This window comes from Haliotis asinina, chromosome 14 (assembly GCF_037392515.1).
Source record: "Haliotis asinina isolate JCU_RB_2024 chromosome 14, JCU_Hal_asi_v2, whole genome shotgun sequence".
NCBI classification, from domain to species: Eukaryota; Metazoa; Mollusca; class Gastropoda; order Lepetellida; family Haliotidae; genus Haliotis; species Haliotis asinina.
The window spans coordinates 14,713,526-14,785,614 of record NC_090293.1 but is presented as its reverse complement, the minus strand read 5'-3'; positions in this window follow the sequence as shown (position 1 = coordinate 14,785,614).

Here is a 72,089-nt window from a genome sequence, read left to right as displayed (position 1 = left end):
TCTATATTAAGCGCAAAAGAAAAACTGTATGGGATTCAGTAAAGACATAAGATGTTCTCTAATCACTGATTGAAACATCGAATTTTCACATTCATCCACTTGCCCAACACGTTTTTCATTCGAACCACAAATTGAATTGCTCAATCGATATATTAATCGATCGAACAACTGGTGAAATGTAACGTAGTGCCAATAGACTGTTGAGTGTTAATCAACTTCTGCCCGACAGACATCTGGAGACTGTAGGTTATTTATATAACATTTATTTATTTATTTTTGAAGTGACCGTCACTGTATGAGAAACATCGTGTCCAGATCAGTTCATTAACATATTGCGTAAAGGAATATAAGGTAAAGCAATATTCTTCTCTACTGCCATGTCACAATCTTTTAGAACACACTCTCAGTCTATTACTTGTATTACGATTGGGCCCATGTGTATTCTGGGGGCACGGTATGCCAGTGAGATTGGGACTGAAACACAATGCGTCCATTAGCACCTCCTGCCAATCTGCTTACTAGTACTCTATTTTAGAAAAAGGCGAAACGTGTCTCTCATACTACCGCTAAATCTCAGTTGTGTTTAAATTCAGTATCTTATGTTAGTTGAATACATTGTGATAAGTGGTGACAGATGAACGACGACGACTGTTGCATTTGCTTTACCAAAGTGAATGGTGGACTGCTGGGTCCCATTACCCATGATGTGTAAAAATCCCATGTTGTAATATATATACTCCAAATGATCAATAGTACTTCGTCCTTATGGGAGCGGTGTACACGTGAAAAGAACGACACAATGAAGTAGAAGAAAAAGACGAACAGTTAAATACTTATTTTCTGTATTATCCTCTTCTTGCTGGTTTGGGGTTCAGGCAAAAGTGCTGGATAAGCGTTGAACACATTCTTATATAAGCAATTGTGTATTGTGTTTCAAAGCGGGATCACTGAAATCCCTGTACCCATAAAAATGTCTTCACGAAGAGGCTCTGTCAAGTACAAAATATGCCAGATTCCCACGACGCGATCAGTGGAGCCTACCTATACTTTTCACGTGAGTTTGTTATCTCTTTCATCAATACACAGCCCTCATTTAGATGCCAGTAACCTCGTAAAGAGGAATTCAAACAGGACAGCTTCACACGTTGGTGTCCAATACAGATACCAATAAACCTACGAAGTGGATATTTAAAGGTTTTGGGGCAGAATTGCTTTAGCAATGTGATTTGGCTAGATAACGATAGAAATGATATGGCCGATTATTTGGCGCTGAACCACACACGTATGTTCTAAGCACTTACAGCGTGGTGGACATTATCACTCCGTATAACCTCCGTATGCCTGTGAGTCACTAGAAGGTTGATGGTCATATGACTTACAGCGCTGACAAGTTACAGTTCATACGCACAAGATAATATATGGATTTATGAAACATTTTGTGTCAAAGTCCCTTTTTGAAGCGTGGCAAAGTTGGCACCAGTTTTAGATGAAGAGGCAGAGGGTCCCAAAGGGTAGCAGCTGCCTACTGAAAGGTCTTGGCATTAACAGTTTTGAGTTTATAAGAAGGCATGGACAGGAGAACGTCATCATGGGAGCGGAGAGTGAGTGTACTGTGTCACGAGGTCTTGCTGATAGATAGGTCCCATTTTGTGAATTGCCTGATAAGTGAGAATCAGTGTTTTGAATTTGATACGTTCAGGAATGTTCACTTTCTGCTGGGTGAATGTATTGTATCATTATTACTACCATGATGTGTTGGGTTTTACACCGATTTTAGCAATATTTTAGGGGACACCAGAAATGGTCTTCACAATGTACGCATATGGGGATTCGAATTCGGACTTTCAGTGTGATGAGGGAACGCTTTAACCACTGGTCGAAACAATGTGTCTTATTCCACCAAGTTATCAGCTTAGGCATATGCTGACGTTGACACAGTGTAATGTAGTGTAGTAAATTTGGACAATACTCTTGAAAGGAAAATGAAAAGAAGTGCCGAAAATACATTTAACGATATGTATCATTGTTCTCCTGGTTATGAGTCACTGTTATACAACACTGCTGCTGTGCAACAGTGTTTCTCTTGCTGTATATCTTACCTGTTGTGCACCTGTTGTCCATTGTACTTATGAATTTAGTTAGGTGCAGTAGTGTGCCGTCTTGAAACGTACACTATATCAGTTCTAGAGGCTTCCATCACAAAGTATGGCAAGTACGTTTTGAATAACCACGTTTAGCTCCAACGTCTATTGTCAATACTAATTAAAGAATATAAAAATGAGGATCTTCATCAAAGGCCTGGCTTGACAGACATCCATTAGCACGACAGTTATAATTTAGAAAGATTACTTAATAACAGCCGGAATCACATTTTTGTATTGAAGCAAAGATATTTCTTCCAAGTGTAATGAGGGATCCTATTTCTGCCAGTGAATAGACATTAAGCTAAGCCTTCAAGCGAATGAAGACAGATTTTCAAAATTGGACGCAGCCCTTGAATAACTAATAAAGAAGATGTTTTGTTTCACTGTTTGCAGTGGAAATACTCGAGTTCGGAGTGATATGTGCACTTTCGTAGTCACTTGTTATTTACCCTTCAAAAAGATAGGGGTCACATTTACCTCCGTTACAGGCATGGTAGTGTTTTCTTGTTTCGACGTGAATGTCCAGCCAATGTCAATCTGACATCTCATGGCAGATTTCACGCTCGAACACTTGTAGCGCTGTCAGGATAAAACACTGATACCCTTTATTGTCCTGTCAGCAAGTCCTCTTGTTGACCAGAATATCAACGCCCCTACTCGCAGTGCACCAAAGCTCACGTCCAGCAGTGCATCATCAGACAACGTAAGTAACACACTACGACCTTTCCCCCATAGAATGCGTTGGGGAACAGAGTAAGGAGGCGTGCGCTGCAACTTCATAGGTGACCATCGACGTTGGAGGATGTTGGCAAGGCACTGTATGAGGAGTAGACCTGAATTTCACATGCAATGGTAACAACATAACCACTCGTGGACTGGGTGAGTGAGTGGGTGAGTTCATATTTAATGTCACATTGGCAACATTGCAGCCATATCGTGACGGGAACATGACACTGAAATGGAATATATGTGTATTATAAAATCTGTCGACAAAGGACAGTAAAACAACTAGAATATTACAGAAATGAATTTAAAACTAGTAATTATATCTAGAACGGTTTATCTATAGAGGACAATACAATATAAATATGGGCTATAGATTGCTAACAACTGAAGGTAGATCACCATACTAGGGACCGTGGAGACTTACAGTACTTTTACTACCTGCATGGACCCCAACTGGATTTATATAATCCCCTCAGCCGTCAGCAATTTGGGAAATCTAGCCGTTATTATGGCGTTAGCTTCCGCAACGACAATAGAGCTGCTACACGGTAGTCTAGAAGATACTGTCCTGGATCCAATGACCGTGGCACAAGCCACTGCGCCACCGTCCTTGGACCCGTCTGTGAATAAGGATTTGTAATTGTTATATTTCTTCTTTAGTTGATGATATTCTTGTTTATATTGTAAGTCATTTGTTTCTGTTTCATATTTTTAAATGATGTTAATGTTAGGTCAACTTGTAATCTAACCAATTTGCCAAGGAGGAGAAGAAGCCGAGAATGAGCTATATTTTCCAGCTTAATGCCGGAAGCAGCAAGAAATGGCTTAATTCTGAGTCCAAGAGGCGGTACAAGGCAATACTTTTTGTTGTACAAATCCTCATAGAGAGGATTAAAGGCACAAGTAAATGCAGGATCACACTCATTAGAAGCTAAGTTTGTAATGTATTGTTAAGATAGCTTTATACGGCGTTGGTTGAGAGAAGGTTCATCAGCTTCGACGTACAGACTGTCGATAGGAGAGGTTCTCAAAGAACCAAGACAAAGTCTTAGGCCTTGGTTGTGGACAGAATCAAGACGTTTTAGGTTGCATTGACAAGCTCCACCATATACGATGGAGCTGTATTCAAGTTTAGATCGCACCAGTGATCTATATAAGTGAAGGAGGGTAGTTTGATCCCCTCCCCATATTGAATTAGAAAAGAAACAACCTTTAATAAATCGAGTGTCTTCAGGCATTTTGCTTTAAGCGATTTTGTATACGTCAAAAAGATCAAATGTGAAACGAAAATAAGTCCCAAGAACATGGCCTCATTGACCACTTTGATAGGGGTGCCACTTAGAAATAGTTCGGGGTCTTTATGGGGTTTGTATTTACAACAGAAGTGTATACAATTGGTTTTTGATTTAGAAAATTTGAAGCCGTTTTCAAGACACCATTTATCTATTTTGTTAAAACACAAATACAGTTGCCGTTCAATAGTTTTTCCCACGACAAGAAATATTAAAACCATCCACAAATAACGATCTGTTAAATCGTTTAAAACTTTTGATAAACTGTTGATCTTTATGCTAAAAAGTGTGACAGACAAAACACTGCCTTTTAATCCTGACTGTAATGATCAGACAGGGTACAACTCACGCGGACCTTTCATACCTTGGCCATTGGAGTCCAAGAATGTATTTTGGCGATTATATTCCATCTAAAGGTACGCCGACTTTCGCATTTAAAATTTTAAATTCATTTAAAGTATGCAGCATAGGATGGCGACCTGCATGATGAACACATGATACGATCGCTACTGACAATTTGGCATCTGTGAAGATGCATATGTCTCCATCGTGACAGGTATTTACAACATATGCTACGTTTGTCCTCGTCACTATATGACTGAAATATTGCCGGTGTGACGTTAAATCTTTAACTCACTCACTCAGATCTGTCAAATGACCTCACAGACACTGAAAAATAATATAGAGTAACTCGTCCCGTTATGGTTTTAGCTCGACACATTTGTCATTCGTTATAGAGTAGTGTCACACAATGTAACCATCAGGAAACAGACGCTCAGCCACAATATGAATTATACATGAAGTTACTAATCACACTGTCAAAGTTTTTGTTATAATTCTGTCCATCCATAAATAATTTAAATGCCCTGTTTGTCGTGTTATTGTTATGTATATTGAACATGAATGTGTCAAGTTGTCATGTTTGAATTCTTCTCTACGAGATTACTGGCATCTAAATGAAGGCTGTGTATCGATGACAGAGATAATACACTAAGGGCGAGAAGTATAGTCAGGGTGCACGTACTTCTACGCGAGAATCGGGATATTTTCTAAAGAATCTACAGTATGCTAATAGGTTAGAAGCACATATTAACGCGTAGACGTATTGGAATGATGTCAGTTACAGTCGCCTATAATATATATGTTAAGTGGTTATCCAGTACTCTTGCTTGAACTCCAAACCAACATGGTGCAGATAACATAGAAAACAAGTAATTTCTGATATTTATATATTCTACGTCATTGTCTCGTTGTTTTCACATTTACACTGCTCCCATAAGGATGTCCAAAGAATTAAGTCTGCATTTGAACTTTAAGCGACAGTAATGGTCGACATTGAGTACTTGTTCATCTAAAGTATTAAAGATATCATGTGAAAAGGGTGACATGGCCTTATGGAAAGTTACATGGTTGTTCTTCATAGAAGCATTTTGGAAGTTAGTTTCATGTTGTTGTACCTCTATTCAGAATGGTTATATCACATTAATTAATCCATATGAAGCAATAGTTTCTTTTGTTCTCTGGCAACTAGAAACTGAAAGCCAGAATACACAAATACACACATGCGTGTGCAAAAGAACACACGAACGATTTCTCATTTTATTTCGTATCCACAAGTTATGTTTTATAACACAAAAAAGACTACGTAAACGATTCGTGGGCAATTGATGTGGGCGTGGAACATATGCGATGTTTGTTTCGCTAGAGACATATATCTATTATGTTAAAGATAGCAGGCTTAAATACACAAAATTCTTCGCAATAAAATGTTTACAATCATGTGTGAAAGAGGTTGGCCTTATGAAATGCTTTCACTTTTGAAGCCATATTTATTACACACATAATTTGCAATGAAACCCAGTAGTCCAGCCTTCAGCTTCGCAACACAAAGACAACAATCGTCTTCGTTTAGCTGTCATCACTTGTCACAATGTATTCAAGCTACATAAAATACTGAATTGAAACAAACGGTAGACCTACCGGTTCCGAATATATTGTGACAAAGGTGGGAAGGGAAGCATAAAGGGAAGCATTTGGCGTTCCCTTTCCGAACAAAAACTATGCTAACGTCAAAATATTATCTCTTGAATATTTCGGGAAAATATAAAAAAAATAAACAATCCCACAAAGAACCAAAGACCAAAGAACTAATGCCAACAATTCGAAATTGGAAAATACATCTGTTGCCATGACAACATGTACTTTGATTCTCTAGAATAGATTAGTTTTTTTGAGTTTGTTTTAGAACAAAGAAGCCTTTTGCTATCATACATCATGTAAATCGGTTAGTTTTTCTAAGCAAGGAACAGTAAGCATTGTGTCCATCTTACATAACATCAGCTAAATGGGATACAACTCCGGATCTTGAACTTAGTTATTGCAACAGTCTGCTGTAAGACTACGAAACGAAGAACTCACCATGTGTAAATATCGGTGCCACGGATGGCCCAGATAGCTAGCGCTGTAATTCGCAGATCTGGATCAGGTGGACTGGAATATCGGTTCACCTTGATTATGTTTCTGCATATGTTTGCAAATACCAAACTGGAATCGCGAGAAGGTCTGAGACCTGCATCCCCTTGTGCTTTTGCCCCTCATTCCTCTTTCACTGACTCTTTCATGCACCTGAATTGGACACACCCTTCATATCAGTCTGGCAAAAGAAACGTTCAATCATAATAATACCTCTTGTCTGAAAGTTTTGTGACAAAGGTAGGAAGGGAAGCATTTGGCGTTCCCTTTCCGAACAAAAACTATGCTAACGTCAAAATATTACGAGTCGTATCTCTCGAATGGATTCTCCAGACACAATTGATATTTCGGGAAAACATATAAAAACCCAACAATCCCACAAAGAACCAAAAAATTAATGCCAACAATTCGAAATTGGAAAATACATCTGTTGCCATGACAACATGTACTTTGATTCACTAGAATAGATTAGTCTTTTTGAGTTTGTTTTAGAAAAAAGAAGCCTTTTGCCAGCATACATCATGTAAATCGCTTAGTGTTTCTAAGCAAGGAACGAGCTGGGTTATTAAAAGAAAATCGAGAATAGAGATCCGAACATCACATTATCTTTCTCCTGATGCATCTGTAAGTACCTTAATACAAACGAACCATCGATTTATTTCTACTGGGGGAAATGAAAAACAAAACAAAACGAAACGATATTGCACAAAAACCTTTTCCTGGGTAGACATCGGTTGATGTATCTACATGTTCAAAGTTGCTAAACATGAAACATACAGAGTGTTTTGTCCAGCTGCTTATTCCGTCGAGTATAAACAATCGTGTATAATGGTAAATGGTAATGTATGAGTCGGCATTTGGTATTCCTCATGAGACTGCCATAAAAGAATAAGGCAGTCTGGGCTCATTAATATTCATTGGTGACGAGTAACAATTCTTTGTTGACATCGAGTGAACCCATTTGGTGAAAATGTATGCATATTTGAAATGTTGCTTGTACAAATATAACTTGTCAGTGATTATGTATAATGCCTCATTATACATAAGCACTGAAAAATCAACTACAATGTTAGACACGTTCCCTGAATTAGATTAGTGTAGTTTACAAGAATATCTCATCCAAATAGAAATCAGTTTCATTTACTATCTAGCTGAGATCAAAATCTTCAAATTTCCGTTTAAATATGTTGATCGTTTTTTTCGAATTTTCTAAGTATTACACACATGTCTTTTTACCTTATAAATATCCTTATCCTTTCTAATCCTTAGAATGCATTTGTTTCTATGTTGTTATCAACTCATGCTTGTCGTGCGAGGCGACTAACGGGATCGGGTGGTCAGGCTCACAGACTTGGTTTGACACATGTCATCGATCCCCAATTGAGCAGATCGACGCACATGTTGTTGATCAGAGCAGCGTAAAACTAAACTCACTCACTCACTGTTTCACGTGACAATATAGAAAAAAATAAGCTAGTGCTGACATCATTTGCGCAGATCGATGCTCATGTTGTTGATCACTGCATTGTCTGGTCCAGACTGGAATATTGCTGAGAGCGGCCTAAAACTAAACTCGCTCACATATAAATGAAATAAGGAAGTCACGCATCAAACAAATACATCACTTTTAGGGTGAGTGCTACCTTAATATCTTAATCAGAAAATATAATGAAATGATGTAGTGCTGGCTCATAATTTGTACACATGTACATAAAGTCCATTTGATATTGAATACATTGGCACATTACATGTAACATTACTCGTTTGCCCCCAAGCACCTGACCATGGTCCCTAGTGTGGTGATCTACCTTCAGTTGTTGGCAATCTATAGCCTGTTTTTATATTGTCTTGTAAACTATTAGTTTTAACTTTCCACGCTAGTTTTAATCCCATTTGTGATATTCTAGTGGTTTTACTGTCCTTCACTTACCGGTTTTTATAATGTACATATGATCTTTTTCATTGATGAATGTTCTCCTCACGATATGGCTGAGAATTGCTGATGTGACGTTAAATATTAACTCACTCACTCACTCACTCACCCAAGCACCTGAAGTAAATTGTGAAGCAGGATGCATCTCCAGTTGTCCTTCATTAGTGCATATATGTGTTTCTGACTGTTTGTGTTTCTACGTGTGTGTGTGCATGTGTGGTGCCGTGTGTTGTGTTTAAATATGAGGTAGTCGGTGCATGTGTGACTATTTGAATGCCTATGAATACAAGACAGGCAAACATGTTTCGGCATAAATTGGGCATCCCCACAGGCATCTAAATACTTCATCGGTAAGAAGCATTTCATTTCCAGAGGCGTGTACAACAAACATCGTGGATGATCTGAAATGGGAAAGCGGTATTTTCTAGCACCATACAGCGCAATTTGTATTATCAACTAAGGAAGTACTTATTTTTTAATCTTGATAATCCTTTCTTCAGTTACTTGGAATATCATGCTAGACAAGTAACATTATTCGTCAAAGGAACGAGGCCCATCCTACTCGGAGTAGTCAGGTCGGCAGGATGATGAAGTGCCGCAAAATCAGATTGGTTGTATGCTGTGCACAGAACATCTTGACTTCAAAGGAACAGAAACAAGTCTCGCGGAAAGTGTGTAACAACGATAATGTTCAAGATGCCAAGGTGACTTCCAAAATGAAGTTCACTCTCAGTCTCACAATGTCTACTCGTGGGTTTTGGAACGTTAGTTAACACACCACGAGGAAGACATTGCCTTTGCTCAACATGGTGACGTTGAAGAGCTTGCTACGTCGATGGTGGACTGACTTGCTGACGAACATGTCGAGGCAGCGTGTGGGAAATGCCATATGCGGAGTGCCATGCCTCTGCAGGAATGAAAGTAGGACAGGTTGCAAAATGTTATCTCTGTACTGGGTGGCATTCAAGTTCTCTCGATCGACAACACGGGGAGAACGACAGTGTGCGCAAAGAGAACCTCATACCATTACGCTGTCTCTCTCAAAACTTCACAAACACTGGCTTGAGCGTGACGTTCAACGTCGCCTACGGTACATATGGGTCCTGCTGTTTACACGTCATAGTGAATCGAGATTCGTCGCTAAAGACAACCAAATTATAAGTTTAATTTGTGGACGTTAAATGTGTTTTTAGTTTCATAAAATATGCACCCAATAACCTGATTGATTTGCTTTTCATACGTGCATCCCATGATTTACATCTTTGCAGCTTATTTAAGTCAAGGTGTGCACGTGAACTTTTGACAGATAATTGTGACTGTCGCCACTGGCCTTCGAAGATGATTTACCAAAGCGCCGAACCGGCCATCGCGCAGTTTACCATGAACACTATGACACTCCAATATCGCGTAAATGTGCCTCTATTATCAAGTCCATCCTGGATGGAATCAACGAGACAGTATTTTTAATCAAATATCTAGTGCCATCTTGGTCTATTCCATCCTATTTTTCAGGCAAGTTCGTTGTGAGTTGTCGGTAGTTATATCCTTCCGATGATATCACAGACATGTTCGATGAGTGACAAGCCTGGACTGCATGCTGAACATGGTTAGATGGTTCTGTTGTAATGGTGGAGGTACTCACTCACTGTGAGAACTTGCATTATCATTCTAGAACACAAAATGACGTCCGTGTAGGTGCCCAAATGGCCCCACAAACACCTCCAGGATGTTGTCACGGTTGCACTGAGCAGTGACACGTCTTTCAATAACACGCTTCATTTTCAACACAGTTTGAACAGTGGCAACATAACCTATTCTCTACATGGATATTCTCTATTCTCAGAGGGGCTACGCCACATCTAAACTTAGATAGTGCACTTCGATGCTTCCTCGGCATGTTGACATTGACGTATTTTTCACAGCCAAAGGCCTGTTTAAAGGTCTTGTAAGTTCGTAATTTTCTGTTACCCTCTCCATTAAGTGTTCGTTCCTGGTCGCCACTAACTTGAAAACATGGTATAGTCCACTGTGTTGACTAAAAGTTTCTTCTCCGTCCTTACATTAATTTCGAATGAGTGTTCTAGGTGAATACTCTTAAACTGTTCATGAAGTCTAAAATTCCAGTTTCGTTTCTTCTTGACAACTGCCATTCCATCTGCCCATCTTACAACTTTTTTGTCTGCAGCCGCCAATCTGTTGTGTCGATCATACGGTCCCATTGCCGGACTGACCCAGTGTCTCACCTCAGCGGGCGTCCAGCCTACGTCACCGGTTTTTGCTAAGTTAGGGGCGTACCTTCCCAATTTTAGGAAAAATCGAATGGCCCTATGTTGGACTGCTTTTACACATGAGTGCACTGTCATACCCAATATCTCCACACCGTAGCTTCGCGTCGACCACACAGTAGAAACGAACAGTTTAGTGTATATTCTAAAAGGCATTCCTTCCAGGCACTTATACTTAGAGATTACAGGGCCTAGCAGCGCTCCACTGGCAGACTTTGCAGCTGACTTTGCCATCAAAGAATGATCCAGATGTTCAGTTATTAAAACTCCAAGATAGTTGTAAGAATCTGTCAATGCTGAGTCTTTATCCCCACAGTTTAAAGTTGAACAGGTCCGTACTACATTCTTCCCTCTTACCTACACAACGTTAGATTTGTCCCTGTTAACAATCATCTTGTTCTCTTCACACCATATGTTAATACGTTTTTCAGGTCTGTGGTACTTTCAGCAAGAAGAACAACGTCGGCAGCATAGGCGAGGATGCTAACGTTATCTTCACCGACAGTAACATCTTTCGGGAACTTATCTTCACAATCATGTCACTGATGTACATATTACGTAACAGTGGTGATTGAAGACAGTTTTGCTTTAAACCTCTGATGACAGTAAACCAGTCCGTCTTCTTTCCATTGAGCCTGACACAGCACTGGACATTACGGTACAGACTTTTAATTGCCTCGCACATCCTATTGTTTATTCCACAGTTGTACAGCTTTTCCCATAATAATTCACGATCTATACCACCATAAGCCTTTTCAAACTCAATAAAAGCAGTGAATATTGATTTCTTCATATATTTTCTTGTTTCGAGGATGCTTGTGAGTGCTGATAGAAGATCAATCGTGGAAGGTCCTTTCCGAAATCCAGTAATTTCTGATATTTATATATTCTACGTCATTGTCTCGTTGTTTTCACATTTACACTGCTGCCATAAGGATGTCCAAAGAATTAAGTCTGCATTTGAACTTTAAGCGACAGTAATGGTCGACATTGAGTACTTGTTCATCTAAAGTATTAAAGATATCATATGAAAAGGGTGACATGGCCTTATGGAAAGTTACATGGATGTTCTTCATAGAAGCATTTTGGAAGTTAGTTTCATGTTGTTGTACCTCTATTCAGAATGGTTATATCACATTAATTAATCCATATGAAGCAATAGTTTCTTTTGTTCTCTGGCAACTAGAAACTGAAAGCCAGAATACACAAATACACACATGCGTGTGCAAAAGAACACACGAACGATTTCTCATTTTATTTCGTATCCACAAGTTATGTTTTATAACACAAAAAAGACTACGTAAACGATTCGTGGGCAATTGATGTGGGCGTGGAACATATGCGATGTTTGTTTCGCTAGAGACATATATCTATTATGTTAAAGATAGCAGGCTTAAATACACAAAATTCTTCGCAATAAAATGTTTACAATCATGTGTGAAAGAGGTTGGCCTTATGAAATGCTTTCACTTTTGAAGCCATATTTATTACACACATAATTTGCAATGAAACCCAGTAGTCCAGCCTTCAGCTTCGCAACACAAAGACAACAATCGTCTTCGTTTAGCTGTCATCACTTGTCACAATGTATTCAAGCTACATAAAATACTGAATTGAAACAAACGGTAGACCTACCGGTTCCGAATATATTGTGACAAAGGTGGGAAGGGAAGCATAAAGGGAAGCATTTGGCGTTCCCTTTCCGAACAAAAACTATGCTAACGTCAAAATATTATCTCTTGAATATTTCGGGAAAATATAAAAACAAAAAACAATCCCACAAAGAACCAAAGACCAAAGAACTAATGCCAACAATTCGAAATTGGAAAATACATCTGTTGCCATGACAACATGTACTTTGATTCTCTAGAATAGATTAGTTTTTTTTAGTTTGTTTTAGAACAAAGAAGCCTTTTGCCATCATACATCATGTAAATCGGTTAGTGTTTCTAAGCAAGGAACAGTAAGCATTGTGTCCATCTTACATAACATCAGCTAAATGGGATACAACTCCGGATCTTGAACTTAGTTATTGCAACAGTCTGCTGTAAGACTACGAAACGAAGAACTCACCATGTGTAAATATCGGTGCCACGGATGGCCCAGATAGCTAGCGCTGTAATTCGCAGATCTGGATCAGGTGGACTGGAACATCGGTTCACCTTGATTATGTTTCTACATATGTTTGCAAATACCAAACTGGAATCGCGAGAAGGTCTGAGACCTGCATCCCCTTGTGCTTTTGCCCCTCATTCCTCTTTCACTGACTCTTTCATGCACCTGAATTGGACACACCCTTCATATCAGTCTGGCAAAAGAAACGTTCAATCATAATAATACCTCTTGTCTGAAAGTTTTGTGACAAAGGTAGGAAGGGAAGCATTTGGCGTTCCCTTTCCGAACAAAAACTATGCTAACGTCAAAATATTACGAGTCGTATCTCTCGAATGGATTCTCCAGACACAATTGATATTTCGGGAAAACATATAAAAACCCAACAATCCCACAAAGAACCAAAAAAATTAATGCCAACAATTCGAAATTGGAAAATACATCTGTTGCCATGACAACATGTACTTTGATTCACTAGAATAGATTAGTCTTTTTGAGTTTGTTTTAGAAAAAAGAAGCCTTTTGCCAGCATACATCATGTAAATCGCTTAGTGTTTCTAAGCAAGGAACGAGCTGGGTTATTAAAAGAAAATCGAGAATAGAGATCCGAACATCACATTATCTTTCTCCTGATGCATCTGTAAGTACCTTAATACAAACGAACCATCGATTTATTTCTACTGGGGGAAATGAAAAACAAAACAAAACGAAACGATATTGCACAAAAACCTTTTCCTGGGTAGACATCGGTTGATGTATCTACATGTTCAAAGTTGCTAAACATGAAACATACAGAGTGTTTTGTCCAGCTGCTTATTCCGTCGAGTATAAACAATCGTGTATAATGGTAAATGGTAATGTATGAGTCGGCAATTTGGTATTCCTCATGAGACTGCCATAAAAGAATAAGGCAGTCTGGGCTCATTAATATTCATTGGTGACGAGTAACAATTCTTTGTTGACATCGAGTGAACCCATTTGGTGAAAATGTATGCATATTTGAAATGTTGCTTGTACAAATATAACTTGTCAGTGATTATGTATAATGCCTCATTATACATAAGCACTGAAAAATCAACTACAATGTTAGACACGTTCCCTGAATTAGATTAGTGTAGTTTACAAGAATATCTCATCCAAATAGAAATCAGTTTCATTTACTATCTAGCTGAGATCAAAATCTTCAAATTTCCGTTTAAATATGTTGATCGTTTTTTTCGAATTTTCTAAGTATTACACACATGTCTTTTTACCTTATAAATATCCTTATCCTTTCTAATCCTTAGAATGCATTTGTTTCTATGTTGTTATCAACTCATGCTTGTCGTGCGAGGCGACTAACGGGATCGGGTGGTCAGGCTCACAGACTTGGTTTGACACATGTCATCGGTCCCCAATTGAGCAGATCGACGCACATGTTGTTGATCAGAGCAGCGTAAAACTAAACTCACTCACTCACTGTTTCACGTGACAATATAGAAAAAAATAAGCTAGTGCTGACATCATTTGCGCAGATCGATGCTCATGTTGTTGATCACTGCATTGTCTGGTCCAGACTGGAATATTGCTGAGAGCGGCCTAAAACTAAACTCGCTCACATATAAATGAAATAAGGAAGTCACGCATCAAACAAATACATCACTTTTAGGGTGAGTGCTACCTTAATATCTAAATCAGAAAATATAATGAAATGATGTAGTGCTGGCTCATAATTTGTACACATGTACATAAAGTCCATTGGATATTGAATACATTGGCACATTACATGTAACATTACTCGTTTGCCCCCAAGCACCTGACCATGGTCCCTAGTGTGGTGATCTACCTTCAGTTGTTGGCAATCTATAGCCTGTTTTTATATTGTCTTGTAAACTATTAGTTTTAACTTTCCACGCTAGTTTTAATCCCATTTGTGATATTCTAGTGGTTTTACTGTCCTTCACTTACCGGTTTTTATAATGTACATATGATCTTTTTCATTGTTGAATGTTCTCGTCACGATATGGCTGAGAATTGCTGATGTGACGTTAAATATTAACTCACTCACTCACTCACCCAAGCACCTGAAGTAAATTGTGAAGCAGGATGCATCTCCAGTTGTCCTTCATTAGTACATATATGTGTTTCTGACTGTTTGTGTTTCTACGTGTGTGTGTGCATGTGTGGTGCCGTGTGTTGTGTTTAAATATGAGGTAGTCGGTGCATGTGTGACTATTTGAATGCCTATGAATACAAGACAGGCAAACATGTTTCGGCATAAAATGGGCATCCCCACAGGCATCTAAATACTTCATCGGTAAGAAGCATTTCATTTCCAGAGGCGTGTACAACAAACATCGTGGATGATCTGAAATGGGAAAGCGGTATTTTCTAGCACCATACAGCGCAATTTGTATTATCAACTAAGGAAGTACTTATTTTTTAATCTTGATAATCCCTTCTTCAGTTACTTGGAATATCATGCTAGACAAGTAACATTATTCGTCAAAGGAACGAGGCCCATCCTACTCGGAGTAGTCAGGTCGGCAGGATGATGAAGTGCCGCAAAATCAGATTGGTTGTATGCTGTGCACAGAACATCTTGACTTCAAAGGAACAGAAACAAGTCTCGCGGAAAGTGTGTAACAACGATAATGTTCAAGATGTCAAGGTGACTTCCAAAATGAAGTTCACTCGGCTGAGGTCTTCCGAAAGGGCTGTGACCTCCTCAAAAGTCTCTTACCGCCACACACAACATCTCCAGCGTCTCGTTCAGTCTCACAATGTCTACTCGTGGGTTTTGGAACGTTAGTTAACACACCACGAGGAAGACATTGCCTTTGCTCAACATGGTGACGTTGAAGAGCTTGCTACGTCGATGGTGGACTGACTTGCTGACGAACATGTCGAGGCAGCGTGTGGGAAATGCCATATGCGGAGTGCCATGCCTCTGCAGGAATGAAAGTAGGACAGGTTGCAAAATGTTATCTCTGTACTGGGTGGCATTCAAGTTCTCTCGATCGACAACACGGGGAGAACGACAGTGTGCGCAAAGAGAACCTCATACCATTACGCTGTCTCTCTCAAAACTTCACAAACACTGGCTTGAGCGTGACGTTCAACGTCGCCTACGGTACATATGGGTCCTGCTGTTTACACGTCATAGTGAATCGAGATTCGTCGCTAAAGACAACCAAATTATAAGTTTAATTTGTGGACGTTAAATGTGTTTTTAGTTTCATAAAATATGCACCCAATAACCTGATTGATTTGCTTTTCATACGTGTATCCCATGATTTACATCTTTGCAGCTTATAAAGTCAAGGTGTGCACGTGAACTTTTGACAGATAATTGTGACTGTCGCCACTGGCCTTCGAAGATGATTTACCAAAGCGCCGAACCGGCCATCGCGCAGTTTACCATGAACACTATGACACTCCAATATCGCGTAAATGTGCCTCTATTATCAAGTCCATCCTGGATGGAATCAACGAGACAGTATTTTTAATCAAATATCTAGTGCCATCTTGGTCTATTCCATCCTATGTTTCAGGCAAGTTCGTTGTGAGTTGTCGGTAGTTATATCCTTCCGATGATATCACAGACATGTTCGATGAGTGACAAGCCTGGACTGCATGCTGAACATGGTTAGATGGTTCTGTTGTAATGGTGGAGGTACTCACTCACTGTGAGAACTTGCATTATCATTCTAGAACACAAAATGACGTCCGTGTAGGTGCCCAAATGGCCCCACAAACACCTCCAGGATGTTGTCACGGTTGCACTGAGCAGTGACACGTCTTTCAATAACACGCTTCATTTTCAACACAGTTTGAACAGTGGCAACATAACCTATTCTCTACATGGATATTCTCTATTCTCAGAGGGGCTACGCCACATCTAAACTTAGATAGTGCACTTCGATGCTTCCTCGGCATGTTGACATTGACGTATTTTTCACAGCCAAAGGCCTGTTTAAAGGTCTTGTAAGTTCGTAATTTTCTGTTACCCTCTCCATTAAGTGTTCGTTCCTGGTCGCCACTAACTTGAAAACATGGTATAGTCCACTGTGTTGACTAAAAGTTTCTTCTCCGTCCTTACATTAATTTCGAATGAGTGTTCTAGGTGAATACTCTTAAACTGTTCATGAAGTCTAAAATTCCAGTTTCGTTTCTTCTTGACAACTGCCATTCCATCTGCCCATCTTACAACTTTTTTGTCTGCAGCCGCCAATCTGTTGTGTCGATCATACGGTCCCATTGCCGGACTGACCCAGTGTCTCACCTCAGCGGGCGTCCAGCCTACGTCACCGGTTTTTGCTAAGTTAGGGGCGTACCTTCCCAATTTTAGGAAAAATCGAATGGCCCTATGTTGGACTGCTTTTACACATGAGTGCACTGTCATACCCAATATCTCCACACCGTAGCTTCGCGTCGACCACACAGTAGAAACGAACAGTTTAGTGTATATTCTAAAAGGCATTCCTTCCAGGCACTTATACTTAGAGATTACAGGGCCTAGCAGCGCTCCACTGGCAGACTTTGCAGCTGACTTTGCCATCAAAGAATGATCCAGATGTTCAGTTATTAAAACTCCAAGATAGTTGTAAGAATCTGTCAATGCTGCGTCTTTATCCCCACAGTTTAAAGTTGAACAGGTCCGTACTACATTCTTCCCTCTTACGTACACAACGTTAGATTTGTCCCTGTTAACAATCATCTTGTTCTCTTCACACCATATGTTAATACGTTTTTCAGGTCTGTGGTACTTTCAGCAAGAAGAACAACGTCGGCAGCATAGGCGAGGATGCTAACGTTATCTTCACCGACAGTGACATCTTTCGGGAACTTATCTTCACAATCATGTCACTGATGTACATATTACGTAACAGTGGTGATTGAAGACAGTTTTGCTTTAAACCTCTGATGACAGTAAACCAGTCCGTCTTCTTTCCATTGAGCCTGACACAGCACTGGACATTACGGTACAGACTTTTAATTGCCTCGCACATCCTATTGTTTATTCCACAGTTGTACAGCTTTTCCCATAATAATTCACGATCTATACCACCATAAGCCTTTTCAAACTCAATAAAAGCAGTGAATATTGATTTCTTCATATATTTTCTTGTTTCGAGGATGCCTGTGAGTGCAGATAGAAGATCAATCGTGGAAAGTCCTTTCCGAAATCCATTTTGTTCATCTCTGATGATGTCATTTCTTTCAGCCCAAGTCGAAAGTCTGTCATTCAAAACACTACGATACAACTTATAAGTTGCTGGCGCCAAAGTGATACCTCTATAACTTAGTGGGTCTCTCGGGTCAGCCTCAGAAGACTTATGAAAAGGGTTAATAAGATTTTCACACCATAAATAAGTCACACAAGTTCTCCAAGTCTCTATGAATATTAGACAGGTGAACTCTTTTAGCTTACTGAACTCTCTTATCAATCACTTTCCGAATATGCATTATTCAGGGACACTTGTTCCATATCGCTCCTCTCACACTCAGTTATTATACTGTCCAACTGGTTTAGATACTCAGGCGAATCACCAAAATGAGCAGGTGCCTTGTCTGTTAAGAATTTATCAAACGACTCTACACAGTCCTGTTCAGTGCTGACGGTCGTCTCCAGGTCCATGATCATCTGATCAGTGAGTGATCTATCTTGAGAATCTCACCTACATCATACACCTCTACACAACCTGCCTGCTGAGCTAACACACTGGGCCATATTATGTCAAAACAAGAAAACTTATCTAAACATTCTTAAACACAAATCAACAACAGAGCTACCTGTACTTGAAATAAAAGTCACATCATTTTTGTGTATTTCTACAATTAAAAAAGTTGACATTGATTAAAAATCTATCAAAATTTTACCACGTGTATTGACCGTGTAATCCACAACGTCTCTGTCAATGATACTGTCAATACATCTCTCTCTCTCTCTCTCTCTCTGTGTGTGTGTGTGTGTGTCTGTCTGTGTGTGTGTGTGTGTGTGTGTGTGTGTGCCATACAGGTGAGTTTCAGTTAGTCCGATAATGTCACAATTACTAAACGCAACACAGTCAATCGTGGGATAACACGTGGACGTTGATCAAGCAATGCTCATCTGTGTTCCACAATGGAATCATCATTCCATATACTCTAGCAACTGTAGCAATTTGAAACCCATCGGCAATATGAGAGAAACTTAGCCCACGGTTTTGTAACACACTCGTTCCAAAGAAGCGACTTTTGTGCACCAGACAACCTTGGTCAGCCACATCGACGTCTGTCATCATCGTCTATAAATGTCCTGATTGTAATCTGCTAATTACTGATAGTGGGATCTTAAGACTTTGTGCCAAGTGCACCTACCTCTTCCTTACTAGGATTCCTTATTTAGGATAAATGATACTAAAACAATATCACAACACTTTCTGTCTGGCTTATATCACTTAAATATACCTCGTAAATGAAACGCCTGTGCGAAGTTGACATGGTTTCACGAAACTCATGAAACTTTGTAAATAAAATAATCATTTTGTAAATCTACATACAATTTTACAGGTTGGTTCCCAAATAATATCAGCCAACCTAGAATACCGCCTTCACTTTTATCAGTACAATAACCAACAAGCGTTCTGGGCGCAATACTCAACAATTATTCTGGATTTACAACCCAAACTAATTTACAACCGGTCAAAACCGATAAAATTCTAAACTCTGGATTCAGTCGCGTGTTGACTTGTCATGGCAGGAGATTGATCTTTATTCAAGAGCAAATACAATGTGACGTACACATTCCCTTGAGTAAATTGATTGGACCATTAGCTTGTGATCTTAACAACGATGACAATAGCGTTATCTGAACAGAAACTCTCGGGATGTGACGTCTAGTTCCTGCGTGGGTTGTGATGGATCTCTACTTTAGGTTTGCACTGCTGTGACTCTTTGTATTTTGACATTAGAAACGTCTCCGTTATCGCAAAATCTTCATGTACCTGTTTCTTTGTATTTCGGCTATATCTTTCAGAGAAATCATAATATCATCACTTCTTGTTAGTAATTCATAATACATGCTGATGTAAACCTCGGGAGTCGTATACATGACACTGCTTACAGATAATATTTCTTTCGCATATGAAAATGATGCTGTCCCTTGCATTTTAACGAATAACTCAACAATATTCAGCGATATGACGATTGTCAGTAAATGATCAAATAAGTGGAATTATCGACCTTAACAACTGTGATAGGACGGGATATATCAACCATATCACTATGGTTAACTACCAGGTCCCGTTTATAGCTCTAGCTCTGTCCTGAAACGTCACGGGTACTACACAGACACGCGTGTTTTCTAAACCAGCGGTAAGAAAATAGTCCCTCACCATTTAATCAATATGTACATGCATTATCAGTGCGATACGTAACGAGAGTGTTACACCTTGTGCGACAGCGTTTTAGCTGCTCTATACTTTGATAATGTGACTTGCTCTATATTTTGATAATGTTGGACAATGCCAGACTATGTTAGATTATGCAATACAGTTTAGCTGTGTAGGAGATTTTTCAGTTCGCCCCAAAATCATTAAAATACAGGAACATCCATACCACGTATTGCATATAATTTGACAGTAATATATAACTGACATCATTCCCAAACAACATGCTAGGAAATTGTACTGAAAACTCAGAAACTCAACCATACAACATCGTCAACAATAAATTACACGGAAATATAAACTCCGCCTTACAATCAGGCGTAACTATATATTTTACCAACACATTCCTCTTGCCTCCCTCTCTCTCCGTTTTTCAGTCTTTGTTCACACAGAAATCCAACCCATCTTAAACACATTTCCTCTAGACAGCTTTATGTTAAACCCCTTACACGGTAACTAATATCAGTCTCTATGTTAGACAAAAATGCTTCCCTAAATCCATCCCAAAGACCATGTACATGACGCTTTTTTATGATCTAGAAACCATTAGGCAGTTTAAAGAAGCGATTGCAGCACTGGTCATGCCGCTATACTTAACCACTGCAATTCCACAAACTCAGGCATATCGACAGTGATATTAATGACCATTGCACACGAAATATTTCGTTCTGCTTACTGTGGTCATGACTGATCCAGAAATAGCCCCAGACGAGTGAAGAACCGCACGCTTCGTTTGCAAAATGAAGATGGGCCAACGTGACCCTACTTGACTCGACATGTCTGAACCTATCCGAACCTAATGCCATGACTGGCGATCACAGCCAACTTGATTGGGAGACTGACATGCATTGATGACAGCCGGTCCAGCCGTATTACTGTCCTGTGATTTAACGTTCGAGCAGTCAACCGGCAGGGGTTACTTTGTACTGTCAGACTGGCACAACTGTATTTGTGTACATCAGTTCATCGAGGGCCATCTGTAATGAGAGGAGGAACGAAGGATTCTCCTGCCGCTTGACGACCCAGGTTCACTTCCAGTCATAGGGCCAATGTGTGATTCCTATAACTGCAATATTGTCAAATAGGCAATAAAGCACATTCCCTCGCTCCTTACATAATTGTCACAAGGGGGAGTCTATATTATACTTCAGAGAAGTAAAATAAGACTAGCTGTTACAGCACGGTTATTTAACTGATCACATACTGCTCGGTGCTCCCTATTTCAAGAATCAATTATTAACACAATATAGCTTATATTCAGCCTCTAAATGAAGAATATCAAAATATACCGGGTTCCTTAATGCACATGGTGAATTGATCTCAGAAAATATCAAAAGTATAAGGTAACAGAAGGAACGCCAATGTAAACTTATTTAACATTTCAGAAATTGCCAATGAATTTACCAGACATGTTCCGCCAAATAATGACTCACATACTATCTTAACTTTTGATGTAAGACTTGAAAGTAACAAAAGGCTGACATAAGGACAAGTATACAATCACGGTACAGTGAACAATTTTAGATTTAAACTTAAAGTTGGCAGTGTGGACATTTAGACATGCTCTTGTGCTTGATCATGTCATGCATCCAACATATGCAAGCAGGAGAAAGTTACCTGCATATCTACAGCGATATTTCCAAGTTTTTAAACGTCTTGAAATTTCCAGTGGTAGAGAAAGGGCTCAATAGCAACATGCTTCGTCCTTCACATTTCAAGTAACTTGGCGTAAAACTAATCACATATCGATTTCACCTTACAAGTTATATAAAACCACATGATATGTCATGTAGTTAGTTTGCCTTACAGACCGTTAAACGTACCTAATTAATTTTCACAGGAACATTAATGAAGGGTTAAGCTATTGGTAACACTGTTTCTTTAAAGTTACAAAATCTTGAAATATACACAATTGAATGTAAAACAATCTTTCATAAAAGTATGGAAAAATTCATTAGGCCGTCGACATGTCATTATTAAGTCCGATATTATTCATGTCCGATACATTATGTTACAAATAGCTCTTGTTTTATCTCAACTGTCAATATAAAAAATCCACTAGTCATTTACCGTCAATGATTTGCACGCAAAAGGGGGCTCTAACCATGGAAAGTAGAAGAAAATACACTTCCATTGAGGTTTTTTCACAGTCGTTCACTGTTAAGGTACCAGTGTGAAATCGCGGCTTAAAATGAGATGTGTTTGAGGGTTGTTCTACACTTGCTGCAAGGGATCAGGCTATAGAACTTTGGGGGTTTGGTTAAATTCAGCTCAGCTGCTGTCTGCTTCGATGTGAGGCAGAGTGCTATTGTAGACAGTGGCAAAGACTTCAAGCCAACGGGTCCTTGGAATATGCACACATTGACCTCAGAGTCATAACAGTCCGAGATGACAAGCACATGATTAACCCTGAGTTGCGTAACAGATTCCTTGCAGCAGTAGAACTTCAGACAGAGTGCTGCAATGCTAACAATGTAAGGATACCCAGGAGCACACAGACAGGCGTGAGATGGAGTAGACATAATGGCCGATGGAATCAACGTCAGTGATCTCGCCATTCATAAGACGGGTCTATACCATGTCGATTCCAACGGAAACGATCAAGTGGAGGATGCCCTCTTACCTTCATTCCTACTAATTCTCGGTAGCTTGTTCAGAGCTGAGGACGACCTCCCACAATCCGGGTACCTGCAGAAAATTTGGCCGTAAAATTAATCACAACTGATCGTAATATAAGGTTGATTGGAAACTACATGTTGCTATAATGTCTTGCAATCAGTCTGAAAAAGATCTTGATGATACAGTATTATACGAAAGGCAATCTGTGCGTGAAATATGAGAATACTGATTCTCTTTTGCCTTTCTTTGGTCATTTCTGGACCTATTTCAATAATTCAAAACAAAACAAAAAAAGTTGTGATTGAACAACATGCCAACAACCATCTACGTAATGGTCTGATATATGAGATATGTACAATTATTTTACATGACCGTTTGTTTATCACGAAATGCTGCACGATTAATGGGTATTCATGAACCGACGGCACTCTCTGGCAATGAGGCACCCGTGAAGAGCCACATCCTCGCGGTGGGTGATGGGTAACGCTAAGTTACTCTTCTCCCGTGTGGATCCGGGACAGAATGTGTCCACAGCACCCCATTGCTGGTCGTAAGAGTAGACCAAATTGGGCAATCTGTTTACCGTGGGTTGCGTCCCGTGTCGGTGGAGGAGGATAGTCTAGTGGTTGAGGACAGTAGGAGACTGAACCATTTTGCTCCTTTTGCTCAACACACCACTTCGGCCGTTACTTCACCTAGACGGGTGGTAGAAGTGGCCCAGTTCTATCAATCGGCTTGTCACGCCAAGCCCTGAGCTGCAACTATGAAATGCTCAAAATGGTATGAAACTGGTAATTTGATTTTTCATGCTTGTCCAAACTATTTTCATTCTATAATTTCAAATGTATCATGTTATGTATGTTTTTGCCTAGAGTCGTATGGCCAGCAGGCGGTGGCTCATGGGCCAATCTGGTGGAACTATTACTATTTTAATTGTTCTGCTGTAGTATATCATCCGGGTATCCGTCACTGTCCTTGTGATACTCCGTGGCGGGTGGGGAGCTCAGATGATGAACCATTTGAAACAAACTATGGCTTACGAAACCCCCATAAAAAAGCGAAACGTCCACTAGACATTGATGAAGATGATAGTGAACACAGACCGACCCAATCAATTGACTACTGGCCACGCTTTATAGTGATCGAGACACATGATAAGACACCACTAAAGTTGAACCCTTTTGCAGTATCGAGGGTTATTCAAGGCATTGTGGGTGGTGTAAAAAATGTTAGACGCTTGCGTTCAGGAGCTCTTCTCATTGAATGTAGTAAACGACAGCTAGCTACAAACCTGATGACAACCGAATTGTTGGTAGTCTCAGCTCACAGGACGCTAAACACAATCAAAGGCATAATTCGAGATCGTGATCAGACATGACGGAATTAGATATTGTGACAGAGATGAAAGATCAAGGTGTCATGTATGTCAAAAAGTTTACAACCCGGAAAAATAAGGAAACTGTTCCAACAAACACATATTTGTTTTCTTTTTCATCTCCAACTGCTCCAAAATCAGTGAAAGCTGGATAGTGTAACATTGCTGTTGATACCTATGTTCCTAACCTATTAAGGTGTTTCAAGTGCCAAACATTTGGACATGGAGTGAATAGTTGTACATTGTCTGTCATGTGTACTGACTGTCGTGAGCAGCCACACACAACAGAAGATTGTACCAACAACTTTAAAAAATGCGTTAACAGCGCCGGAAGTCACTCGTCTTTTTCAGAAAACTGTCCAGTTGGGAGATGGAACATGGAATTCAACAAAATTAAATATACTCAAAACATTAGTTTTGCAGATGCAAAAAAACTTGTCCAAAGATCTTAACAGAAACTTATGCTTCTGGCCTCTGTTACCAGAACATCGCCTTCACCTTCCCTGAATGTAAACAAATCTTCTGCGTGCTGTCAAACCATCTTAACATGGGTTAATACTGACACTCCTCAGACTCTGCTACCCGAATCATCCACTCAAACTGCTGAAGTACTTCAATGCGGAAGAGCCTCAAAGGGGTCTGGTAACAAAATCCAACGTTTTAATAAGCTTGGATCTTTAAAGGATATGGATGTATCCGAAAACATCCAAACAAGGGCACATAGCCTGTAGCCCACAAGAAAAGTGCGGAGTAGATCCTCAATCAACCCAGCAAAAAGATAACGCATTCTCACAAATTTAATTCAGTGGAACTGTAGGGGTTTAATGACTGATCTAAATGAGTTGCAGTAATTTGTCCAGGATCTAGCACCATCAGCATTCTGTCTGCAGGAAACTTATCTTAAACAGACAGATACTTTTAATCTACGTCAGTTCGAGTAAGCATAACGTTACTCACAGCCCTGTCATACTTAAAACAAATCTTCAAGCCGTTCTAGTGACACTTACTCTTCATTGCTTTTACAATATGCTCGTTGTATATTATTCCACCTTCTTCAACACTTCTGATCTTCAAGCCCTCTATGATCAACTTCCGAAACCCTGCATTGTAATGGGTGATCTCTATAATCCCCCGTGGGGTGGTACAAACACAAACACTTAAGGCAAAACACTTGAAGATTTTATCTCCAATGATGATTCAAGCACCTATCTGCATCCAGCCACTGGTACGTATTCATCTCTGGATTTGTCTATTGCATATTCTAAACTCCTTAGTGAATTTGACTGGTCTGTTCATAATGACCTTTGTGAAAAGTGATCATGTCCCAACTATTCTTTCAGGTATAACTCCATCTGATTTTTCATCGTATACAAGATAAAACTTTATATCAAACTCTTTGTAAATCGAAACTCCAACCTCAATATTTTAATGATATACCTGATCCTATTCAAACTTTTGCGGACCATTTCAGTGAAATCGCTAATGAGTGTACACCAAAATCCTCTACGTCTCAACGCGTACGAAAACCATGGTTTCATACAGATTGTAGACACGCCAGAAAAGCAAGGGAAAAGGCAGAAAATTATTTCCGTCGTCACCCAACAGACCATAATTTAAATAAATTCAAAATACTCAATGCAAAGGCACGTCGTATCTTCAAAAAAAAATCCAAACGACAATCCTGGAGAAATTATGTCTCCAAACTGAATTCACGCACGCCAATGTCCAGGGTCTGGAACATGATTCAAAGGGTCGAAATCTGCTGTTTGCCAAAGATGGTGATAATATAATTACTGATAGCTATAAAATTGCATATAAAATTGGCGAAACTCTCGCAAAAAATTCATCATCGGCAAATTATATGTTCCTGAGTTTCGCAGATATCAGAAACAACAGGAAAGCACAAAACTTCATTTCGACTCAAATAATGGTGAACAATACAATAAAGTGTATTCATTTCAGGAAGTGCATGCTGCTCTTGAGCAAGCTCATGACACTGCAACTGTTGATAATAATATCCATTACCAGCTTTTGAAACTCTTACCTGAAACATGTCTGATGAGACTTTTAGGTATATTTGATCAAATATGGACTTCTGGCGAATTTCCGCATCGTTGCATAATGCCATTGCAATCCCAATACCAAAACCTGGTAGGGATCAAACAGATCCGTCAAGTTACAGGCCGATATATCTAACTAGCTGTGTCTGTAAAATCATGGAACGTATGGTGAATAACAGACTAACCTGGTATACCAACATACAATGTGGTTTCAGGAAAAATCGTAGTACCATTGATCATCTCGTACCATTTGAATCCTTTGTTTAAAATGTTGTCGTAAGTAGACAACATGCAGTATCGATCTCCTTTCATCTCGAGATCAAGCACATTTTGCTTGACTGTGTTGAATATTCCATAACAAGGGATAACTAACTTCAATCACGAACTATGAAGCATCTTTATAGTAATGTAAGTTCTCATTTCATCATTGCAATTTTAAAAGAATTAGATTTCTTGAATGACTTCTAAATAATTAAATATTTTATTATTGGTAGTCTAGATTAGTAACTAAGATTGTTAGTGGCTGTGCCCTCAAAGGAGGTTGAAGTATTGTAAAATCATTGTCCTCCTGAGAGGGTACATAAGTCCCAAAAGATTCAATGTAAATTTAGTACGGCCAAACTTTTAATCGTAGTATCTTTGCCGTTTTTAATAATGGCTAATTTTCAGTATAACCGCCAATGGCTGAAGGGATGGTGTAAACCCAGCTAGGGTCCATGCAGGTAGCAAAGGTACTGTAAGTCCCCATGGACCCTATTATGGTGATCTGCCTTCGGTTGTTGGCGGTATCTAGCCCGTGTTTGATATCGTATTGTCTTCTTTAATTGCAATATTTTAGCTTTCAATGCTAGTTTTATGTTCATATTTGTGATAGCCTAGTATTTTTTTCTCTCCGATGACGGATGTTTACGTTTTCAATTTATTGATTTTGAAACTAATATGAATTAAATGAAATTATTCTTGTCACGATATAGCTGGAAAATTGCCGATGTGACGATAAATTCCAACTCAATCACTCACTCACTTTGATCTCGAGAAAACATGCGATACAACCTGGAAGCATGGCATTTTAATGCATTTACATGACTTTGGTTTAAGGGGTCGTTTACCTCTTTTTATATCTCAGTTTTTAAAAGACAGGAAATTTCAAGTCCGACTGTGTTCAACAATTGTCTCACCATTACAAACAGGATCATGGTGTCCCACAAGTCAGTAATTTGTCTGTAACACCTTTTAGTATGAAGATAAACAGTTTATCCAAGGTTTTAAATGATTCAATTGGTGGATCACTTTTTGTGGATGATTTTACTATTTCCCGTCGTGGTAAAAATTGCATACTATTGAACGGCAATTACAGTTGTGTGTAAAGTGAGTGAGTGAAGATTTATCATCACATCGGCAATGTTCCAGCCATATCGTGACGAGAGTGATTAATTACAAAACTACATATTTATTAATGGCACGTTATACAAATCTGTCAACGAAGGGCAGTAAAACCAACTAGAATATCATAGAGAATGTAACGCCAGTAATTAGATCCAATACAGGTCAACCATAGAGGACAATACAATATAGAAATTGGCTATACGATTGTCATCAAGTGCATGTAGATCACGACATGGGGACTTACATTACTTTTGATACCTACATGGGCCAAGCTGGATTTACACCATCCCTTCAGCCAAACTGAGTTACCAATTTAAACTTCCAATTATATAATATTTATGTATTTACAAATCAGTTAACAGATCTAATTCTTTTGAAAATCCCATAATCAAATGAGAACAAGTACTGTTAAAAAGAGCCTTCGACGTTCATTTGAAATAATTGTCCCTTGTGATGAAATACTCTACACAGTGAAGCAAGATATGCATACTATTGAACGACGACTACAGTTGTGTTCAAATAAAATAAATAAATGGTGTCTTGAAAACAACTTTAAATTTTCTATATCCGAAACTAATTGTATACACTGTAAATATAAGCCGCATAAGGACCATGAACTATCTTTTAATGGCACTCCCATGAAAGTTGTAAATGAGGCCAAGTTCTTGTGTTTAATTTTCGATTCTCATTTAACCTTCTTACCACACATTACATCTCTTAAAGTTAATGCCTAAGGGCACTAGATTGTTGAAAGATGTTTCCAACTCAAAGCGGGGAGGAGATCAAACTACTCTCCTACATGTATACATATCACTTGATTATTTGTTCCGTCGTGTCGTGTATGGTGGAGCCTGTAAAAGCAACCTTAAACTTCTTGATTCTGTCCACCACCAAGGTCTAAGACTTTGTCGTGGGTCCTTTAGAACTTCACCTGTTGACACTCTCTATGTTGAGGATGATGAACCGTCTCTTACACAACGCCGTATAAAACTGTCATTACAATACATTACAAAACTTAACTGCCTATAAATGTGTCTTCAAGCCCATTTATGAGGATTTGTATAACAAGAAACCTTCTCTTGTCCCGCCGCTTGGGCACAGAATTAAGCCATTCTCTTCTGCTGCTGGCATTGCACTATAGTGTATCCTTCAAGGGGGTTGAAGTACCGTAAAATTATTGACCTCCTGAGAGGGTACGTACGTCCACAAACATTAAAAGTAAATTCTAAACATCCAGGTTTTTAATCGTAGAATAAGTGTCTTTTTATTGTATGACTAGATGTCCCAAATTGCTGACGGCTGAAAGGAGGATGTAAATCCAGCCAGGGCCCAATCAGGTAGCAAAAGTTCTGTAAGTCCCCATGGTCCCTAGTATGGTCATCTACCTTCAGTTGTTGGCAATCTATAGCCCATTTTTATATTGTATTCTCGTCCATACATAAATTGTTTTAGGTATTTACAAGTAACGTAACAGGTCTAATTCTTTTAAAAAACGTAATGATTAAATGAAAACTAACATTACTAAAAAGATCCTTCATTGTTCTAGATTTAAGATAGATATTCCTTGTGATGGAATATTCAACACAGTCAAGCAAAACATGCTTGACTGTGATTATTGCATCACAAGGGATACAAAACGGAGGATCCCCACCTTTAAGCAAATATTCATGTGTATATCGTACGTGGCCAATACGACATCGTCGCATAATGACCTCTGCAAATCTACACTCACAACCCAAGTAGGTGTAACCAATGTAGGGTTTTATTTCATGTAATGTATTTATACCTACTGTGGAGTCCCAATTCTTTTGCATCAGATCACGGATATAAGATCTAATGGTGGTTTTATAATCATTGTAAAGAAGAAGAAGTGGTGGCCCAGATTTGTTGAGTGCTGCCTTGGCAGCAAGGTCAGCCAGTATGTTATCAGAGATTCCAACATGGCTGGGTAACCAACAGAAGACGATGTCGTATTGGCCAGTGGCAAGATCATTATACAATTCAATCACTTCTATTAAAAGTGGATGTTTGCAAGAAATATTTTAATAGCCGGAAGGCAAGAGAGAGAGTCGGAAAAGATTATATACTGCTCATGTTTAGGGTCTTTTTGAGTTTATTTGAGAGATGTTTTATGGCGTTTGCGTCTGCATGGAAAATAGAGCCGTTGTGTGGAATTCTAGAAGATATCGTTCCGGATCCAATGACAGTGGCACAATCTACTGCACCACCGTCTTTGGAACCATCTGTAAATAAGGGTTTGTAATTGCTACATTTTGTTTTAATTGATTATATTCTTATTTATATTGTAATTCATTCGTTTCTGATTTTTTAAATGAAGTTAATGTTAGGTCCACTTGGGGCCTAACCAACTGCCAAGGAGGAGAAGAAAGGAGACGGGAGGGAGCTATGTTTTCCAACTGAATGCCGACCGAAGAAAGAAATGGCTTAATTCTATGTCCTAGAAGCAGAACAAGAGAAGATTTCTTCTTGTGTAAATCCTCATAAAGGCGATTGACAACACAGTTAAAGGCAGGGTTACATTCATTCGAGTATAATTTAGTAGCGTACGTTAAAGCGACTTTTATACGGCGCTGCTCAAGATATGGTTCATCAGCCTCAACGTAAAGACTTTCAATGGGTGAAGTTCTAAACGACCCAAGACAAACCTTGGTGATGGACAGAATCAAGAAGTTTAAGGTTGCTTTTGCTGGCTCCACCATATACGGTGGAGTCATAATCAAGTTAAGAACGCACGAGTGATCGATATAGATGGAGAAGGGTAGCTTGATCCCCTCCCCATTTAGAATTTGAAATCACTTCCTACAAGTCAAGTACTTTGTATTTACGACCAAAAATGTATGCAGTTAGTTTTTGATTTAGGGAATTTAAAGCCGTTTTCAAGACATCATTTAACAATCTTCTTTAAACACAGTTGCCGTTCAATGGTATGCATATTTTTACCACGACAAGAAACATTAAAATCATTCACAAATAACGATCCATCAATTGATTCGTTTAAAACTTTGGATAAACTATTTATCTTTATACTAAAAAGTGTGACAGACAAATTACTGCCTTATGGAACACCATGATCCTGATTGTAATGATCGGACAGGGTAGAACCCACGCGGACTTGAAATTGCCTGTTATTAAAAAATTTAGCTATGAATTCAGGCAAACGGCCTCGCAAACCGAAATCATGTAAATCTCTTAAAATGCCATATTTCCAGGTTGTGTCATATGCCTTCTCAATATCAAAACAAAAGAGATAGACACAGCATGTTGTTTATTAATCAGCGCATTTTCCACAAATGCTTCTAAACGCACAAAATGATCGACTGTACTTCTGTTTTTACGGAAACCACATTGTATGTCTGTGATAAGGTTATTAGTTTCCAAGTACCACACAAGTCGATTATCTATCATGCGCTTCATGGTCTTGAAGACACAGCTAGTTAATGAAATAGGTCGACAATTGGACGGATCCGGATGATAACGTTCAGGTTTAGGTATTGGTACTACTGTGGCGTCACGCCATGAGGGAGGAAAGTTACCCGATGTCCAAATATCATCAAAAATATTCAGGCATTCAGCTTTAAAGGATCGTGAAATGGGAATCGAAAACTAGCCCAAAGAACTTGGATTTAGAAAATTTAAAGTCGTTTTCAAGACAACATTAATTTAGTTTGTTGAAACATAACTGCAGTTGCCGTTCAATAGTATGCAAATTCCCCCCCCCCCCCCCCCCCCCGACAGGGAATATTAAAATCATCCACAAATAATGATCCATCAATTGAATCATTTAAAACCTTAGATAAGGCATTGATCTTAATGCTAAACAATGTGACCGACAAAATACTGCCTTAGGGGACACCCTGATCCTCATTGTAATGATCAGACAGGGTTGAATCCGCTCGGACTTGAAATCTTCTGTCTTTTAAGAACTGTGATATAAAAAGAGATAAACGGCCTGTCAAACCAAAATCATGTAAATCCTTTAAAATGCCATGCTTCCAGGTCGTAACATGTATCAAATAAAATTGATAGAGCATACGACGACGAAGAAGAAGAAGAAGAAGAAGTTCATTAAAATCCCTCAACCCTTGTTGGAATTCGAATGTGATACGAAGTCGACACCTTGTCCACATGTACAGGTTTCTCTGCTACACCCTCTAAGTAATCATGGTATTTGCCTCCCCTCGAGATTACACCTTTCGCTCTTTGCGTCCAATTGCAAATCTACTCATGGAAACCATGTAGGAAGCCTGTTTCTGTGTCCCCAGCTTTGATATCGCTAGACTATATCCCTAAGTATGCTAATAATTATATGCCTCTGTTATTCATATCGTATTCGTATTTATCTAAACTGTGATGAAACGCACATCAAACAGAAAATCCAAACATTTAGATACAATGCATATTGTACGTTTGTTATACTGTGCGAACCCGCATGCAGATAATGGTTCCCTGACAGACATTTCGGAAGCAGAATGCCTCGTGTAATCTATGTTAGTTATAAGTCTGAATGTAAATATGTCTGCTGCTGCTGCAGTAATATGTCTGGACCTGTGCGTCATAAAGACCTTGTATGCTGTGTAGGAACAATATGAAACCTTAAAGACAACGGTCTTGTATGAAACGTACACACACTCTGAGAGGCATCTATCGAAAACGATGGTTTTAAAGGAACACCAACCGCTATAGAGCTGAACGGTGATTTCACGGGAAACAGTTGATCGTACAATGTATCATATAACACTAACTTTAACGCCTAAAAATATACAGCGAAGAAGATCCCATTGAACCTTCACGGGCAAACTAACGGTAGAAATATACATGTGGATTATTGATAATTTTAACACCAGGATTATTGATAATGAGTGTTAAGACTACACCGCAGTTATGTATTGATCCTTACGTCATATTCCGACAATTCTCTCAACTTTAAATCCGACGGATGACCTACCTGCAACAAGGTGGAATTTTAATAAGGCTAACTGGCCTTTATTTCAAACACTATGTACAGAAAAGTTGAAATCTGACATTTATGTAAATGCTCCTGATCCTATTCAGTTGTTCTCGGATACACTGATATCGCTGATAAAACTGTTCCCAAGTCCTCTGCTAAACCTCATTGCCGTACACCATGGTTTCTGATGATTGTAAACAGGCAAGGAAGAGTAGGAAAAAGGCAGGGAAGTTCTTTCGACGACATCCTACAGTTCACAATTTAAAAAATGCAAAAATAAATAATGCCAAGGCTCAGCGTACTTTTCAACAAAGTAAACGTCAGTCTTGGAAGACCTTTGTGTCAAAAATTAATTCACGTACACCAATGACAAAGGTGTGGAACATGATACAGAGAAACAAGGGCAAAAGTAGGAATTCTAGTGTTCACCATCTTAAATATGGACATGATATGTTAACAGATAAATTGGCATTAACAACAAGTTGGGTGAAACTTTAGCTACTCACTCTTTTTCATCAAAGTATCTTCCTAAGTTTCAGAGATATAAAACTCATCCAGAAAAGTTGAAACTCCACTTTCACTCCGAAAATGGTGAAGACTATAATGAAGTATTTTCACTGCATGAGCTGAATACTGCCTTGGCGCAAGCTCATGAGACGGCAACTGGAGCAGATAATATCCACTACCAGCTCCTGAAACATTTGCCCAGTGCCTGTCTTGAGACACTTTTGAACATTTGTGATCATATTTGGACTACAGGACACTTTCCTCCTTCGTGGCGCCACGCCATTGCTGTACCAATACCTAAGTCTGGCCGAGACACTACAGATCCATTTAACTATAGACCAATTTCTTTAACAAGCTGTGTTTGTAAAACCATGGAACGCAGGGTCATTAATAGACTAGTATGGTTTCTAGAATCCAATCATCTTATTTCTAACATTCAGTGTGGTTTTCGGAAAAATAGAAGCACTATTGATCATTTGGTTCGCCTGGAATCATTCGTTAAAAATAATTGCATTTGCAAACTACCAGCATGCTGCAACAATCTTTTTCGACCTGGAAAAGGCCTATGATACAAACGGAAACATGGTATTTTAAGAGATTTACATGGCTTTGGTTTGAGAGGCCGTTTGCCTAATTTTATATCCCACTTTTTAGGAGGCAGACAATTTCAAGTTCGTGTTGGATCAACCCTGTCCGACCATTATAATCAGGATCAGAGAGTTCCACAAAGTAGTATTTTGTCTGTTCTTAGCATAAAAATCAATAGTCTCTCGAAAGTATTAAATGACTCAATAGATGGGTCATTGTTTGTGGATGATTTTAACGTATCATGCCGTGGTAAAAATATGCATACCATCGAAAGGCAATTACAGATGTGTTTAAATAAAATTCATAAATGGTCTCTTGAGAATGGCTTTAAGTTTCAACGATAAGGATCAAATGTATACATTTTTGTCGCAAATATAAGCCTCGTAAAGATCCCGATCTGTTCTTGGATGGCTTTCAAATATACGTTGGAAAGGAAACCAAGTTTCTGGGACTGATTTTCGACAAATATTTGACTCTTTTACCACATATCAAGTATCTGAAGACTAAATGCCTGAAGGCATTAGATCTATTAAAAGTTGTGTCCAATTCAAAGTGGGGAGGGGATCAAACTACACTCCTTCATTTATACAGATCTCTCATCCGCTCAAAACTTGATTATGGCTCCATAGTATATGGTGGGGCCTGCAAAAGAAACCTAGAACTATTAGATTCGATTCATCACCAAGGTCTAAGACACTGACATTCTCTACGTTGAGGCAGACGAACCATCTCTTACCCAAAGCCGTATAAAATTATCCTTACTATATATTACAAAGTTATACTCTGACGAGTCTAATCCTGCATTTCACTGTCTTCAATTTTCCTTATGAAGATTTGTATAACAAGAATTCATCTCTTGTTCCGCCTCTTCGGGTGAGAATTTAGCCTTTCATTACTGCTGCCGGCATTGAGGTGGATACTATAGCTCCTTCCCGTCTTCTTTCTTCTCCTCCTTGGCAGATGGTTAGGCCACAAGCTGACTTAACGCAAACTGCATTTAAAAATCAGAAGCTAGTGACTTACAATATAAACAAGAATATAATCAATTAAAACATAAACATAACAATTATAAATCCTTATTTACAGATGGGTCCAACCATGGTGGCGCAGTGGCTTGTGCCACTGTCATTGGATCCAGAACAATATCTTCTAGGTTACCGGATAATAGCTCTATTTTCACTGCTGAAGCTAACGCCTTATAAATGGCTCTTAAATATATTCAGAAACATCCTAAATATAAACAATACATAATCTGTTCAAATTCTCTTTCTTCGTCTTCAGGCGATTAAAAACGTATCATGTAAACATACACTTTTAATACAAATTATCGAATTGTATAATGATCTTGCCACTGGCCAATACGACATGGTGTTTTGTTGGTTACCCACGAAGGAATCCCTGGTAACACAATGGCTGATCTTCCTGCCAAGGCAGCACTCAACAAATCTGAGACACCACTTCTTCTTCTTTACAATGATTATAAAACCACCATTAGAACTTACATCCCCGATCTGATGCAGAAGAAATGGGACACCCAATTAGATGTAAATAAATTACATGAAATAAAACCGTATATTGGTTACACCTACTTGGGTTGTCACTCCAGATTCGAAGAGGTTATTTTAAGACGACGTCGGTGAGGATCCTCCGTTTTGTATCGCTTGTGATGAGAGAATCACAGTCAAGTATATGCTGTTTCACTGTGTTCAGTATTCCATCACAACGGATCAGTATTTTAATTCACGAACTATGCAGGATCTTTTTACTAATGCCAGCTCTCATTTAATTATTGCTTTTTTAAAAGGATTAGATTTGCTATCAGAATTGTAAAGAATTAAATATTTTATTATTGGTAGTCTAGAGTAATAACTGAGATTGTTAGTGGCTGTGCCCTCAAGGGGGTGGAAGTATTGTAAACTTATTGTCCTCCTGAGAGGGTACGTAAGTCTAAAACATTCTATGTAAATTTAGTACGACCAAACTTTTAATCGTAGTATATTTGTTGTTTGTTCAGCATAATCGTCAATGGCTGAGGGGATGGTGTATCAGGGCTTCATGCAGGTAGTAAAGGTACTGCAAGTCCCCGTGGTCCCTAGTATAGTGATTTACCTTCAGTTGTTGGCGATCTACAGCCCGTATTTTATATTGCTTTGTCCAAATAATGGTATTTGTTTTAACTCTCCACACTAGTTTTAATTGTAACTGTGATATTCTAGTTGTTTTACTGTCTTTTGACGAAAGGTTTATATATATGTAATGTATACATATTTCATTTCTCGTCACGATATGGCTCATATATTGCCCATGTGACGTTAAAGTTTAGATCACTCACTCACCTTACGTCATATGTAATTGTTTACATCAGTGCATTGCAGTATCGATGATGTCGTTACTTAGCACCAGTTGCCGACTGGGTCACCTATGTCCCATAATCACCAAGAAACATTGATCCAACCTTAAAGTGTGCACGTGTGTCGTATTTCGATGTGTAAACATACAAATGTTGCCTGGAACATAAAGGTGGACTGTTGGTTTGGCAAAACGCTTCCCTATGCCAATGTAAGTACGCAACGTTTCCACAGAAAATCGAGTAAATTCTAATTCCATCTAGACAAAGTTTGTTTCTGCATGTTCAGCATTCATGTTTACGCACTGAGATGGCTTTCGTTATAAACATTACATTGACCTGCTGATACAAATGTATAGCCTCGATCTGCAGCGTTTCTATTTGATTGCGTTGAATACAGAAGCAAAGTATATGTAAACCACATCTGCCACTTTGTTGTTTTGAAGCATTAGGCTTTGGCTTCGTTTTACTTTTCACCGTTTGTTGACTATCAGCTGTCGATTGAGACTTTGAGTGTGACTGAGATGATTATTTATGACTTGGAGGTACTAGGAAGTGATTCCTCAGTCTGTGATGATAAAGCAGGGTACAAAAGCTGTGGAGAATCGCAATTTACCCAAGTCAAGGTTGTTTGGCAGCCTGTGGTTGATGTTGTTTTTGAGCTAGACCCCGATGATGTGGAAAAACTTTGTGGAAGATCAGATCTCTTTACCAGTTTTTTGTCCTCAGAAAAAGAGATATTTTGATTGAATTTTATTTTATTGATCTCCATTTGCTTTTTCCAAATAGGACAATGTTTAGAAAATGAAGAATGGTCGCCTGAGCAATGGGTGCATTTTTTATAATCACTGTCACAATCTTCTGTTGTGTGTGTCTTCTCACCACAGTGAGCACACACAACAGACAATGTATAAGTATTTACACTGTGTCCATATTTCTGGCATATAAAATACTGAGCGTGTTGGGAATGTAGGTATAAAAAAAATAAACAGGTACGTATTCGTTTTGATGGTTTCGTTGTTTCTCCGAGTTGAAAAGCGCTTGACATTGAGTACACATTGATCCTTCATTTCACATCCTATATCAAGGTCCGACATATTAGCAAACAATTGATCCCGATCTCTAACGACACCTTTACTCGTGTTCAAGGTTTTGTGCGGAGAGACCGTGACCGGAATGCCCACAAAAGATTTAATGTTCATCAGGTTGGTAGATTGTTGCTTTTTCCCGCATTCAATTAACAGCACAGCGCATCCGAACGTAAACGTCTAATGTTTTTCACATCCCCTGCAATACCTTGAATACTCTTGGCTACCTCAAATGCGTTGAGCTTTATCGGAGCTAAGTTAAGCTTGTCAGGAGTCTCAATTACAATGAAACGCGGCCAATACTTAATCGATGCAGACGGTCTATGATCAGTATCAACAGGGTCCATATCAAGTGGACGTTTTATTTTTTGGTTGGAGTTTCATAAGCGATGGTTAGTGTAGTATGGTTCATCATCCGAGCTCCCCACCCACCACGGAGTATCAGAAGGACAATGCTAAAGCAAGCGGGCCTCCAGCTTGCAGCACCAAGGACACCCGGATGATATGCTCCAGCAGAAGAATTAGAAAGCATTAAAAATCTACCAGATTGGCCCATGAGCCACCGCCTTCTGGGCATAAGACTCTAGCAGAACTTCGAAAATGCATTTTACAATCAAAAAAGCTCAATGAACAAATACGCCAAGACCGAAAATGAAGTCCAAATAAAAATGTGTGCAATGATACATACACACACACACACACACACACACACACACACACACACACACACACACACACACACACACACACACACACAGAGACACACACACACACACACACACACACACACACACAGAGACACATAACACACACAGGGCTTGGCATGACCAGCCGATTGGTTGAACCGGGCCCAGTCAACCACCCGTCTTGGCGAAGTCAGGGCCAAAGTGGTGTATTGAGCAACAGGCACACGGTTGCAAGCCCCTATTGCCCTTAACCACCAGGATCTCCTCCTCCGCCGACACAGGGCCGCAACCCATGGCAAACGGGTTGGTGGACCAAATATCCCCACGGGTCCACTACGGGGGTGTCGGCGAGCTCTTGGTGTTACCCAGCACCCACCACGAGGAGGTGGCTCGCCACGGGTGCCCCAAATGACAGGAACACTTTTCACAAAAATATTGTCAAAAACTCAAATTGTCAAATTTTCTTGCAACACTTCTTGGACACTATGAGCGTTAAATATGTTATTTTAGGTATTGTTCCAGATTGTACATTGTCTCAATCCAGAAGTTTTGCCTTGACAAGAGAAAAAAAGACGACGTGAAATACTCGTTGGTAACTGGGAACAGATCGCAAGATTTGTGATATTCTTCCCCAGTTGTATAATATTATTCAACATAATACTCTTGTACAATGGTGATGAGGCCAATGCGTATCTTTTATGGACCTCCGAAAGAGCAACATTGCTTTACGCTGCTCCATCTCATCAGCCTATATTTTTTTAATTATGTAAATTCAAGTCGCCAACATGTGCTGACTTAATATATACTGATAACCTAATGATAAAGAATTGAAATGTACAAAATTGTTCACCAAAATGTTTTGAAAGGTTTCCAGCCACGAGTGAGATAGAGTTAGAATTTGTGTCATCTCTGTCGTGTCCAAACCATATATATTACAACTGTGACACCAGCCAAGGTATTCACACATAATCTGAAATGAGATCATGTAGACAACCCCTTGCACTTGCCATCCATGAAGACACCTCTTGTGATTTGACTGACATGACTTATCACAAAGTATCCCAATTTCCTATATCTGACAAAGAAAGTACCTTGGAACACAGGTGAGACCAAGCAGAAAGGGAAAGTTCCTGTTTACTTAGTAAAACAGCAGTATGGAGCAGATTTGCCAGAGTTCCTGAAATTGCACACATTAAATACAACTGGGGCTAATGGCCGTATTGTGTTTTCAGTGCGAATATGATTTACGTACATGTTCTTTAACACCCATCTAAACGCAAACGTAATAGACTCAGCGTGTGTTCTGAAAGAAAGTTAATGTAACTCGGCACTCAAAATCAATATTGTTTTACAGAATATCCCTTTATACAATGTGCGAACGAACTTGATACGAACAAGATGCTACACTCAAGAATATAAACACTGGATGGTTCAGTGCTGTCATATATGGTATGTGCATATTTGACAATGTTCACAGGCTTTTGTTTATATTGGGCATAGGAATATTCAAACTGATCTGACTATTTGCCAACAGTACATGAAATAGACTTACTCTATGCTAATAATAACGTGACGGTCTAAATCACCACAATAGGCTCCCGTCTCCATCCGTACCCATCTTGCCCCTATCTTCTACAAGTAATCATATCAAAATGTCTACCGTTTAAAGACAAAGAACAATTATCAATCATGTCGGTCTTTGCCTTTTGTAATGCCATCATGTCTGCTTGCTGACGAGCGGCACTATTGTATACATTATCCGTGCCCAGCAGTCAGTTATGGCTATTTTGAATTTAAAAGAGCATTCTGAAGTCATAATGTGTAATTCGGCAAGAACAAATTGAAAGATACATGTATACTGATATGTCATTTACATGCAGCTGGTAAACACGACTTTGTGCATCTGTCAAAAACAATCATGTCATGTACGTGAAACGTGAGACTATAAATATTGAAACTGAAATCAGATATGGTTCTGGCGCCAAAGCATGCGTACAAATATGAACGCTATGACATGTCTGTTTATAATTCTTCAGTGTCTGCTAGCATCAGCTACTTTTGGATTCTGAAATGATCAATGTCTCAGACAGATATTCATGATTCTGACCTCTTGGTTTGATATTTCATAATATTTACTTTATGCTCAAAGTTGGACATGCATTGATTGACATTCCTTCGCAGTTGATAACAGTATGTGAATAAAGATCATCATTTACATTACATATCTTCATACATATCACATGAATTCATCTTCGATTATTTCATAAGGGACATATCAAAAGCATACTGCATCGGTGAAATACATCAACTCATATTGAATTACTTGTCACAATTGATGAAACTACTTGCCTGTTAAGTTCATGATGGTATCTTGGAGTTTATGATATTTTAGTTAGCTGTCTGTTTTCGATCAATACCACTCTGGACGATGTGATAGTAAGAAATGCACGAGAAAACTATGGTACTGTTATCCGCAAATCAACCTAAATGAAACACGCACACACGCAGACAAACACACAGAAAACCACAAGTGCTCACACACGCATCCACTTGCTAGTTTGAAAATGTTTAAACATTCTGTAGACCTGATAAAACGTATTAAACACGTCAGTTCTTTGTAACTGTGAAGAGTGAGAAACACCACGATATCACACGTCAGACGAATTGCGAATAACTTGAATTCATCTCAATACCACAGGGATGGGATTACATGCAATGTCTTCCAACGACAAAAACGTATTGCTGAATAGCAATTCGGAGCCGTAATCCACGGGGAATGACATATGCATAACCAAATCAAACTGGGTAAAACTAATTCCATCCTGAGACCACATGTTTTCCTGAATGTGGGTAATGAAAAAGGCAAACGCACTGATTTTCGAAGCAGTTCAAAGAATATCGCTACGTATTACCGGGGTCTTCTCACTATGTCGACCTTACACCTTTTCAGATTCTCACTATGTCGAACTGCGGCATCTCTTTGATCCCCTCTCCCCGTGATGCGCTCTGGACAGGCGTTAATTATTCCCACACTCTTAATTAGGTAATAAAGCTGCTACTCGCCACAATTGACTAAGCCTCATACACTTGTCTGTCCTTGAGTCACCTCGATACTTTGTATTTTTGTATGTAATTTGGAGAGTACCATGTCCTCCTTTAGCCATGGCCAATGCACAAGTACAGTACTGTTTCGTACCTTCTCGGAAAAGTGGCAGACTGTTATGCATGCATGGTTTTCAATTTAGAGCCAACAAGAAAAAGGAAAACTGGACATTTTGGCAGTGCACTGTGAAGACATGTCTGGCCCGACTGTCTACAATCAACGACATTATCGCAAGTTATGGAGCTGACCATAATCACGACGCTGATTTCAATTCAATTAAGGTAAGGTATACTAATTTATAGCACAGTTCCCGTACAAAAGATGGCGCAGTTCAAATTACTGAAAATAAATTTATTTAGGATGCAAAGTTACAAAGTCACATGCCATATATTGCAGGTAAAGGAAAAGGTGACAGAAATCAAAGACAAACAGTGAAACCATCAAAACGAACACGTATCTGTTTACTTTTTCATGTCCTAATGATTGTCACAGTGATTATACAAAATGCACCCATTACTCAGGCGACCGTTCCTTATTTTCAAAACAGTGTCCTATTTGGAAAGAGCAAATGGAGATAAACAGAATAAAGTTACTCAAAATATCTCAATATATCTTTCTGGGGCAAAAAAACTGGTAAAGAGATCTGATCTTCCAGAAAGTTATGCTACAATAGCAAAAACATCATCTGAGTCTACAAATAACAAAATCATCCACAGGCTGCCAGACCCTGCCATATCATCTCAGACTGAGGAATCACTTCCCAGTACATGTCAAGTCTTCTTCTGATCACAAATCATCATCATCTCAGTCACACTCGACAGCTGATAGTCAACAAACTGTGAAAAGTAAACCTAAGCCTAAGCCTAAGCCTAAGCCTGATGATTCAAAACAACAAAGTGGTAGAGCTCCTAAAGGGTCACAAAACAAAATTCAATTGTTTAATAAATATGGGTCTCTTGAAGACATGGACGTTTCTGAAAACGTCTATTCTAGGGCACATAGCTTGTCGCCCTCCAAAAGAGTGCGGGGTAGATCCCCAATAAATCCCCCCAAAAGATAGTTTATTCCAATAATATTGTACAGTGGAACTGCAGAGGATTGAGGACTAATTTACATGAATTACAGCTATTAGTCCAAGATTTTACACCTTCAGCGATATGTCTCCAAGAGACATATTTAAAACAGATACATTTGACCTTCGTCATTTTAATGCATATCATTGTTTTTCACCTCCGGGTGATAGAGCCACTGGCAGGTCATCCGTTCTAGTCAGACAAAACGTTATTCAAAGCCCTGTTTCACTAAATACTAATCTGCAGGCTGTTGCTGTGAGAATTACTTTACAGGTAACGTTTACGCTATGCTCACTCTATATTTCGCCATCTTCAACGTTTGCCATAAACTGATCTTCAGGCTCTATATGACCAACTCCCGAAGCCCTGTATTATAATGGGAGATTTAAATGGGCACAACCCACTCTGGGGTAGTGTAACTACAAACACTAAAGGTAAATTGTTGGAGGAGTTTTGTTCTGACAATGATTTATGTATTTATAATGATGGTTCCAACAGATATGTACAACCTGGTAAAGGGAGCTATTCTGCTCTTGACTTGCCATTGATAAATTCAGAACTACTAAATCAATTCGAATGGTCAGTCGACGATGACTTCTGTGGAAGTGACCATTCTCCTACTGTATTAAAAGCTGTAACTCCATCCGATGTTCCTCCATCATCAAGACGAAATTTTAAAAAGGCTAACTGGGCTTTCTATGAAACACTGTGTACTACAAAACTTAAACCTGAACGTTTTATTGACGTTCCCGATGCTATTCTGGTGAACTGAATTCCATAGCTGATGAGTGTATACCAAATTCCTCTGTAGTTCCACACATAAGAAAACCATGGTTCAGCGATGATTGCAAACAAGCTAGGAAGGCAAGGAAAAAAGCAGAACATTATTTCCGTCGTCATCCCATGGTGCATAATTTAAATAAATTTAAAATTTTAAATGCTGAAGCATGGCGTACTTTTAAACAGAACAAACGCTAATCTTGGCAAAATTATGTATCCAAAATAAATTCTCGGACACCCATGTCCAAGGTATGGAATATGGTCCAGAAAATCAAAGGTAAAGGTACTAAATCTACTGTCCATCATCTGAAACATGGAGATCAACTGCTTACTGATAAATCAGGTATTGCTAATAAACTGGGTGAAACCCTTGCTAAGCACTCTTCCTCTTCAAATTATGTACCAAACTTTCAGCAATATCAAAAACAACAAGAAAAGAAAACTATTAATTTCAATTCTGATAATGGGGAAGATTGTAATGAAACGTTTTCTATTCAAGAACTCCATACTGCTCTTGATCAAGCTCATGGCACTGCTACAGGAGGTGATAACATACATTATCAACTCTTGAAGCACTTACCACTATCCTGTTTAGAGACGCTCTTATCAATTTTTGATGATATTTGGACCTCCGGGAAATTTCAGTCTTCATGGCGTGATGCCATAGAAGTACCAATACCTTAACCTGGACGTGATCATACGGATCCATCCAGTTATCGTCCGATTTCATTAACCAGCTGTGTTTACAAGGCCATGGAACGCATGATAAATAATCGACTAGTTTGGTACTTGGAAACAAATAACCTCATAACAGATATACGATGTGATTTCCGTAAAACCAGAAGTACTGTCGATCACTTAGTGCGCTTGGAATCATTTGTGAAAAACGCGCGGATTCATAAACAACACATAAGTCCAAAAACATTTGATGTAAATTTAAGTCCACCAGATTTTTAATCGTAGTATTCGTGTTATTTTTATTTTGACTAGCATTTCATACACTCTCCAGCGGCTGAAGGGATGATGTAAATCCAACTAGGGTCCATGCAGGTAGCCAAAGTACTGTAAGTCCCCATGGTCCCTAGTATGGTGATCTACTTCCAGTCGTTGGAGATCTATAGTCTGTTTTTATATTCTTTTGTCCAGATAGTGATATTTGTTTTAACTTTCCGGACTAGTTTTAAATTTTAACTGTGATATTCTAGTTGTTTTACTGTCCTTTGACGACAGGTTTATTTATGAAATACATCAGAATCCTCCATTTCAGTATTAAATGTTCTCGTCATGATATGGCTGAAATATTGCCGATGTGAAGTTAAATATTAACTCACTCACTCACTCGAACTGAGAAGTCCAGTTTTCTCTTATTATTATCAAAAGGTCGACATAGTGAGAAGTAACCGTGTTACCAAACCACAAACATTTGTCCTATTATATTGATAGCACCAACTGACACTCCTTCTTATTTATCGTGGCACGAACCTCTGATGGTTTGGTGATTGTTAATTTGATTTGTTTTTGTATAATTGAATTTATTGAAATGAATTTTAAAGGTGTATTCTCTGTATTTGATGGTTGTTGTTTTCTAAATCAACTTTAGAGGTGGTGTGTCATATTTCAATCGCTTGAAGTGATTTGCCTGTTTGTACAGCTTTATCTGCATTTTTATATCCAGGGATAATTCAGCTTTAGGGGTGCTGAATTATATTACAATCACTTAATGTGATCGGGCGTAGTGGACAGTTTTATCTGCATAATATATTTACAGGGATATTAGTGTAGATGTATAGCACTGTTTTGAACGGAACTCTTACTTTCACTCAAGATGCAAACTGCAGCATAAGAGGTACATAAATATATAGTGTTTACATTTATACAACATAAGAAATTATATACAAACCGTATGATAGATACAATGTACATTGAGATAAGGTACATAATGAGTTGGTTACACAAAGTACACTTTCTGTCATTTGCTGGGATATCGTCGCCATCTTCTTGTATCGATTGAAGGAAAGGATTGGAAGTGCTGAATTATATTTCAATCACTTAATGTGATCGGGCTAATTGGACAGCTTTATCTGCATTCATATCTCCCGGGATATTAGTGTAATTTTGACAAGTTATTATAATGTTGAATTTTGAGGTATGGTTCAAATTTGAGAGATTCATTTTTGAAAATGCTATAGGTGGCTGCTTTGGAAGAGGTTTCAGTTGGTGAAATCCATCTCTTTGTGTTTACCAGAAGAACCTCAATCCAAGACCTTCGAAAATGCTCTTAAGATACATTCAAACCATTGCTGATCCAGACAACAAGATAGAAACCAGCGTCTACCGAAAGCCAACCCACTCTGACCAATACATTAATTTTGACTCCAACCATCCCCTGAAACCAAAACAGGAATCATCTCTACCCTCACCAGACGGGCCATAAACCTCTCCTCCAACAGTCCTAGTGCAGAAATAGAACACCTCCGCCATGTTTGCACCAAGTTCAACCACTACCCACCAAAGGTAGTTGATGAAATCATCAGATCCACGCTCCACCAACAAACCTGAATCAGCACCTATCCGCTTTGCCCTTCGTTGGAAACACCTCCTACCACATCAGCCGTCTCCTAAAGCAACAAACATGCATTGAAACCTACTTTACCAGCTCTACATCGCTGAAAACCGTGCTCAAAGCGAATGGTAGGAACACCTCTAAACAACATCAGCTACCAAAAGGTGTCGTCTACAAAATCAACTGCAACTGTGGCGAGGCATATGTACGTGAAACTCCCCGGCCCATAAACATCAGAATCAAAGAACACTTACCATTTACAACCAAATCAGATCGGAAATCTGCTGTATCCGACCACATCATCAAATGTCCCAATCACAGCAGAATTTGGGACAATGTAGAGATATTATCCAAAAACCACAAGTACTTCACCCAAAGAAAACTGGCACAAGCAGTTCAAATCAGAAGACACAAGCCCTCAATCAACAGTGACCAGGGATATCTCATCCCAACTGCACACAATGAACTGATAATAATAACAGATTAGAGCTCACCAGCCATCATCACTAATTACCCTATCAGCCATGTATAGTTTGTTACAGCTACAGCCACTGTTGGCTTCCTCTTATTGTCACATCATTACTACCACCCATTGTTGTTGTTGTTAGTCCCCCGCCTTTGATTCATACCTACATGTTGTTATTGCTTTATTCCTGTCCATGTATATAAGTCTGTTATATGATGTATTACTCCACTCTTGCTTGACAACGGTATAAGGATCCATACCGAAACGTCGCATCATATGTAACAAAGAAGTTGTTATCCATAAAGAATCTTACCATTTTATTACTCTCCAGCTTCTAATAATGCCAATCAAACAAATCGAGTTGTGCTCTGTAAACAAAGCCTATCCCTCCATTTTGAGACTAAGTCAGAATTGTTTCAATGGAAACTAGGAAAATTAAAAATGCGAAAACATTGTTAATAGCAAAAGGCACCACTTTCTGCCTCAAATATCTGCCAAGTTTTGCTGTAAGATATTGAATAGTTTTCGAGCTGTGCTCCGGAAACGAAGCCCATCCCCCTATTTTGAGACTAAGTCAGAATCGTTTCCATGGAAACTGGGGAAATGATATAACACAAAAATCTGTAAGTAGCAAAAAGGACCACTTTAGCCCCCCCCCCCCCCCCCCCCCCCTACATATCTGCCAACTTTTGCAGAAAGATAATTTAGAAGTTTGTGAGTTTTGCTCCGGAAACGAAGCCAATCCCTCCACTTGGAGACTAAGTCCGAAATGTTTCCATTGAAACTGAAAAATTAATATATCGCAAAAACCGGTAAGTACCAAAAGGCACCACCTTGGGGTCTGCAACACATATTTACCAAGTTTTGCGGAAAAATACTGAACGGTTTTCGAAACCCAGTAAACCATTAGACTAACACCAAAGTTTTTCCATTGATAAACGAAAAAATAAAAATAAAAATGCCAAAAATCTGTAAATAGCAAAAGGCACAACTGTAGGTGGAGATTATTATATCTATCAAGTTTGGTCTAAAAATATTGAACGGTTTCTGAGTTATAATCCGGAAACAAAGTGATTACGGACAGACGGACGTGCGGACAGACGAGGCCTCGACTATATCCCCCCGCATTACATGCCGGTGGGATAAAAAGGCGTGCCGCTAAAATACAACGATTATACAAATTAGAAAAAAAACATACCCCTGAAAGCTGGAAAAGTATATTTAAATATCTTTGGTCACCGAGTTTATTGTGGCTCTCTCATCCTAACGAGGTACCCAATTGTATGAAATTCGAGAAGGGACATTGTCGCCCTCTCAAAAACAAGCAAAATGAGGCAAAATTAACCAAAGCGCATGATTATTTTTATATGCTTTTTAAGAGCTAAGATACCCGTGATTCGAACTCAGAACAATGATAAATGAGCATCCATGTTGCCGTGTAGTGTGTGGGTTAAGGGTGCGTGGTTAATGGAATGGCGTATTCAAACTGTCCATTTTGCTGAAGAATATCATAATTCAGTAGGTGCATGTTTGAAACGATACAAGTACATAAGTATCGCTTGATCGAGTATCCATATGAGAAAAGTATGAGATATATTGTGAATTATCTCATGTGCAGGGTTAATAAGACAGGATTCAAATAGAACTAAAAACAGACATGACAACACATTATTGTACTGAAATACGTTGCTAATTTGCGAAGCTTTCCAAACCTTCAGAGAGTGCAGCGGCGGAGGAGTGAGGAGTGGTGTTGAGCGAGAGGAGTGGGCTAGGGTGGAGTGGAGTAGAGGAGCGCAGGAGGAGTGAAGGAGGAGAGGAGTGGTGTGGTGTTGAATGGAGTGGGAGGGAGAGAGAGTTGGTTTCTGGCACTTCAAGGGTACGCAACACTACCAAGCTATTTCATCGTTTCTAATAAACCATCCCTCCAAAAGAAACGCGAAGGAGATATGTATTTGTGCAACTCTTCTGTTGCCAGGCGTCTGAATGTTAGTCTGAGCAAGATATAATGACATGCAGCTCGTTGCAGCCAAACAGATATAAGAAATCACCGCCCCCCTTTTAGGCAGACCTAGAGTTACCACTGCAGCTCAAATAGGTACATGCGGGTACTACAGTTGCGTGATGGTACTCCCACGGATGAGAGCACAACAGCCAGGGCAAACTGTACGGAACAGGCTGAAAGAGATTCGTTTGAGAACTAGAAAACCCGAAGTCAGGGTCGTGCTACGTCGTCATCAACGTCTTCGCTGTCTAGAAGTATATTATTTCTTTTATAGACATTACCTTCTTCTAAAGCACATGCACTCATTACTGATGTAAAATTCATAAACTGAAGTCTATTTATGGACGACTTATACACGTTTGAACCTTTTCTCAACAGATTTCTCGTCTATGCGTTTATTTCTTGGGATAATATATCACAATGATAACAGTCCATTTGTATGGCGTTTTCCCATTATCAGGTCCAGGGCCGACCTAAACTGCCTTTAATGTGTCGGGTGGTTGCATGATATCTCATTCTACTTGGTATCCATCCACTGCTAGCTGAACGGAGGCAGATCTCGAACAAATTCATCAGCGTCGGACAGAACTGTACCATGAAACTGTGTCAGGAGCCAAATTATGGAACATTGTGACCCATTCGAGGACATGACCTGATGTTTCTGCCGATGTAGCCTGAACTTTAACAATATTTCAGTTTCTCACAACCTGTCATCTGGATATCGGTGAAATGTTCAAAGTGATTAATGTGTATGGTGCTGGGATTCGAACTTATGATAATAGGTATCTGGTGTGACAAAGAGACATTAATCTGCACAGCAAATTGCCCAGCCTTGAATGGCAAGGCAAACGTGTGCCCTGATGACAATGAAAAGTTTTGTCTTGTTGCTAAAACACACTTCATTCACTAAATACATTTATATATAGAATAATTTTCAAACCAAAAATGAAGATTTGCATTAAGTTCAATAAAAGCAGTCCAACTGCCATTTCAAGCACTACTTCATTTTGAAAACCATTGAAAGTAGCAAAGGGACCTTTAAAGTGTGAAAGAGAGTTTAACCTTTCCTGCGCATGCGTACTATAATTGACTTTCTACGCATGCGCATCGGTAATCGAAAAGGGCGACAATGCGACATTTCAATATGTCGCATTGTCGCGTGTCGCGTTTTAGTAAATGTTTGGGTTTTTTTTACACATCATAGATAGGGCGACAATATGCGACATCGCGACATATTTTGACCTTGAAAAGTGTCGCCATGTCGCGTGTCGCACTTTGGAGGAACAGAGAAAATTTATTCGAAACGCGACACGCGATATCGCGACAATGCGACAAACAGGCGAAATGTCGCGTTGTCGCATTGTCGCGCTTTGGTTAATTTTTGCCTCATTTTGCTTGTTTTTGAGAGGGCGACAACGCGACAATGTCCCTTCTCGGATTCCGTACAATTGACAGCTTGGTGGACTGGGACACATAGTCACAGCACTTTGTCCAAGTCTACTGTACGTTGTTGTACCCGCAACTAGGTATATGCACGTGTTCATGTGGCCACCATCTGGTCATATACCAACGGATTCGTGCACAGGGTTGTGTACTGTGCACTAGGGGTTGTGACAACACTGACAGAGTATAGAGAGTGCCCTGATGTGTTGCTACTGATGTATTTGCTTTCTTGTGATTGTTATCCAGTTTGTTGTTTTTTTTCCATCAATCATAGTTGCTCTAAATCACTGGTGAGTGAGAATGGATCAATGAAAGTACTTTTACGTCTCTGACGTCGAATATGAACTCAGTCACTTTTATGTCTGCGCATGTACTTACGAAGTTATAGTCAAGTTTGAATTTGAAGGGAGAGAGTGCAAATATGTATGCAGAATGTTTCTTTCAGAAGGGGGTGGGTTTCGGTTTGAGTGTTGGGTGATTTTGGAGCATAACGTCTTGGAAACGTGGTTGTTTTGTGGTGAGGAACGGTGATTTTATTGAGGCCGTGGTGCAGCATGTGTAGTACTAGTGTAGTTGAGTATCTAAGGCCGGAATCTACCGGGGCTGTGGTAATAATGTACTGCCTACAGTTTGGTCTGCTCGGGTGATCAGTATAGCTGGTGTGATTCTTGTGTCTAGTTGGGCCGATCGTGAGAGTGATCTGATGTTTTAGCAATGTCCATAGAATGTTAAAACGAAGTGCTTGTGATATGTGCATGGATACATAGTCTGTGACAGGGTTCCCGAAAGGTCACAGACACAGACAAATACAAGGATGCTCTGGGGAAAGGTTTTAACGATTTATTCACAGAGCATTTATGGATGGGAATGGAGTACACCCTGGGGACGATAATTAAAGGCGTGGAGTCATGGAAATCTGAAAGAGTAGCATTAGGTACCTTAAGCCATCACAAGAGACAACGTACCAACATGCCTTATGAAGATGTTATTTTCTTTCCTTCCCGAAAAGTGGCCTGTACCTTTAACACCAGTAAAATATCTTCAGATTAAAATATATTTTATCAAGGGAAGCAGATAATCTTATTGTTAGTATGCTAGTCTAAAACCTCAGTATACCTGCCATTGTTTCAGGCATTTCAGTTTTCATTTCAAGTGAATCAAGCAGAAAGAAAGGAGAGAAAAAAGGAAGAAAGACACAGAAAACCCACTAAAACACACACACAATAAAATAAATAAAACTAAGAGACAAATGCAACAACACAACCGTTGATACTTCCTGGACTATGCGACAACACCTACATGTGTTAATCTTTATTAACCTCTTCTGAATTAATATATGTAACTCACCCTGACCACATACCAGAAAATGGGTATGACTATTAACCTTCTAGCTTCACACTTGCACATTGGGTCATTTAATGTCCCGCCTGTAGTGTGTGCATAGAGCGGCGTGGAGTTCAGCGCGATATAACATAAGTCGTATGCTTCTCTCGAGGGTAATAGGGTCTGATGTATGTCTGGTATACGCCTCAGACAGTTGGCACCCAAGCCGATAAGACCGTAGGACCGTATTTCCCGAGGGAGAAGCACACAACGTATTTCCTTATCGCCATGTTAAATGGACAAAGTATCATTATATTTTGTGAAATAGATGGTAACCGACTATATGACAAACTATCGCGTGTCTCATGATTGGATTCTCATTCTGAGAAGTTGAGCACTGCTTCAAAAATGGTAAATTATGTTAAAGTCGATGGTTCAAACGATGCAATTTTAATTATACTTTAACAAAGCAGTAAAATTCGTTAAAAAATCCACAAGAGATGTCATAACGAGATCTAATTATTACCTTCAAGTAAAATACCTGTGTCGTCGGTCAGTGACCCAATTTTCCGTCTCACCCTTCCCAGGACGATGACAGCTCGAAAAAGTATTCCCGTTGCCTCTTCGCCGAGTACCTGTATCAATAACAATCATATGACCTCATAATATGACACATGCAGTGCCCGGAGTTCGAAAACGGTTCGATTAGCTGTTTTTTAAGTTCACTATTTACACATTTATTTCAAGAACTTTCACTGCTTGATCATTAGTAACCGTTGCTTGTTGTACGACACGACTAAGGGGATCGGGTGGTCGGGCTCGCTGACTTGACTGACATGTCATTGCATCCCATTTGGGTAGATCGATGCTCATGCTGTTGATCTCTGGATTGTATGGTCCAGACTCGATTATTTATATATAGCTGGAATATTGCAAACTGCGGCGTAAAACGAAACTCACTTACACAGTTAGGTGATGTGAAACGAGCATTAAGATTACTCTCCAAGCAGATTATGACATGGATTTATGGCATTAGGTGCAACACAACAATTTCAAATCCGTCAGAAAGGTACTATTGACAGGACGACACAATGTAACCCAAACGCTAGGTTATCAGATGCTACAAAATGAAATTAATGCCGTGGTGGGTAAGTTGGGATCAATTCAACCTGAATGAACACGCGGGTTTGTGTTTGAGGCGTTGAATTAGCATTCCTAAAAGACACTATCAATGAAATAATTCCAATCCGTTGATGAGTGGGCGTGTTCCCGACAGCAGCCCAGTCACCTGGCAGCAAGATCAGACACAGCAGAATACGTATGATCAGGACATCCGTTTGGGCACAATGCACGATGTATCAGTTATTTCGATCTTCACACCAGGTTATTATAAATGAATAAACATTAGACACACGTTCAGTAAGATGATTTACTTGGTTTTCAAGTCGAGTTATTGAAGGTGATGGGACATGTGGTGATCTGTAACGATTCACTGTCTGGATAACACCAGTGACAATCCTTCTTATCAGTGTTAAACAGATCTTGGAAAATGTCATTTGGGGCGTTGAATGTTTGCAGATTTGGAGCTTTGAATGCTTGTCTGCAAATCGAAGAGATATTTGTCAAACTTTGAGTTCCCACTCTGTTTTATTACAGTTACAAATGATTAGTCAGGTTTTATTGTCTTCGATGGGGCAAGTGTTCTTTTTCTGGAACTACTGAAGTAAGATGAATGAAACTGTTGATAATGTATAACAGGCATAATTAGTTTGAAGTTTGAATTGATTTCATATTAATTTTGTTACACACGAAGCTACAAGTATGAAAGGCCCATGCATTTTGGTATGAAAGTTGGGCAAGCCCTCTATACTACCTAAAGATAAAGCTTTGCACCACATCGGGATTGCACAATAATGTGAATTGCCACGCGCCTGTTTGTTCAGGATTACGTCCGATGTCACATGGTTCATTTACCTTGAGCATACATACCTTTTCAGCCTTGAATTATGTTCCGTTAAGCAGTGGAGTGGGTTGGTGAATGAGTGAGTTCACTAGTACGCCGCACTCAGCAATATTCTAGGTATATGGCGGCGGTCTGTAGATAATCGAGTTTGGACCAGACAATGCAATGATCAAAACCATCTGTGCAAATGTGAACCGATGACATGTGTCAGCCAAGTCACCGAACCTTACCACCGGATCCCGTAAGTCGCCTCTTACGACAAACATGGGTTACTGAAGATCAATATTCTAACCTAGTCCTTCCGTCCGTATGCAGACGTCATATGAATTTACCGAAACATGAAAATTGTTGCCTAAGGGTATTTGTGTACTTTGTGTGTACACGGTATATATTTTACATGCCACTTTTTGACGACATAAAGTAACCACAGAACCGTCCCTAATACTACTGAGGCTACATGACTCGTTTTATAAAGATAACTGACCTTACGTTTACGTCTATAATCTACATGAACAAACCTAAATCTGATCTGAATGATGGCACGGAATACGCTGGGATGGCAAACAGTAGTGAGCCTCAGCAGGACAATGGTACAAATGCAGCTGTTTGATTTTTTTGTATAATATCTGATTAACCTAAGGCAAACTGGTTTGCTACGCACCAGCCTCACGATTCCCATTGTGTTTGACTTGTTAACTTGGTAAAAAAAAACGAAAACAAACAAAACCCTTAAAAACTTCAGGAAACACGATATGCAAGAAGCATTTCGTGTGTATGAGGCAGGTAGAGGTCCGCTAAATTGAAGCATATATTAAAGAGCAGAAAACGCAATTTGAAAATACAATCGCTTGTTAAAGTGACACCAAGTGACATATAGTTTCCATATTTTGCCATTATCTTGTAAGTAGTGTGCCCCAATGAGTTCTGATGACGTCATATCTCGTGAACCACATTACCAATATATGTGAAACTTGGGAAATGGCTTTGATAATGATCCCTTCACAATAACATGTTAACTTTACAAACATTGGACATCGAGAATATAGTTACTAATAGGCTCACTACTGTCTGACAGCCCCTAGTGGGGATGATGCTTGCAGTTGAATGTTATCTCTATCATTACAACCATCCCAAGATGCCTACTGAAGAACTTTTGTCTGTATCGAATTAGGCATTTCATATTTTTCATGTAATAATATATAGCAACCACAGTGTTTGGCCCTTCTAAAGGCTATATTTGACTCTTATTTACAAAGTTCACATTCATTCTAAGTCCATCTCAGTCAATACTGCATGCACAAACATAAATCTGACGAGCCTAGTGGCAGGTGTTTACTGTAGAATGTCATGTGCACGTCCAGTTGACTACGTATCTCACTATCCAGTGAGACAAACATGGCCATGAACGTGGCAGAATCTTCACAAAACACCTTGGAACTGGGTTTGGACTGCGGCAGTACCTTTTCTGATCATCCAAGTCGAACCCGAGCACCGAGCAACAGTTGCAATACGCCTGTAACTGTTAATTTGTTCATGATCACATTTCACCACATATTGCTTAATAATCATCTTGTCTGAAATTGAATCTTGGCAGTCAGCCTAAACCGTGCCTTCTAGATGTAATTATATCCAAACGTCTACCGTAAGAAATGGTCTTCTAAACACCAAGAACAATGATCAATCGCGTCGATCTGAGCACTTTTATAATGCCATCTTGTCTGTCTGCTGAAGTCCCACTAGACTAATGCTCACATAATCACTGACCAGCGGTCAATTATGGCTATTTAGTAACAGAAATTTGAACTTGACATTTTGTAGTCGTCTTGTGATTCGGCTGTTACAAACTGAAAGATACATTTTTATTGGTATGGATTTTGCTTGCAGCTGACTGCCTGCCAAATCACCCTTTGGTAAATATGGCTTTGTGCATCTGTCAAAAACAATTATGTCATATATCTGAAACGTGAGACTATAAATATTGAAAATCAAATCAAATACGGTTTTGTCGCCAGAGCATACGTACAAATATGAACGCTACGACCTAATAGGCCCGTTTTCCATTCTTTAATGAATAATATCATTACAAACTTACAGATGCTAGAATGACCAATAGTTTATTCCGGGAATGAGATTTGACTTGACAATCATATCGAAACTTACAAATGTATCAGTTATTATTCTTTCGAAGTTTCGAATTCGGGCATAAATTAAAATAAAGAACACTGGTGATATTTATTGTGAATTCAAAGGAATCTTTTCTAAAATATCTAATGAATTTACGAATCTTTGACAAACCACTGGAAACGCACATAACGTCAGTTAAACAAATCAAATTAAACTGAATAAGTTTCACTTAACTTTCAGTCGATTAAAATATCGTCACACGGGAGAGTGAGTGAGTGAGTGAGTTAAAGTTTAACGTCACATCGGCAATATTTCAGCCATATCGTTACAACATTTAATGCTGAAATGGAATATATGTACACTATAAAAACCTGTCGACGATGGACAGTAAAAATACGGGAATATCACATAGATATAAACTAGCGTGAAAAACTAAAACATTGCAGTTAAAGTAGGCAATACATTATAAAACACGGGCTATAGCTCGCCAACAACTGAAGGTAGATCACCGTACTAGGGACCATTGGTCACACAGTAAAGGCAAACGTCGTAGACAGGACTTAATTGTCCGATTCAGACTTACTTATTTAGTTAAACAGAAAACACAACGCCATTATGTGAGAATATTACAAAAAATATCGGGTGCATAGAATGACTTCTGAATGATGATGATTCAGTAGATAACGTAAAGTATTGGGATATTTATTTTTATTTTCAAAGAGGCACAGCACTGCACAGATTGCAACTGCACTTTACAATAATGTACTTTCCTGTCATACAGAAAATTTAAGAAACTTTACCATCCTCCAGAGCGTCCATTTGCATTGTTGTTTGTTACGCCGTGTTTATTACAGCAACTATGACTCTGAAATGATCTGCCAGAGAAGAAAGTGAGTGGGTGAGTTAAACTATAATCTGATGATGATGACTATGATGAATGGATTAACGACCATGGTTAGCTGAGTGTGATCATGCAGGGGTGGCGTGACACGTTACTGAGAACATCAATCAAGGCATTGTCTCTTCGCGACATTAGTGTACACATCGCCCTTGTGTAACTGGGGGTTCCTTTCACAAAGCAACCTTTACTAAGGTTAACTTTAACTCCCACTCTTTAGCATTGCACTACTTAGTGCAGTGTTAAAGAATGGGAGTTATGAAAGGAGCCCCTGGACAGTTGCCTGAGGAGCAACACTTTTGTACGTAACACGCTACAAGCTATCTCGATCCAGGAGAATGTGCAGGAGCGCATAAGTGGCAAAGACTACGGACATGGACAGTTGCGGCAGATAATACATACATGTAAAAGACAGTGAAGTCGGTAAAGACATGTGAAGACGATGAAGTCGGTGAGTGCCTCTGCACTGAATCACGACGCTTTGAACGGTAATCCATGTGATATCCCTTGATATTAGCGTGTCATCTTGATGTGGTGGGAACCCTGTATTAACTGTCAGGAATGAGTAAATATATGCGAAAAAATACCCCCATGCGTAACTGTGTAGTATACGCAGGAATGGTTTATCAATCTGAGTAGGTTTGAGGTGCTGGTTTTCATATCACTCGAGGTGTTAAAAGTGAATTTCTGCATTTAAGAAAAAACACTGCAATGAAATAGCAGGGTTCCATTTAATGTTATTGCTTTCTGCTGTAGTGGGAGCGCGGGACATCCCTGTGGGAAAAGCGTTCCATCGTCAAACCTGAGACCACGGCTCTGTTGGAATGTCTAAAGACTGTGTGCTGTATATTCTTAGTGTCCTAAGGGGCATTTTCACAAACTCTTCCATCTATACTCGCCTACCAATGGCGGATGCATTAACTACAGTGAACCCTCAGGGGATTTAAGTTGCGTCAACCTAAAGAAAAACGCAGTTAATTATTTCTTTGCAAGTCAACAGAACACCCCTTTAATTAATAAACATGTGCATATTATGTCCCGGAGAGATTCTGATACTGGAAGAGCTTTGGAATACCCCCTGTGAACAGACTGTTCTCTCGGTAAGAATGCTGCCTTGACAGGACATCCAATAGTGACAAAAATACGTGGATAATTGATGTGAATCTGAGTTTATTTTTTTTTAAATCTCATGATGAATGCTTTCAATAACTCGGTTGTTCCCGTAATTGGAACATGTACATAATTATCAGCACTCAAACAGCCTCTTGGAACAACGCTATCAATATACTTGCAGCAAAAAGACACCAAAGATGAGTGAGTTTTGTTTTGCGCCGCACTCAGCAATATTTCAGCTATATGGCGGCGGTCTGTAAATAATCGAGTCTGCACCAGACACACCACTGATCAACAACATGAGCATCGATCTGCGTAATTGGGAACCGATGGCATGTGTCAACCAAGTCAGCAAGCCTGACAACCCGATCCCGTTAGTCGCCTCTTACGACAAGCACAGTCGCCTTGTATGGCAAGTATGGGTTGCTGAAGGCCTATTCTACCCCGGGACCTTCACGGGTCTCACCAACGGTGACCTTTGAACATTCGTTAAAGAGAAATTCGGTTAAGCATTAAAGCAGGTAGGATCAGGACGTACACGCCGTTACCTGCGTTCTAAGAGTATATGTCCTCTGTTACGTTCAGGTGCCCTGTTAATGGAGTAACACTGTCAGCTGACCCATGGTAAGTGTTTCATTGAGTGCGTTAAGATTTACCGACATACCAGCAATATTTCAGCCACATAGATATCGTAACTCAAGTGCGTTTTTAATTCACTGTAAATTAGTACAAATTATGAAGAGCTTTCCGACGAAGGAAACAAACGAAAGAAAATTACTAGTGAAACAATACATTTATCACTATACAAATAACGTGAAAAAATCTAAAATATCCAGCTACAGAGCACAATACACTATAAAAATTAACACAAAGAGACAACGGTTGAAAAAAGATTATCATACTAGGGACCATGGAGGTTTACGGTAGACTTGTTTCTTCAGGACTCTAGTTTGATTTACACCATGTACGATCCCTTTAGGCGTTAACAAGTTTAGACAGTCTAGCCATGAATTAAATAACACATATTCTACGACTGAAAATAAGACAAACTCTACGATTAAAGATGGGTATGTTAATCCATGGTAACATAGCTGGGAGGTGCGTGTCTGTGTTATATGTATACGAAGCGGATACTGACATAGGTCCGTTAATTGCGATGGTATTTTCTCCCTTTAAGACATTGTATCTGATCTCAAGGTTTGTTGAGTGAGTGAGTGAGTGAGTATAGTTTTACGCCGCACTCAGCAATATTCCAGCTATATGGCGGCGGTCTGTACATAATCGAGTCTAGACCAGACAATCCAGTGACCAACAACATGAGCATCGATCTGCACAATTGGGAACCGATGGCATGTGTCAACCAAGTCAGCAAGCCTGACCACACGATCCCGTTAGTCGCCTCTTACGACAAGCATAGTCGCCTTTTGTGCCAAGCATGGGCTGCTGAAGGCCTATTCTACCCCGTGACCTTCACTGGTCAAGGCTTGCTGACTCGCTCTGCCGCATGGTGTGTGTGTGTGTGTGTGTGTGTGTGTGTCTGTGTGTGTGTGAGAGAGAGAGAGAGAGAGAGAGAGAGAGAGAGAGACCATACTTGTAAATTATGCTCCTGATGACTGCTATCAATATATCATAACATGATACACTTTCGGTAGCCTCAACATCAAGTAAGTACAAAGTAAGTAGACACACAGAACACACACATATGTAAATGGCTGAAACTAATCAAATTCGTTGTAAGGTGACACTTCATTTTTATCACATGGTTCCCATGTTCCACAGCTAAGTTAATGTTGGTATTAGTGTATGAATGGGTGTCGTCAAACTTTGTAGGCACTAATAAAATATCAACAAAAACAGGCAAATAGAACTTCCCTCGTAAACTAGAGTAAGCCATCCCCCTCCACAAATGTAACGAGTACTCTACATAATGAGGGTGAACTGATGTCAAACGCGAGCGTCCCTGGCATGAATGGCCTCATCGTTCCAACACTGACCATTATCACAATGCACATGATTGATGTGACGGTTGGGGGATTTTCATTCTTTTTATAGATTTCAACCCAACCTCTACACGACCTCTCTAAGATACTGACTCTCGCTGGAGGACCATTAAAGGACCCACTTCTAAAGGGAGGATGCCATATCACCCCTTCAAGAGGAATTCTGTGTCGTACTCTTCACCACACTCATGAACTGGGATAATTCTAGTTGACAATATATCTCTAGTAACCGCTGTCCTTCAAGATTAAAACTTGATTTGGCCTCAACAAACCTGCCCCATCTGGTGTAATTGCCAGGATTAAGTGGCTCGACCTGATTAAAAGAAGCGTCTTTCTCCTTTTTCAGATCACTTTACTGCTGCTCACCAAATATCTCAGTACTCAAAGGAAAGCAATCTTCGAATAAGTCCCTGCGGTCTGAACCCATGGACTGCTTTAAGTAAGCCGGGTGTTTTCCGATCACGCAAATATTTACAAACTTGATCTTACTCATGTTACTTTCGTACTGAGACCTGGAGTTATTCATTTCAGTTATTATTTTCTTCAAGGACAATCACACATTTTTATAACCACAGGGGATCTCAAGTGGACCATACGCATGATACAGTGTATGGTTATACGATTTAGATATTGCCTGGGTCTATCAAACGACAAGTAGCGCTAAGAATTTTTGAAACACGTTTTGAAATGAAATCTTGCATATTTACTAAGCTGGAAATACATTTTGTTCGTCTGAGAACATCTGAATCACCAGTACAGAGCCCCCAGCCTCTGTTTTTACGTTTCAGTCCATTCTCTGGTAGTATGAGGTGATTTCTCAACATTCGCACAGTGCTTTACTTGGAGACAGAGGCAGAGTAACATTGATTCCATGGAAATCTGCTAACAGGACGATCACTGTTGAGTTATAGAAGAGGATCGAATGTCTTAGCTTTAGTAGTGACAGTGATGCATTGTTGACGTTTCAACAGAGGGTTGCGCATCCATTTTAGAAGAAGTGTTGAAATGTTTTTATTACATACAATTTTTCCATTAAAAAATCGCGGATCCTAGGGAAAGTGTTTTATATCTGTGTTTACGTCGTAGACATCATACTTGCCATTTGAGTTTGCCTCAAACGTTTGTCCATGGATAGGACAATTTGAGTAATCTCGCACAATGAGCTGGCATCTGCGTATTGATTTTTCATTCACCTTTATCAGCCATCTTAAGGATTTCGTTAAATAGTGATACACTCGTTTAATTGGGGTTGCCGCTTATCAAACATCTCTTTTTGAATTCAAATGCATTATGAAAAGATATGCGAACGTACATATATATCTGCCAGAGATTTTGTGTGTAATTTTAAAGAGTTTTGGAATATATATGATTTTAACCAGTCAACCTTACACTACCTGCTAATTACTTTGCCGTGTGGGTAGTCCTCAAAACCAGTATTTGAACTGCTTGGGATGTCCATCAGAGAGTCGTCGACACTGGGAACCTCTTAACATTCTATCAGCAAATAATTTATGTGATCTTGGGGGAGGCTATGTCACAAAAGACCTCTGCTTACATTATGACGGATGCAGTTTCTGAGGACATACGAGACTGGATAGTCTGTAGCAGTGACGTATTATATAAGTCATTCGGTTCATTCAACATCGTTTTGTATCGGAACATTCCCGTTAATGTTGTACATAAACATACATGTACATGTATTCTCCGACGAATTAGCACTATTTTTTATCAACTCAATTCCCAGTGGCTGCTGCACATGTTTCCCTGTCTCTCAGCAGCAAGAATCATCATGTCGTTGACTAGTAAGGTAAAGTGAAAAACACTGCGCTGTAAGCATTTCCTTTGAGCACGAAAAGGTGACTTTAATAGGCTCCATTTTCACTGTTAATTACCAACTTGTATCGTTTAGAGTGAGTGAGTAAATACTTAACGTCACATCGGCAATATTTCAGCCATATCGTGACGAAAACATCTAATACTAAAATGGAAGATATGTGCATCAGGAAAACCTGTCATCAAAGGACAGTAAAACAACTAGAATATCACCGTTACAATTTACAACTAGTGTGGAAAGTTAAAACTAATATCACTATTTGGACAAGACAAGTTAAAATACCGACTATATATCACCAACGACAGAAGGTAGATCACCATATTAGGGACCAATGGGACTTACAGTATATTTGCTTCCTGCATGGACCCTAGCCTAGCTGGATTTGCATCATCCTTTCAGCCGTTAGTAATTTAGAACATCTAGCCATACATTAAAAAGACACATATTCTAGGATTACGAATGTGGAAAGTTTTAATTTACTTTGAATATTTGTGAACTTACGTACCCTCTCAGGAGGACAATATTTTTACAGTACTGCGACCTCCTATGAGAGTACAGCCACGAACAAACACAGTTACGAATTTAAACTTCCAATCATAAAATATTTATCTATTTATAAGCCATTTAACAAATCCAATTATTTGAAAATGCAAAGATTAAATGAGAACGTATATTATTAAAAAGATCCTTCATAGTGCGGGATTTGAAATATGTATCCCTTGTGATGGAATATTCAACACAGTCAAGCTGTATTATTTAGATATGACATTGAACGTTTCATTTATTAAAAGATGGAATGTTTCATTTTTTTTACAAATGAACACGTGTAGAGATCTGATATCTGATACATCCGCCCTGCCCAAATCAGATAATGGACAGGAGTTGTTGCTTTTACCTTACAAACGTCAACTAAGAAATTAATGTATTTGCTTGACATTCGCGAGATTATGCAAGCTATACAAATATCCTTATTAGAGAAAAGCGTGATTTCTCGAAATGTTTCGACCCTAAGAACAACCTAAGACATTAGCCAGCAAAACCTATACAAATACGGCCATCCTTTCGCATAAATGGCCTGAGAAAATGGACCTGCAAACACAGTAATGTAACTGCAGTTAATCCTGTACTCGAGATTTCACACTAATAATGTCTTTTCACCTGAACTCACACTGAAAGCATTCAACCGTTGTGTAGGAGATGACTCAACCTATAAATGCCGTATCCTCTCGGCACTAATTCTGGTGGTTTTATAGTAGTGATGTTGCAAGTGTTGTAGTTATATGTAGGTAGACGGGCTATGGTCAATAGTTCTGACTTCAGAGGTATTGACGCGTTTGCACATTTTCAACCACAATTGAGTTGAAATTCTTCAAAGGCATTTAGAAGTTGGTGGGGTAATACAAGACACTATTATCAGCTGTGTAAACAACCATGTACTGTTAAAACATTCCTCCTTTTCATCTCTCCTCGGTGATTGTACATACCTAATTACATTCATGTGCTTGTATACACATCTTACCGCTCTGGCTTCATGTATACCTATATATATTCTGCAATGTTACCTATGCTCATTATCCACCTGACGAAGGGGCAAGAATTAGCCTTGAAACGTCGTGTTAAAAGAATTAAAGAAGTTATCATCCATAATAGTGTCTTGTATCACAGTTGAGTTCTTTTTAATTGTCAAACCAGCATATCCTTATAGCGGGTAAACGGATTGCTGTGAATGAACACGTGTCACCTTAGGCATTAGTGCAATCTTCATGCTGTCAACATTTTTGACAAATAACCTTCACGTTTTGTTCCATATTCATGTCGCCATCCTCAGCTCTTTAGCGGTCCGATCTTCAGGGTCTGTCTATTCGACCAGCTTCCTAAACCATGTGTGATATAACCCTTCGAGAGGAAGTACCGACACTATCAATAAAGGGACACTTTGTTTAAGTATATTTTATGTTTCTTTAATTGGATGTTTGTTGTTTAATGTAGCACTCATCATTATTTCAGCCATATATAAATAATCTAGCTTGGACCAGACAATCCGGTGATCAAATAATGAACATCTACGTATGCGGGATACGACGGAGTCAGGGAGCCTGATTATCTGATTCCATGAGTCGCCTCTTACGACACAAGTGTGGGTTGCTGAAGTCCAGTTCTAGCCCTGATGCATATGTCTAATGGATCAGCCACTTATTTACATCCTGATTCGAGAACTTATTTTGAACTTGATCTTTCTTGATCTGTAACGATTTTGAATGATCAGTCCACGATGACCAATGTGGAAGTGACCATTATCACACACGATGTAAATCCAGATTTGATCCATGCAGATAGCAAACGTACTATTACTCCAAGTGGTCCCTAGGATGTTGATCTACTTTCAGTAGCAAGCTATAGCCCGTTTAATATTCTGTTGTCTTTTATAGTTTTTTTTAGATTTTCATATCTCAATTCTATACATTCAAATCTGTGATATTTTAGTTTGCTTTAATTTACACTTGAAAGGCTTGTAAACTTTAACTTTATATATTTGGAGCATGAAAGTCACTACTTTACCTCCACATCTCTTGCATTCTTGTCTTGTCTTGTTTTCTGATTCTGATATCTAGGTCCCGTATGAACCTCGGAAAAGTATCTTTTGTCGTGTCGTGTACTCTTTGTGAAGGAATTTCATCTGTGCTTTATGCTGTTTTGAACCGTTTGGTAATACGGCATCTATATCGCAACGTGTCAAATCCCTTACCATTCCACCTGAGAACCCCCAGTGCATTTAGCAGATCTTTTAAAACGTAGTATTTTTGTTATTTTAAGGTTGACTAAATTTGGCCAAAATCGCCTGCTGCCGCCTGACGGTTTAACTTAATATAAATCCAGCCAACCAAAGTACTGTATGGCCCCATGGTCCTTAGTATTGTGATCAGACTTCAGTTGCTAGTGCGTTATAGCCCGTTTTCATATTGTGGTGTTGTCTATAGTGATATATTTGTTATGGTAGCGTAGTCGTTTTAAACGAAGAGCTGTTATACTCAAACAGTTTTACTGTCCTTCGATTACAGTTTGTTATGTTCTGAATATATTGATTTTTAATGTTGATATGAATTAGATTGTTCCCTTTACGGTATAGCTGCAATATTACCGATGTGACGTTAGATTAACTCACTCGTATCATTCTAGAGAGACCAAGAAGCTCTATTCTGTACCATCTTGATTCAGTTCCCAACATCATTCTACGTACAGAAATGTGCATGTTTCTGAATCTTACAGCGCCAGCTTGCCGAAGCTGAATCCATGTGGCGAATGCTATTAAATGAAATAGGATACGTTTGAGGAGCTTCTTCCCTACGTAGACATGACATTAATAGCAAATAAATGCAATTAACTTAACGCCATAATTATATCAGACAAAATGCAATGGCCGTTTTATTTGACTTTACAACATGGCTGTGACAATTTCAAAAGAAGTAATTATGTTATGTCTGAGACACTGATATTGAAGCAATAAAAATACCTCTTAAAAGATGCAGGTAAACATGAGGATAGATTTCACTTCACATTTGATCATAATCATATACGTGACTCCTATATGAAATATCGATTGTGCGTGCAAATACGAAAAAGAAAAGAGCTAATGTGTAGTTTCTGTTAATCTGACACGACATTGATATATCTTGTGGGATTGCCTGGTGGACATGCTGCTTACATGGATGTATCTGCAATATGTTTGTTTGGTTGTTGCGCAAGGCTACAGCCAGCTAAATTCCAGCTATATGACGTCGGCTATAACAGGTCTTCAACAAGCCACAATGTGTCCACAGCACCCCATTGCTGGTCGTAAGAGGCGACCAAATTGGGCAACCTGTTTGCCGTGGGTTGCAGCCCTGAGTCATTGGAGGAGGGGATCCTGGTGGTAGAGGGAACTGGAACAAGGACTAGGTGATCCTGTTGCCCAACACACCACTCCGGCCCAAACTTCACCTAGACGGGTGGTTGAATGGGCCCGATCCAATCAATCGGCTGGTCATGCCAAGCCCTGAGCACTAAACCTGCATTGCTCTGCCATTCTTTGGCTTAGTTGCGTGATACACATTATTGATCTCTTTTGTAATATGTATATATCTGATATGATACATGTATTGTCAAATTTGAGAAAATTTGCCTAGATGCTGGTGCCAGAAGGCGATGGCTCATGGGTCAAACTGGTAGATATTTCTACAGGTGTAAATCATCCCTATATCACTAGTATCTGTCTGTTGGACATCCACAGGTAATAGGATACTGCACTCGGTGGAGAATGGGGAGTAGGGATGACGCTTGAAAATGATACTGAGACTGATGATATCTGTGTCATTTCAAAATCAGTGGCGTACTGGCCTAGATTCCTGGTGCTGGAAACACCTGATAAGACCCCAATCAAACTGAACCCCTTTGCTGTTGCTAAGGGCATGCAAGGGAAAGCAGGTGATGTAAAAAAGTATCAAAAGGTTGAGAACAGAGTCAATCCGAATGTGCTAAAAGATAACAAGCAAAAAGCTTGATGTCAATTCAGGAACTTGTTGGCGTCCCTGTAAAGGTTTCTCCACACAGATCTCTCAACACTGGCAAAGGTATCATAAGAGATCCTGACAGACTCTTGGAAGATATGTCTGAACTGGATATTTGTTATGAAACGAAAGACCAGGGAGTTACCTTTGTTGAAAGGTTTACCAGGCGTCAGGGTACCGAAATAACCAACACAAATGCGTACTTTTTTTCATTTTCGTCTCCAACAGCACCCAAATCTGTCAAAGCAGGATATTGTAAATTTAATGTTGAAATGTTCATTCCAAACACCTTCAGGTGTTTCAAGTGTCAAAAATTCGGTGATGGCGTAAATTTCTGCTGTCACATGTGCACACTGCAGTGAAACTACTCGTGTACCACTCACAGAGGATTGCAAGAGTAATTTCTAAAAGTATAAGAACTGGTCTGGTCCTCACTCTTCCTCCAGTAAATCGTGCCCAGTCTGGAAAAGAGAAATGGACATCAACAAACTAAAATGCACAAGGAACATCACTTACGTGGAAGCAAATAAACTTGTGCCAAATAATGAACAGGCTGAGACCTATGCGTCTGTGACAAAATGTTGAAGTCTCAACATCGACTGCATCAATTCAGTGCCAGACAGATTTGGCATGGATGACCTCTGTCGCTCCTCACCCAGTCGTGCTATCTGCATCTGAAGACTACTGCAGACTACTGCTGAAATTCCAGCGACACAGATGTCTGAATCGTCATCTTCGGTGACACATGAAACACCTACTGTGACAACTAAAATACCTTCCACGACAACTAAAACACCTTCACAGCCATCAAAAACACATTCCGGAAACGGACAAACTGTTCCAACAAGGTACAAAACAGATTCTCGTTCTAATCTACCGGGTAGACAACTCAAAGGATCAGATGATCCAACCAAATTATATAACAAGTTTGGATCACTTGAAGAGATGGATGTCTCAGAAAGCATTCATCGCAGACCTGTCAGTTTGTCGCCTAAAAGAAATAGGCGAGGCAGATCTCCAGTCAAGCCACCTAAGAGATGTTTCATTCTCAAACACTGATTCTGTGTAATTGCAGAGGATTTAAGACAAATTTTACAATTATTGGTCCAGGACTTTAAACCATCAGCTTTATGTCTCCCAGAAAACGTATTTAAGGCAAAAAGACAAAATTGACTTACGTCATTACAACGCATATCATTATTTTTCTTCTCCTGGCAATAGGGCCACTGGAGGTTCATCTATCTTAGTCAAACAGAATGTAATTCATAGCCCTGTTACACTTACATCTAATCTTCAAGCAGCTGCAGTACGTTTCAATTTACACGTTGCATTTACATTATGCTCTTTGTTCCTTTCTCCGTATTCAACCTTTCAGAAGACAGACTTTCAATCTCTATATGACCAGCTACCGAAACCTTGTATTATTATGGGGGACTTAAATGGCCACAACTCACTCTGGGGTGGTACAACAACAAATGCTAAAGGCAAATTATTGGAAGGGTGCATATATAATGACGGGTCTAACACCTACTTAAATCTTGGTACAGGAACCTATTCTGCACTTATCAGTCACGGATTCCAACCTATTGCATGAAATGAATTTGAATGGTCAGTTCGTGATGGCCTCTGTGGAAGTGACCATTTTCCTACAATTCTAACGCCCGTGAACCCATCTGATAGTACCCCATCTTCCTGACGGAACTTTAAAAAAGGCTACCTGGCCTTTGTATCAAACGTTGTGTTTATAGCAAACTTAAACCTGAACTTTTGTTAGAAAGTCCTGATCCAAAAAGGATTTCTCTGATGAAATAACACACATTGCTGAGAAGTGTATCCCTAAATCTTCCACATTTCCACACATCCGAAAACCATGGTTTACTGATGACTGCAAAGAGGCTAGGAAGGCACGGAAGAAAGCTGAACGTTATTTCCGTAGCCATCCCATGGTCCATAATTTGAATAATTTCAAAATTTTAAACGCTAAGGCACGGCGTACTTTTAAGCACAGTAAGCGCCACTCCTGGCGCAATTATGTGTCAATTTTGCCAATGTATCAATATCAAAGTTATTGAATATGATCCAGAAAATAAAAGGTAAGGGCTCTCAAAATAGCATTAAACATCTCAATGCCGGAGACGAAAAATTACTAGTAAATCTGATATTGCAAATACACTTGGCGAAACTTTAGCCTAACACCCTTCCTCGTCGAATTATAAAGAACATCAGGAAGTGAAATCTATTTATTTTAATTCAGATAATGAAGAAGAATACAATGAAATATTTTCTATTCATGAGCTTTATACTGCTCTTGAACAAGCTGACAATACTGCTACAGGGGCTGATAACATATATTATCAGCTCCTGAAGCACTTACCGGAATCATGTTTTGAGACACTCTTAAACATTTTATATTATATTTGGAGGTCTGGAAACTTTCCTTCTTCATGGCGTGATGCTATAGTTGTCCCTATCCCTAAACCTGGACCTGATCATACTGATCATTCGAACTATCGACCTATTTCGATCACCAGCTGCGTTTGCCAAACCATGGAGCGCATGATTAACTTGTTTGGTACTTAGAAACCAATAACTTAATTACAGATAATCAGTATGGTTGCCGTAAAAAAACAGAAGTACCGTTGATCACCTGGTGCGTTTAGAATCATTCAATTAAAAACGCTCTAAATACTAAACAACATGCAGTGTCTTTCTTTTTCGATCTGGAAAAAGCATATGACACAACCTGAAAATATAGCATCTTAAAATATTTACATGACTTCGGATTACGAGGCCGTTTACCTAAACTTTTATATCCAAGTTTTTAAATAACAGACAGTTTCAAGTCCGAGTGGATTAATACCCTGTCTCTTCATTATGATCAGGATCAGGGTGTTCCACAAGGCAGTATTTTGTGTGTGACTCAGATTAACAGTTTATCAAAGGTTTTATTGATCATTATTTGTGGATGATTTTAATATTATTTGTCGTGGGACAAATATGCATACCACTGAACGATAACTGCAGTTATGTTAAAACAAAACAGATAAATGGTTTCTTGAAAACGGCTTTAAATTTTCTAAATCAAAAACTAATTGCATACAATTGTGCCGTAAATACAAACCACAGAACTGTTTTTAAATGGCACCGCCATCAAAGTTGTTAAAGAGGCCAAGTTCTTAGGTCTGATTTTCGACTCCCATTTGACTTTTCTTCCGCATATCAAATCCTTAAAAACTAAATGCCTGAAGGCACTTGATATATTGAACGTCGTGTCTAATTCAAAGTGAGGAGGTGATGAAGCCACCCTTCTACACCTATATGGATCACTTGTCCGTTCGAAGCTTGACTATGGCTAAAATGTATATGGTGGTGGAGCCTGCAAAACAACTTAAACCAAGAAGATTCTGTCCATCCAAGACTTTGTCTTGGCTCCTTTCGAATTTCACTTGTTGACAGTCTGTATGTCGAGGCTGATGAAGCATCTCTTGAGCAGCGACGTATAAAGTTAGCTTTACAGTATGTAACAAAACTATATTCCAGTGAGTCAAACCCTGCATACGACTGTGTTTTCAATCCCCTTCATGAGGATTTATACAACAAGAAATCTTCTCTTGTTCCGGCTATAAAAAAAAGTTCTTGCAAACATCCACTTTTAACTGAATTTTTTAAATTGTATAACGATCTTGCTACTGGACAATACTACATCGTCTTCTGTTGGTTACCCAGCCACGTAGGAATTTCTGGTAACACGATGGCTGATCTTGTTGCCAAAGCAGCACTCAACAAATCTGTGACACCGCTTCTTATTTCATACTCTGATTACAAAGCATGCATTAGAACTTACATCCGTGCTCTGATGCAGAAGTGGGACACCCAAGTAGGTACAAATAAATTACAGGAAATAAAACCGTATATTGAATACACCTACATGGAATGTCAGTCCAGATTTGAAGAGGTTATTTTGCGATGATGTCGTATTGACCATACACGATATACGCAAAAATACTTATTGAAAGATCCTCCGTTTTGCATCCCTTGTAATGAAGGAATCACAGTCAAGCATGTCTTGCTTGACTGTGTTGAATGTTCCATCACAAGGGATCATTATTTTACGTCAAGAACTATGAAGGATCTTTTTAACAATAACAGTTCTCATTTAATTATTGCATTTTTGAAAGAATTAGATTTGTTATATGAATTGTAAATAGATAAATGTTTCATAATTGGAAGTTCCAATTAGTAACTAAGATTGTTAGTGGCTGTATCCTCAAGGGGGTTAACGTACCCTAAAATTATTGTCCTGAGGAGACAAGTCTCAAAACATTCAAAGTACATCAAAACGTTCCACTGTTCTTAATTGTAGCATATGTGTTTTTTGCGGCTAGATATGACTAAATTGCTAACATCTGAAGGGGTGTTGTAAATCCAGCTAGTGTCCATGCAGGAACCAGAGGTACTGTAAGTCCCTATGGTCTCTAGTGTGGTGATCTACCTTCAGTTGCTGGCAATCTATAGCCCATTTTTATATTGTATTGTCCCAATAGTGATATTAGTTTTAACTTTCCACGCTAGTTTTCATTCTAATTGTGATATTCTAGTTGTTTTACTGTCCTTCGTTGACAGGATTTTATGATATACGTACATTACATTTCAGTGTTAAATGTTCTCGTCACGATATGGCTGAAATATTGCCGATGTGACTTTAAACATTAACTCACTCACACACTACAGATGATTAAGGCCTTATCAAGTCCTACTTTGTCGAAATCACAAATTTCCCCCCTGTACCTCCAAAGGAAAAAAATATTGTGTTGGACCCTGCTGTGATGGGCGATAATCGATCATGATCATCCATATTATTGATAAAAAGCTGACATGTAAACGCTTTCTTACAATGACATTTATTGGAAAATCATGTCCCTTGGCACATTCATGATACTGTTATCATTTTTTTAAATCCATGGAAACCCGTCAATCCTTATTTGTATAGCTTATCTTGTTTTTACATTAAAATAGCTGATTAGGATTGAAGTGTTTGTGATAATAAGCTTTTTATATCATTGAAATTCAAATCATATATAATTTGTATGGCAGTACTTTGTCTATTTAACATCTTTTAAGAAATCGTTATTCATTCTTTTATCTCTCATAAGTGAAATTGCCTGTTCATGTGCCAAAGCGACATTTATTTTGAAAGAAAAATTACATCGCTTGCAGTTAGGAACACAGGTCTTCATTCAAAGAAGTTATTTAATATTTTCTTTAAAGAAGTTCGAATTGTTTTGATAAACTGTCTTGTCCTCAATGACTAAAATGTTTTAAATTCTTGTGGTACATTTGTATCTCTAATAATTTAGTTATCTGACAGGGTTTTGTTTTTGTATAATTTAACTTATGGATGTAAGGCTTGATTTAGACACGATATGGCTAAAATAGTGCCGATGTTACGTAAAATCGTAACTCACTCAATACTGATTTTTTTAGCATGGACCATTTCTCTGGTAACCTACTGGGTAAAGGGATCGTGGCGAAGATCCAATTCATCACAAGGGGTTTCAGGCCTGCTTCTGTGACATTTTTGGTGTACATGTAGCACTTCAATTGGCCAAACGCATTCATCACATTTTGATACACACTACGGCAAAATAGACAAGAGAGCATTTGATTTAACAAAAACGAATATTACATGAAACAATATCCAAACATTGCAAAGCTCAGTTATCACTACAAAGGATAAGTAAGTTACAAACTGTTATAGATCGTTTTAAAACTCTCAATTTTCATTTCATTGTGGATTATTTAAGAAATAGAATTGTTGCATATTTTTGTTTATATCTTGGAAAGAGATACATATTCTATTATTGACATGTTACATGATCAGCTAGGATTCTTCAGGGCTGGATCCTCAAAGAGAGTTAAAGTACTTTGAAATCTCTTAGGGTACGTTAATCCCAAAACGTTCAAATTAAATTAATACTTACTACTTTTTAACTGAAGTATTTACGTCATGTTAATGCGTGGCTAGACTGACATAATTTGGTAACATCTGAAGGGAAGGTGTAAATATATAATAACTAAGGTCCATGCAGGATGCATATTTACTGGTCCATGTTATGGTAGCTTACCATCTGTTGTTGGCGATATGTAGCCTATTTTATATTGTATTGTCTTCTGTAATCAAGCGGTTTCAGGGTTACATACTAGTTTTATGTTCATGTCTATGATATTCTAGTTGTTTTTACTGTCGTTCGCTCAGAGTTTTCCCTGCACACTTACTTTTAATTATAAAACTATTACTTGTTTTTAGTATCACAGTCAAGCATATCTTGCTTGACTGTGTTGAGTATTCCATCACAAGGGACACTTATTTCAATTCAAGAACAAGGAAGGACCTTTTTAACAATACTAGTGCTCATTTAATCATAGGATTTTAAAAAGAATTAGATCTGATTTGTAAATAGATATATATTTTATAATTGGAAACTTAGTAACTCAATTTGTTAGTGGCTGTACCCTCTAAGGGGGTTAAAAGTACTGTAAAATTATTGTCCTCCTGAGAGGGTACGTAAGTCCCGAAACATTTGATGTAAATTTAAGGTTTCCAGGTTTGTAATCGCAGTATTTTTGTCATTTTAATGTATGGCCAATTCTCCGCATAAAAGCCAATGACTGAAGGGATGGTGTAAATCCAGCTAGGGTCCATGTAGGGAGCAAAAGTAAAGTAAGTCCCCATGGTCCCTAGTATGGTGATCTACCTTCAGTTGTTGGCAATCCATAGCCCATTCTAATATTGTACTGCCCTCTTATAGTTGAACTGTTTTAGATCTAATTACTAGTTTTACATTCTCTGTGATATTCT